The sequence below is a fragment of the Hibiscus syriacus genome, unplaced genomic scaffold (genome assembly GCF_006381635.1).
Source record: "Hibiscus syriacus cultivar Baekdansim isolate YM2019G1 unplaced genomic scaffold, ASM638163v2 tig00111582_pilon, whole genome shotgun sequence".
In the NCBI taxonomy this organism is placed as follows: domain Eukaryota; kingdom Viridiplantae; phylum Streptophyta; class Magnoliopsida; order Malvales; family Malvaceae; genus Hibiscus; species Hibiscus syriacus.
The window spans coordinates 12,363,488-12,424,794 of record NW_024063126.1 but is presented as its reverse complement, the minus strand read 5'-3'; the positions used below and the strand labels follow the sequence as shown (position 1 = coordinate 12,424,794).

At 33.3% G+C, this 61,307-nt stretch overlaps 2 protein-coding genes, 1 long non-coding RNA gene and 2 pseudogenes across 4 annotated transcripts; 3 read left to right on the top strand and 2 right to left on the bottom strand.

Moving 5' to 3' along the window:
* Positions 1-8,458: 8,458 nt before the first annotated feature.
* On the top strand, positions 8,459-15,090 carry LOC120165257 (annotated as a pseudogene).
* Positions 15,091-20,587: 5,497 nt separating this feature from the next.
* LOC120165464 lies at positions 20,588-24,154 on the top strand (annotated as a pseudogene).
* Positions 24,155-25,736: 1,582 nt separating this feature from the next.
* On the bottom strand, positions 25,737-27,592 carry LOC120165303. 2 transcript variants are annotated; one of them, XR_005519800.1, is made up of 5 exons: positions 27,503-27,592; positions 27,257-27,367; positions 27,141-27,166; positions 26,109-27,030; positions 25,737-25,981 (listed from the first exon to the last, which is right to left on the bottom strand). It is a non-coding gene; the product is annotated as an uncharacterized LOC120165303 (long non-coding RNA). The 2 variants fall into 2 exon arrangements; XR_005519799.1 differs by lacking the exon at positions 27,503-27,592 and having other exon boundaries at positions 27,257-27,404.
* An 85-nt stretch (positions 27,593-27,677) lies between these two features.
* LOC120165463 lies at positions 27,678-30,641 on the bottom strand. The gene is made up of 8 exons (XM_039174975.1): positions 30,479-30,641; positions 29,523-29,629; positions 29,356-29,402; positions 28,993-29,029; positions 28,917-28,962; positions 28,610-28,705; positions 28,114-28,168; positions 27,678-27,762 (listed from the first exon to the last, which is right to left on the bottom strand). The coding sequence occupies exons 1-8, from the start codon at positions 30,639-30,641 to the stop codon at positions 27,678-27,680; spliced, it is 636 nt and encodes a 211-aa protein (XP_039030906.1).
* Positions 30,642-54,405: 23,764 nt separating this feature from the next.
* Positions 54,406-55,967, top strand: LOC120165336 (fasciclin-like arabinogalactan protein 7). The gene is made up of 2 exons (XM_039174882.1): positions 54,406-54,453; positions 55,034-55,967. Exon 2 carries the CDS (start codon positions 55,054-55,056, stop codon positions 55,843-55,845), a length of 792 nt encoding a protein of 263 aa, XP_039030813.1. The 5' UTR covers positions 54,406-54,453; positions 55,034-55,053; the 3' UTR covers positions 55,846-55,967.
* Positions 55,968-61,307: the final 5,340 nt, after the last annotated feature.

The following is a 61,307-nucleotide window of genomic DNA, read 5'->3' as shown; positions in this document are numbered from 1 at the left end:
TTTCCCGGCAGCATAACTTAAGTCGATAAAAGCTATCTGTCAAAGAGGACTTTAAGTCTGATTTCGTTCAACTCAAGGGATTATCACCATATGGTGAAGTCAAATAACTATTTTCCAGTCGAATTTCCAACTAAGGAAGAAGACCGAGGTTGACTACAGTTTGGCAACGAGAAGCCATATTCCGGTTTCAAATTCTGAACTATGGCTTCAATACCATGTCATTTCAAGATGGACTCGAATTCGGACGGAGGAGCCATCCGCAACCTAGTTCGATAGGGAGTTATTCTTCAACTCCACCGAACGAAAAATTTGTGTCTTTTTATCTTTGTCCTATTTTTCGTTCCATGAAAAGGAACAAAGAGGGGCAACTGTAGACACCAATTTTCGGACCAATCAAGAGTATATAATATATATATTATATATAATTTTTTATTACGCTAACATTTTTCTTTTTTGTTTACAGGACCAAACCCAAGCCCCAACTTTACACGCGCAACCCGGTTATGGCCTGAAACCCGTGACCCGTCTGGAGCAGACCCAGAATAGTAACCCGAATCAGTTAGGGTTTCCACACTTTGCTTCCAGCCATTTCTCACTCGCCTCCTCAGCACCATAACTCGATCAACCCTCGATCCTCACGTCACACGCAACTAACGCCGATTTCCTCGACCCCACGACGACATGTGAAACCATCACCAGCAAACAATGTATTTCAGTCACATTAGGAGTCAAAAACCCGAATAAATCGGGACTAAAAATAGTCTTTTTAGACTATAAATGAACATGTTATAAGCAAACAGGGAGAGAGGAAATTACACGAAAAAAATAGCGAGGAAAATACACGAGAAATACGAGAGATTATACGAAATACGGAAAAAACGAGGAAACTAAAAAAAAAGAGAGTGAAATCTATTTCGGGTTCTAAAATAAAAAAGATCGAAAGAACCTTACTTGACGGGGGGTAGCTCTCGATTTCCTTCTCCAAAGTCAGCGACCGTACGTCCTCGAAGGTGATGCTCTAAGCCCTTGGTTTTTCTTGATTTTTGCTTTAGTTAAAAGAGAGAACTTGAGAGGGGGAAGAGCGGCAAAAAGAAAGGAAGAGAAGTGATATTAGGTTTTCCCTAAAAACTTATAATGGGGTATTTAAATCTGTTTTAAAATGCTGTGTTTTGGGTTTTTTTAGGTTTCCAAAAATCATTGTCATGAGTTTATTTATGCGAGAAAGCTTGGTCTTTGTGATATTTTTACTTTGGTCTTCACTTATATTTTACTCTATCGGTTTTGAGCCTCTTATTTCTTACTATTTCGTTTAGTCCCTTATGTTTATTATTAGTCATTTTAGTATTTATATATTTTTGACTGGTGGTTTACGTAATATCTAGCTTAAGTCCTGTAGTGTTGCAATGTTGTAATCGGTCATCTAGTTAATTAATTATTTTTTATTTATTTATTTCGGGTTTTGTATATGTTCCATATTTCATTTTAATCATATTTATATTAATGATTTTAATTATTAATTTTGTGCACTATTGCTACTGTTAGAAATGTGATTTTAATCCCTTTAGTCAAAACTTTTACTGTTGAAATAGTTATTGCATTGTTTTGTTGAAATTTAATGAAAAGAATCCAATGGTGCTATTAGTGGTTCCCACCTATATACATTATATTATGTTTCAGCAACAATTATTTTTTCTTTCATTTTAAATTAACATTTTTTATTTCTTTTTATTATTCATTTATTTATTTGTTTATGGTTTTCCTTTAAAATTTAGTTTTTTTAATTTTTTTGTTTCAAATCGTTTCCCCCTCTTTTATCTAGTATTTATTAATTTTTATTTTATTTTATTTTATTTTTTCTTTTGATTTATTTAATATTCGTTTATTATTTCTTATCTAACATTTTGACTTTTTAAGGTAATTTCATTTTATTAAAGGTAAGTAATTCGAATCGGATTTTTTTAAAATTTCAATTTAAATTTTTTAATTTTCGCAATTAAAGATAACCGAAAAATTAATTGGTACCGAAAGGGCGGTTCAAGGGTGCTAATCCTTCCTTGACCATAACCGACTCCCGAATCTGACACATTTCTGGTAAAACGCAGATCATGTAAGATGGTGTCCGATCTACCTAAATATTTTTAAAATGATCGGTGGCGACTCTAACCATATTTTTTAAGTCAAAGCCCAATTCCGGGCCCAACCGAAAGACGGTCTCGACAATATGTATAACACTATTCACACACACATATACATATTCAGATTCAATCCATTTAATTTATACTTTTCATATTGCATTACAAATTATGTAATATATATATTTTGGTACAAAATATCGTATAAAAACATTTAATCAATTAAATAAGATTTAACCAGATCATTTCATATACGAGTAACTTATAATTAATCTTTTCATCTATACACCATTCAGGGTTAAATCAATTTTTACATATAAACTTTACTGTAATACAATAATTAAACTTGTATTGTCTCTTCTTCATATATTGTTTCCTTTTTTCATACTATATCTTTTCTTGTACTATTTTTTTATTGTACTGTATCATTTACTGTACTATATCTTTTACAATATTGTATCTTTTAGTTTCATTTTATATCATATTGTATAATCATGGAAATACTTGATACACAAGTCAAAAAATGAGTGTTCTGTACGGTATGCAGTATAACTGCCAAATCAGTATGGCACATTTAGTGCCATGTATACACCATAGGTGCCATGTATGCAACATAACAATGCCGTAACGATATGACATATTTTATACCCTGTATGCATTATAAACATTGCCTGTAACAAACAACATTTTTAGTGCTAAACAGAAGTATAAAAATTGTAGAACACATAATGCACATATGTGTTTTTGAATGTACATAAACAAATACAAAATCACTCCACCTCATGTACCCATGACTCTTAAGTCTTATACACTGGGTTTTATTTAAATCTTATCTTTTTTTTATATAATAATATTCATCGAAAAATTATCAAATTCATACTATTTCATTCATAATTATATTTAACTAACATAATAAATTCTTATTCATATAAATATATTTACATATCATTAATATTCAATATTGATTTATTTCACCAAATTGATAACAAATTTTAACTTTATTAAATTAACCATCCAAGTCCTCTAAATAGTTAGTTATCACAACAATTTAATTAGCTTTTTCAACATTTCACATTTAGCTACGAATTAACTTTTCTTTAAAATATAACCTAACATTTCAAAAATGTCCAGAATATTCAAATTAAATTCATATCATTCGTCATATTTAATCAATTTCACATTAATTCCAATGTAATACATTAACTTTAAGTAATTACCATTTTACAACAAACTTTTCCAAAACTTACAAATTGAACTTCTAACTTATACAACTTCTTCTATTATTCCAATTTAAATATTTCATCATTTAACTATAAATTTTCATAATAACACACTAACTTTCTAACTTTTGCATAATAATCCTCAATTATCATGAATTGTAAAAGGTTCTTAACACTTTTACCAAATTACAATTTATTCTTCCAAGCATTTTCTAATAATCATCTATTATATACTTATACTTCACATATTATTTTATATACAATTTCATTTTAACCCATAAGTTTCCCCGTACTTACAATTAAATTATTGAATTTATACATATTTTCAATCAATTCTAATTTAATATTTTAACATAAAATAATTGTATTTCATCTCTTCTAGTTTTTTTCTCTCATTGGTAAGTCGTTTATCTCTTTTTCTTTTTGTCTTTGTTGATCGGTGACAACACAAACTTTAATGATGGTTATCGTCCGCCAATATTCTTTATTGTCCTTTTATTTTCTCTTATTTTTTATTTTCAATAAGTCTGCCTATATGACACGTTTATCCCCTTTTGTGATTCGTTTGCCGATGCGATCAAATCTGTTTGTATCCATCTTTGTTCGAGTTTCTTGGTTAGATTTTAATATTTCCTTGTATGATCCTTATGTGATATTAAGTATCTAGCTTTGTTTCAATGATTATAGAAAATTGTCCTAATTATACTCTTAATTTACGATTATAATTGTAAATTTTTATTGTAATTTAGGATATTTCATATTTTGAATGAAATTAGTGATTTTTTAAAAAAAATTATATATTTTAACATAAAAAATCACCATTATATTATTTAAACTTCAAGTGTTTTAATATTCATATTTATTCAGTAACTTTCAAACTCACAATTTATGCAATTTACATTTTGGTTCCTAAACTTTAACAAACTTACAAACTAACCCAAAATCAACATTCTAACATTAAATAATTATTTTAGTACTCAATTCCAATATAGTACTTGAATATTTTAAATAACTACACAATTGTCGGTTATATCCTCAACTTTCTTCCATTTTACAATTTATTCAATATAGTCCTTTTAGCCATTTCATCCCAAATGCAAATATCATAAAACAAATTCGAACAATCCAACAACATGTTCAATTTCTACTCATTAACTTATACCAATTTCTATTTTAAACCATAATTTATACAATTATACAATTTGGTCCCAATCTTAACAATCTTTACAAATTTACTTCAATTCAAGTTTCAATTAGCACAACTAAAAATTCCAGCATTTAATTCAAATATATAACACCTCAATAATGACAATTTTTTTTACTAAAGTCCCCATCTTTTCCATAACTTATGATTTAGTTCCTAAACTTTACCAAATTTCCAAATTAGTCCAATTTCATATTCTAACATCAAAATAGGCATTCTAACTTTTTTGTTCCATCATAGTACATCATATATTAAATAATTGCACTTCAATCCCTAAATAAGCATTCCAACAAGTTTCCAATTTGATCCAAATCATCATCCAAATATCAATTTTAGCGCTCTCACATTTAATTTCAACCTAATACATTAGTTATTAGATTTTTTCACACTAATCTCCATATTTCTCATATTATACAATTAAATTCCTATGCTTTCACAATTTTCCAAATTGGTTCAAATCATAATATAAACATGTAGAATCTCTTATAAAATCTTTCCAAATTTTTTATTTGTCTTTTTACTTTAAGTCAAACCATATCAACAACAATCAATGATTAAAGCATGGAAACAATGAAATATTATCATCAAATGATAGAGAATTTGATATGAACCATTTTTCTATTTCATAACTTAATCCAAAAATCAAATGAAAAAAGTCTAAAATAAAGAAAAAAAGAAATAAAACATATAGACAAATCTCCCAAAAATATCTATGTACACTTGTATGAATTCGGTTAAAAATGAATTTAAAAATCATTTTAGTCCAAAAGTCATTTCTACCTTTAATGAATAAAAATATCTACAATTTTGCCATGATTTCATCATCATACTTACATCATCATATCAATATAAAAACCATTCCCTTGCACTTTTCCAAAATATTAATTTAGTTAATTAAGTTCTACTATTCAACTTTAACATGGAAAATTCACTTAATTCTACTATTCCATGTTGAGTTCTAATGATTAAAAATATAAATATAATATTTCTAACCCCAGACTATCATCCTTCAAATTTTTGTAAATTTTTGATTCGATCCGATTATCCAAATACTTTACTAAACTTTATCGCTTAATAGCTCTTTGCACCAATTTTGAATCAAAATTTGAATTCCATAAAGAATTTATTCTTAAATATGGACTATTTATTTTATAATAGAATTTCTTTTTGGGAAATCACCTCTTTGGTCCATGAACTTTTCTAAATTCCTACTTTGACCACTAAACTTTTCCAAATTTATATTTTAGTCACTAATCAAACTTTTGGGGTATTACAATATAAATCTAATTTGTAATAATAAATAAAATTATAATGAATAATAAATAATATTTATACAATGAATAATAATAATATTAAGCTATATGTAACGTAAATAATATAATATAAATAAAATAAAATTGACAAGAAAAAGGTGAAATCAAACCAAAATTTAAGCATAAAATAGCTATTAAAATTGCATCTAAATTTCAAAGAAATCCACCCCCAAGAAAAAGCTGGAATCGGGGTTTTTTTCAAATGATTTCCCATAGCAAGATATACGTTTTCAAACAATTAAAATAAAAAGGAAAAATATTTTAAAAAGAAAAAGCTAAACCAATAAAATTAAAAACACCTCAAGAGAAGAAAGTTTTTTTAAAAAAAAAGACTTAAAGACACCGATCGACGGCGATGTAGACAGTGCAACCGATAGTGAAGGTCAGTAAAATCTGAGGAAGGAATGACGTGAAAGAAACAAGAGAAAAAATTAGGGATTAGGGATTTTATAGGTTTTCCTAATAGGTCAATTTTAAAATTTTAAAATATAATTAACATATTTTTAATTTTAAAATCAATCTCATAACTCAAAAATTTGATTTTTATATTTTATACTCGTAACTTTTTATAGTGTTGTTGATGGTATGTGAGATCAACAAGTAAATAGCTTGGGGTGCATGGGATTATGGTGATCAATATTTCGTCGTACGTTGTGCAATTCTCATTTGTAATATTTTAATTAAATACTTAATATTCTTTTAATAGAATTTTAATTCATACAATTTAATATGTTGTTATTATTACTTACATATTTTTATTGTAAACTAAATTTATGTGTTGAGTAAAACAATAATATAAAGGAATTCTTATACATTAAGAATTTAAAAAATAAATTGAATCGAATTGGGTGACTAAATGTATAAAACTTAAGCTTAGTGATGATTTGAAGAAAAATAGTTGGGTAAGTCAAACAGAATCACATAAATAGTTAAGTGACTAAATATGTAATTTACCCATGTATTTTTTAATGAAGTTAATGATTTGGGATAAATGAAGTAACGATTTAAACTTTAGTGGGAAAAACGTCCTAAAAATACTTTAAGGGGAAACTCGGTAATAATTTAGGAGTAAAAAGTGCATTTAAACCTTTTTTTATATAATATTTACATCTAAAAGTTGGGATAGTAATGTGACACAACCTAATAATTTAAGGTTAAAAAGGATGAAAATGGATGCGATAAAAATATTTAAAATATAATATTTTAGGTTAAATAATATAAATTTTATCTTATTCATAATATTTTCGATTAAACTTAAAATATTACATTATTCATAATATTTTCGGTTGACAACAACAAAAATTAAAATTTTCATAACATTTTTTATTGGTAACAAAAATTATTACATCTTTGTAATATTTTAAGTTCAACTTAAAATTATTTTATTCTTAATATTTTAGGTTGTCCAACAAAATGTTATACTTTTCGATAATATTTTATGTTATACAACAATCTGTTAATCTAAAGAGTTAAAACTTTATCTTTTAACAAAATCATAGATTCAAATCTAATGTTTATAAATCAAACAAATTAGATAGGAAGTATTGTTCTCTACCTCTAAATCGCATAATTCAGATAATTATACTCATTTTCTCTGGTTTTTAACCTTAAATTACATTTTTTTTAGACTTTCGCCTAAACGCTTTATGGAAAATATAAATAAAAGGAAAAGAAAATTGGGATACAGCTTGAGCATTCAATTTAAAAGAAAAAAAGTTATAAATAAAAATTCCTAAGTTTCTCGAACAACGCTTGGACTTTGATCAATCTCTCATTCAATCCTCCAGTCTTCATCGATCTGATTTTCCGACCCCATCGTAAGGTATAACCCATTTTTTTTCTTTCCCTTTTGAGTTATACTCTATAGATTTTAGGTTTTCTTATTTAATTTCACTTTGAGCTTTCGGCGTTGTCCGATTAGCGAAATGTGCTGGTTTCTTGTTTTTTTTCTCGATTAGCTAAGCACTCCGTAGTTCGTCAACTTCCGGTTTGGATTCTTTCTTGGGCTTGACTCAGATTAGGGTTTTGACTAATCTAAATCATGGTTGACTGTGTACGAGATCAGACTAGTTTTTGCTCTAAAGGAGCGAATTTAGGGTTGTTTTGAAGCATTGATTTCTTAGATGTTGATCTGAATTTGGATTAAATTTTTTGGTCAATTGAGTTGGGGTCACCATTCATGAAGTAAATATGGATTAAAACTTTCCCAAAACTGTTTTTGGTCAAATAAGTTATATCATATCTATAATACGAACTGTTTTAAATTTCTTTAGTGTTGATATGTATGATTTTTGTTTTATATGGAACAATTTTATTGGAATAGTATTACACTATTACTTGTTATTTTGTTATCAGGTCTTTATTTTCAATGATTATGTTTTTTTTAAATAAAAAAAAGAGAACTGTTTTCTTTCTCTTTAGAAACAACTTTTGAAGAAGTAAAAAACAAATTAAAAAAAAATCAAGCATCAATTAACTAGGAAACTTAGTAATAAAGAAGCTTATATTTAGATTACTGTATATTCCAAGTTGTGCTTGGTGATAGTTCAAAGGATTCCCTTATTTGCAGATTAATCAAGATTTTCATTTATGGGAACATCATCTGGTTCTAATATTAACCACCAGAATTCATCCAGATGTTGCCCCCACATCAACAACCACGGTCAGAGAGCTTACATACTTCATTGTCCTTAGTCTCCTCAGATCCTCGCTTGACACCTGATGCCCATGAACGCAGATCAAACAGATAATGTTCTCGAGTCTCTAATGAGAGTGCTAACTCACGAGAAACTTGGCCTACTGCTGATGCTGTTGCACCAAAGGAGATAGAAAATGTGAAAATTGAAAATGATTGCCTTGAGCAGTCTGTTATTCGTCGTGTTTCTAGTGCTGATAAGATAACTCTTCGAGACATTGCAAGAGAAAGAGTTGATGTTATATCGGAAAAGATGCAACACCTACCTGATGAGTATATAGATGAGTTAAAGAATCAACTCAAGGCTATCCTAGAAGGCAATGGTGGTTCACAGAACAGGGAAGAATTTTTGATTCTTCAGAAGTATGTTCAAAGTAGATCTGATTTAACAGCAAAGACATTGATTAAAGCACACCGGTCACAGCTTGAGATCCTTGTTGCAATAAATATGGGAATTCAGGCATTCTTGCATCCAAACGTTAGTCTATCCCAAACTTCTCTCATTGAGGTATTTGTGTACAAGAGATGCAGAATATAGCATGCCAAAACCAGCTACCTGCAGATGACTGCACCTGTGAAATATGTGCCAATAGGATTTGCAATCTTTGTATGTGTGTTATTTGCAACAAGTTTGATTTGAAGTAATACCTGCCGCTGGATTGGCTGTGATTTGTGCCCCATTGGACTCATACTGATTGTGCTATTCGTGATGGGCAAATTTGTATGGGTCCTTCAGTTAAACGTGCAGCAGGTCCTACTGAAATGCTCTTCAGGTGTCGTGCTTGCAATCGACCATCTGAGCTGTTAGGTTGGGTTAAAGATGTCTTCCAGCATTGTGCTCCAGCCTGGGTTAAGGAGGCTCTTATGAGAACTTGATTTTGTTAGCAGGATATTTCGTGGAAAGTGATGATACTAGAGGGAAGAAACTCTTTTGGAAGTGCGAGGATCTTTAGAAAAGATGAGGGGTGGACTTGCAGAGTCTGCAGCTTGCAGATCGATATTAGTATTTTTCCAAGGTACAATATGTGCTAGTTATCTAAACATCTTGCAAAATATCACGTGATTTTTTTTCTTGTTATCTGGTAAAAAGTGCTGGTGAATGAAAAATACCCCTCATTATGAAGAAGAAAAAGAAGAGAAAGATTGTGAGTTCAATCGAAGATTCCTATTTTAGGTTTATTTTAGGACCAAGGCTTCAGCACCTACAATTGCTTCACACTTTCATAAGAGCAAGAAAATTCTTGTAAATATTCTCTCTTATGTAAAGAAGTAACAAGTCTTATTACATAGGCTTGAAGTATTAGTTGAAGGCTTGAAGCAATTAGACTCCAAATCTGAAAGTACAAAAAGCAAATCCAGGGGCTATATAAAAAAACTATGATGTCTGCAATTTTCAGTAAATCTAGAAGTTACCCCGGTCTAACTCCTAAATTGGTACAATAGTAAAGAAAGTTCTCATAAAAGAAACTTTTTGATAAGATTTGAAGGCCTCATTAAAAATCTCCTTCTTGATTAATGGAGCTCGTAGAGCTCCTTAATCGACGGAAGGAGGAAAAGAGTGCCTTAAGATTTCATTAAACATAAGAAAGTTACAAAAGAAATACACACACACCAATACACCCTTACAAGGACTAGAAAACCATAAGACAACCGTAAACAACAAGACAGAAGTCAGCCTATTGCAGCCTTAGCTAAGGCATCAACCTCTAAGTTTGTTGTCCTAACAACCCATCTAACAACACCCACAAAAACTCTAAGCCTATCAACTATGTCTTTAACAATAAAAGCATACACATCTAGACATAAATCAACATTCTTAATCCAGTCCACTACCACCCTGCTATCACTCTCATAATCAACCGATCCTTAACAATGAGCAATTTGAAATGATAACCATCAAATTAGACCATTGTTCGAGCTCCAATCATTTAAATTCCTTCTCACTGAACATCCCAAATCCAGCCCGTAGATCGATATTCACTACTCACATAATTTGCCAATCTTGTTTGATAAAATAGAAAACAATCTAGGAAAAATAACCAGGAACGAATATCCAAAGCCCAACTATCTTGCCAGAACCGAATGAACTTTCCATCAACTGAAAACTACACAAACTTCGAAACTTAGAGTCGAAAAGGTCATCTTTGAAATGGTTATCACCATGATCTCCAATCCAAGAAGCTTGAGGTGGAACATTTATGTCAAACAATAATAAGGATGATCAATATTGTATTTGTTGCACATAAATTTCCACCAAACAAAGTTTCTTTCATTAGCAAACCTCCAAGACCATTTTCCTAATAGCGCTCTGTTCATGCTGTTTAGATTCAGAACACCCAGACCTCCCTCATTCTTTGATTTACGAATTGAGGGTTGTGTAGAACGAGGCTGGAATATTAAACATCGACATAAAATAAGTAGGAAGCGAGCATAGGACCGACTTAACCAATGTCAATCTCCCTGCCAATGAAAGAGTAGAAGCCTTCAAACCAGCTAGTTTCTTGTGGGAATTTTGAACCATCGGATCCCAAAGAGCTGATGAATTCCTATTAGCACCAAGGGGAAGTCCTAGATATTTTGAAGGAAAGCACCCAACTGAATAGCCAATGATCTGTCCAATCCTGAACATCCTCTTGAGTTAAGTTAATTCCAAACAATTTGCTTTTCTTTAGATTTAGCTGAAGACCAGACATAACTTCAAACACTCTAAGAACCCCTTCACATTCAGAAATTTGCATCTTCGAAGCTCCACAAAAGATGATAAGATCATCAACAACTGCAAATGTGATAAATTAAAAGACCCGTCCCTACCTAAACCATTCCAGAAAATAACCCTCAGAAACTGCCTTAGAAGTAATAAATTAAGCAGTTCCCCTACTAAATTAAACAACAATGGAGACAGGGAACAACCCTGTCGAAGACCCTTTGCCATTGAGAATTCCTCAGAGGGAACTCCATTGACTAATACTGAAACAAAGTTGTAGTAACACATCTCCTTATCCAACCAATCCATCTGGATCCAAAGCCCATCTTCTCCATTACCTTGAACAAAATAGGCCAATCAACTATATCTAAGCCTCTTGAAATCAACCTTGAAACGCAGCCCTTGAGTCCTTTTTCCTCCAAAAATGAATTCCCTCATTAGCAATGAGAGAACAATCCAATATTTGACGACCAGGGATGAAAGCAAATTGTGTCAGGCTGATGATGTCTCTGATGCAATTTCTTAACCTCCTGGAAAACACTTAGATAAGATCTTATACCCCTCCTACTAAGCTTATAGGTCTAAAGGCATCTAAACCACCAATGTTGGAGCCCTTGGGACTAAGGGTAATGAAAGTATGGTTGATACCATGTTCCCAATCTTTCCCCAAGTAGAAGTTTGGAAAAATTTCTGAATGTCTTCCTTAAGGACATGCCAGAACCTTTGAAAAACCCCAAATTTAATCCATCTAGCCCTGGAGCTTTGTTACTATCACATGACTTTAATGTCTCCAATTCTTCCCCGGAAAAATTCCTTTTCTAAAAGTAGACTTTGCTTCAAAGAATTCTAGAAAAAGTTAACCTTATATCATCTACTTCCAAGGTGGACCGAACATTAAATATTTTAAAAAAGTGATCCCTAACAGTGGCCTTGATAACAGTCAGGTCTTGGATAATATTTCTCTCGACTTTAGAGCATTCATAGCATTTATCTTTCTTCTAACTGAAGCACAAGTATGAAAAAGTCTAGTGTTACGATCCCATCATATACCCACTTCATTCTGGAATTCTGATGCCAATCTCCTCTCTATCCTGAAGTCTCCATAATTCTGATCAACAGACATTCAACTCTGCTGCTATCCCATTATCGCTTACATCTTGCAACTGTTGGACCTCCTCCTCTAACTTGTGAATCTTCTTTCTAATTCTGTAATTGAAGCTCCTAGAAACTAATTTCTCTTCCTAGCCCACCTTTGATGGCTAACTTCAAGCTCTTCAGAATGCTCAAAATTCTAGCTTTCCTCTGATTATTCTTGCAATCTGATATTGTAAGACTGACCACTTTCTCAAAACATCTCCTCCATCAAATAATTAAATAGTCTAAAAGGTTTTTGACCCCAATTAACTCCTCTATTCTCAAGCATTATAGCATTATGATCTGACACAGACCTGGGGAAGTAATGATTGAACAATATCAGGAAAAGCAGCCATGAATTGGCCATCCACCAAAAACCTATCTAGTCTTACAAATGTGGGAATATCTTGGTTATTACACCAAGTGAACCTACCCCATTCAAAGGTAGATCAATTATCTTGATTGTTGAATAACTGACTGAAAATCCCCATTGAATTTCTGTTATGAGCTCTACCAACCTTCTCATCCTCACACAAGTAAACATTGAAATCCCCTCCCACACAAACAGGAAGACTGTCCAGAAATGAACAAGCTTAACTCTTAAAAAAAGCTTGCTTTCTCATCCTCCACTGAAGGACCATAAACATTAATGAATCCACATCTAAATTGATTAGAACGAAATTTTCCTGAAACAACAATAAATTTTCTGTTAATACATTGATTTTCCAGCTCAAACACATTATCATCCCAGCAGCACAATAACCCCTTGAGATCCAACTGCTGGAGATTCAATAAAACCTTGAAGAATATTCAACCCACTTATTCTTAAGAAAGATCTCTGTATCTTCTCAGATTAAGTTTCTTGCAACCAAAGAAAAAGATATCTTAGAAACTAATCTCTGAACAACCCTTTGTTTCTCTTTTTTTCCCAAACCCCTGACATTCCATGAAATTATGAATAATTTTTCCTTCATCATTAATTATTCAACAAACTGAATGCCCTCATAAAACTCCTTAATTGGCCATAGGGGTGTAAACGAGCCGAGTCGAGCTCGAGTATTGCTGAGCTCGACTCGACTCGAAACTCTGAAATGGAGCTCGACTCGACTCGAAAACTCGCGAGCTTAAAATTTTCAAGCTCGACTCGAACTCGAAATCCTGAACTGAAGCTCGTGAGCAGCTCGAAAAGGCTCGAAATGAAAAAAAAAATCTTAAACTTAACTCGATTAAAGCCTCAAACTCGAAAATGAACCTTAAATACATAAAATCTTATTGTATTTTAAAAAAAATCAATACATAAATATTAATATTATTATTAATTTATTTTTTAAAATAAAATCTTAATATATATTTTCGAGCTGCTCACGATATTTTCGAGTCGAATATCGAGTAGCTCGTTTCAGCTCGTTAAGAACTCGAGTCGAGCTCGAGCTCGAGTCGAGTCCATTCGATCCGAGTATTTATCGAGCCTTGATTGAGTCGATCTCGAATAGCTCGCGATCAGTCTCGTCTCATTTACAGCCCTAATTGGCCATATTCAAGTCTTTCTCCAAATTAATGATTTTTTTCCAGAAAGGTTGCCTTCTCTTGCTTAAAAGAAACCCATTAGCTTACTTATTGCCAAGTAGCTAAAGCTTCCTCCAAAAGATCTGAAAAAACTGAAGAGGAAGCTGTTGAAATACTGACTTGTTCTATGGCTTCCCTTGACAGAAATCTTTTTGCTCTTCTGTTCAAAAATCCAGATTTGAAATTAGAACTATCTCCTTCTGAAAACCATCCATCAAACTCCCTATCCAAGCTTCTAACAGCTGATTTTCTATCTGTGGTAGGTTCCACACTGCCTTGACTTAGATGTCTGCAAGTTTCAGATATTCATGACATTCATTCTCGAGTCTTAACAATTGTGTTCTCTAAATGAAGAACATTTTGTTGCATAAAAGTTCTATTTTTCTGTTAAATCATTGTACTCTATGTAGAATTGGCTTGGATTCTCCAACGAGCTTGGAATATGTGGAAGGTGGACGGTTGATAGCACCACAAGATGCTTGTAATCGAATTGCAGATGTAGTGCAAGAGGCCATAAGGAAGATGGAATGGTGGCTGATGAAAAGATGCTACTGTTCAAGAAAGCTCGGTTGTCTCTTGATGCTTGCGAGCGGGAGCTTGAGGACAAGGCCAAGGAAGCAGCAGAACTAAAGCTGGAGAGACAGAAAAAGAAGCTGCAGATAGAAGAGCTGGAGAAGATTGTAAGGCTTAAACAGGCAGAGGCTGATATGTTCCAGCTTAAGGCCAATGAGGCAAAACGAGAGGCTGAGGGGCTTCAAAGAATTGCTTTTGCGAAGGCGGATAAATCAGAGGAAGACTATGCTAGCAGTTACCTGAAACAACGCTTGAGTGAGGCGGAGGCTGAAAAGCAGTATTGTTTGAAAAGATAAAGCTGCAGGAGAGTTCACGTGTGCTGCAGAGCAATAATGGAGGCGATCCTTCAAAGGCATTGATGTATTCCAAAATCCATGATCTGCTTCATGGATACAATAGCCCTTCTAAAACCGAGTCCCGGCCAAACGAGCGCCACGGTTTTAGAACAAATCCCTAAGGAAGTCTGATGCGACTTCGAATATGTTGATTGTGGTAAACTAGACTGAAAGATTCGGTGCTTTAATTTATCTATAAACCTTGAATATTCAATCTTTGTATGATAATTGTTGTCGTGTAGAACAAATAGGTGTGGTAAATGTGGTTTCTTCTTATTATTGGCATTTCAAATGGTTCAGGGTTAGTATCATAAACTATTGTCCTAATGGATAAGCCTACTTTTCTCTTCTGTGGCTTTAAATGTAATGAAGATGTTCTGTGGCTTTAATGTAATGAAGATATGGTTTCTATATCTTCAATTTCGAACTTAACTGGTTTGCATACAGCTAATGCAATTGACCCTAAATTAAATGAAAGTAGGATGTTAAACATGAATGAATTCAAGAGAGAAGAGGGTGATATTAGCCCTTCTATTCTATTCTTACTCTGCTCCTCTCAGATTTGGAACTTGGGTTGCTTTATTGGTGGGTTTCCCCCTGGATGAATCTGGATTGGGTTTTCGATATTTAGCTCAAGTTTTCTGATGTCATCGATCCGGGTATTTTTTTCTTATTATTTTGCCTTTTATTTTCTGAATTCCAGATGAAGTTAAATTCTGGTTGGCCAGTTGATTGTTCGTGGAAGGAGCTGTTTCTTTCTGAATTTCGAATCAGAGGGGGGGGGGGGGAATCATCGGATTACTGTTTTGTTGTTAACATAAGAAGGTATGCCTTGCCTTGTTGTGGTTGACTAATATAATCAATAAAAGAAACAATTTTGATGTTAACTGAGAAGCAAAACTTTGGTATGGTTTTTTGACTGGGATATTGTTGTTTGATTTGTGCTGATGGAACTAGTTTTTTCTGCAATGTACATAAAGAGTCTGAGAATAAAAAGTTAAAAAAAAAAACTAGAGTCAGTGAGAGAGAGAGAAATAAAGTTTTATAATGTTTTTATATTTATTATTTCTGATTTAATTTAATAATTATGTAAACTTTTATTATTTAAAAATAATGTGTCATACTTTGATGAGTTATTATCTTTCTCAAACAATGTTACAATTTGAAAAATATTTTAAATTTAAGTTATTAAAGGTTTTCTAAAAAAAAGTTAGAAAATATAAATAAAAAAGATAGAAGGATAACTTTTGTCCATAGTAGACTTAATTTATCATTTTTGTCCCTATCGTATTTTCATATCAATTTAACCCTTGAAGTTGATCAATTGCATCATTATATACTCTATCCCTCAATTAAAACCCTAAATTGAGGGTTTTAGGTTAGAGAATAAGGTTTAAAGGTTATGATTTAGGGTTGTCAATTTAGGATTTTAAGTTAAGGATAAGGTATAGAATGATGCAATTAAACAATTTAAAGGACTAAATTGATACGAAATATGATAGGAGCGAAAATGATAAATTGAGTCTACTACAGAGGCAAAGGTGAGCCTTAAGCTAATAAAAAATATAGTCTAAGAATTCATTAAGACTAGTAGTTATATATATTTTTTAAAACTGTTTAGGTTGATTAAAGTAGTATATGTCATAACCTTTTTAATCTATTGACATATTACATATTGTAAACGCAGCTACTTGAACTCGAGACTTCTAAAGAGAATAATATCTTTTACCACTTAGATCTTTTGATGAATTAATAGTTACAATATTTGAATAGAAACAATAGAAGAGATAGTGTTTTAGTGATCATATGCTTTCTCTAACATTCATACCCAAAATTATATTGTCAAAATGGCCGAGTTGTTTTAAGGCGCTAGTTTCAGGTACTGGTCCGAAAGGGCTGGGTTCGAATCCATTCTTGACAAGTTAAAATAAATTTTCAGTTTTGCTAGCTGAGTTGGGCCTCTTATACCACATCAGATGACACGTGATCAACCTCAGGGTAAAATACAGATTTAGTACCTAAACTATTACTTTTGTTTCGTTTTAGTACCTAATTTCAAAACTACACCTAACATTTACTTTTTTATTTATTTTTTATTTCTCACCGTTAAAACTTAATCAAATGTTGTACATGATACTTTTATGAGTAAACTACATCATTCATCATTAAACTATCTTCTCACTCCTATTTTGGTCATTAAAGTTTAAAATTTTCAATTTAACTACTCAACGTTCAAATTGCTCCTGTTTTAATTACTCTAATTATTTTATAATTTTGTGACATAAATTTTTTATTATTGTTTTATTAATTTATAATTAAAATAAAAAAAATTAAATTTGAAAGTAGGATAAATTAGGAGTAATTTAAAAGTTAAGTAATTAAATAAAAAATAGACTTCAGTGATCAAAATAGTAGTGAGAAGATAGTTGAGTAAAGAATGATATAATTACCTATAAAAAAAGTGCCACATACAACAGGTTCTTTAAGTTTTTAACGACGAGGTACCAAAACAAAACAAAAAGTAAACGTTTTATCAACTATATGTTATTTTAATGAGATGAAATTTAATTTTTCTTTAAATAAAATTAGATGTTCAAATCTTATTTTTTTCATCTAATTATTTTCTCAACATTGTTATTCAATTTGACCTACATTGCACTTGTTGTCAGGGACGGAGCTAAGATTGTATTATGAGGGGGGCAAATTGCTTAAATTAAAAATAAATAAGATCCTAAAAAAAATTAAAACATAAAAATAAGAGATGAATGGTTTAATTTCACTAAATTTAAAATTTAAAGGTATTAAAAAGTAATTAAACCATAAATTTGGGTTAAAGGCTTAATTCCATTAATTTTAAAAGTTATACTGTCTCAAAAACAATTATACCAAAAAATTTTGGGAGAGGCCGCAGGAGCTTAATAATAATGGTCTTATAACTATCAGTGACTTAAAATGCAATTAAACCATTAAAATTGCCTCTCCCACCTATACCGTACATTATTCCCTGGTTATTTTGTCCAATAAAGTCAAATTAATATATAATCAATAAATTAGTCAAAATAATGTATACATTTAAAAAACCAAAATTGTTATATATTGGATCACATCATTATTTCAATTAATATTTAATGATTAATTATTTATTTGTAATAATATTTAACCGGGTCATATGTTTGTGATTCTAATTTAAAAAGTATTCTATTTATTATCAAGCATATATTGAATGATTAAAATATTTTACCCTTAGAAAAAATGAAAGCTCAAGCATGATAGTTATTAGATTATAGGCTGTTATACTCATTTATTGATTGTTGAATTTGGTTTGCTAGGGTACACAAGGGGGACAAATTGGAATAACCCTTGTTGCACATCAATTGATAAATAGGAACAAAGAGTCTATAGATTTTGAGTTGTTAGTAAACATGTTTAGTTTTTTTTTCCGATTAGCTAGGGTGAAAACAAAGTAATATCTGTTCAAAGTCTCTCAACTATTTGATATTAAACGTATATACCATTGCATACGTGGTATTCGAATATGAGACCTCAAAGAATAACAATAATTCATTAATCATTGAGGTCGTTTGGTTCATACAAACATGTGTAATTTTTGAGTAATTAGCAAACATGTTTAATTATAGGTTAACAAATATATTTATTTAATGTTGGTGAATATATTTACTTACTACTAATGAATATTTTATATCTGTGAACATTAATCCATATTTTCATTAGAAAATATATAAATATAATTTAAACTTTTAATGAATAAAGAAAATAAAGTACGAACAACTTAAAATAAACAAATGGATATACACGTATATCCATTCAAAATCAAGTCATTTACAACTCTATATATGTAAATACACGTTAATACACATATTATAGTGATAGGATCCTGTTACATAATATAAAACTCTTTTAGTTTTACACATATTTAGAACTATTAGATGAGTGAAATAGATGGATGAGATTAACAGTAGGAAATGACAAGATATTCACTGGAAAAAAAAGAGTCAATCTCAACCATTTATTTTCACTCATCCAACTGCCCTAAATTTGTGTAAAACTAAAGAATTTTATGTTGTGTAAGTGAATCCTAACCCATATACATTATTTCAACATCAAACCATGTTATCAAATTTTAGGATTCATAAATAAAGGGTTAATTATCCCCAAACTATAACCTTCATTTTACATTAGTCCTTAACTTTTGAATATTCTAATTCAATCCCTAAATTATAAGTCTTATTCTAAATTAGTCCTTAAACTTATGAACATTCTAATTTCATCATGAAACTATGACCCGCTTTCTAAATTGGTCCCCAAACTTTTGAATCTTCCAATTTCATCCCCAAATACATCAAAATATGTAATTAGTTTCAACCATATTTGAACCTAAATTTTATTTTTTTTTCAAACATATAATAATATAACTTGGCCTAATGATTTTATTAACATGTGATTATTAGTATATACATATAGTTTGGGATAAAATTGGAATGTTTCAAAAGTTTGGAGACTAATTTGGAATGAAGGTCTTAGTTTGGGGATGAAATTGAAATGCTCAAAATTTTAAGGACTAATTTAGAATGATAGTGATAGTTTAGGGATGAAATTGAAACATTTTAAAGTTTAGGGACCAACTAATTTAATGGTGATCATACTTGAGGACATGTGGTGCAATTAACTCTAAAATAAATATAATTAGTTATATCGTATTATTTATCAAGATTATCTGTATCGTATAATCATATTAGGCATAATGTCAAAATTAGCCCCCAACATTTATCAAAATGATCATTTTGTCCCATTTTCTAATTTTTGGAGCATTTTGGCTCCCAATGTTTCATTTTAGGCAAAAATGTCCCTACCATTTGACATAATAATCATTGTCCCTTATTCTTTTTCTTCTAAAACATTTTAATTCTCAACGTTTCATTTTAGGTTAAAAAATGCTTCTATTTTGGAGCGTTAATCGTGTGTCATCTAATATTTTCATCTATAGAGGGCTTTTTGCCCCAAAGTGAAACGTTGAGGGCCAAAATACTAAAAAAAGTGTCAAAATGACTATTTTAATAAAGGTTGGGAGGCTATTTTTGGCATTATGCCATCATATTACTATAATTTAAACCATCTGTTGCTACTCAAGCTCCTCCTCCACGGCTATCCTATCAACCGAAACTCTCCATTAGTGGCATTGAACAACACTTATTTCGGATCACCAAATGACCATTTCTTACAATTCCATGTTTCACAAACCAAGACCAAAACAACCTCAAAAACTCCCCTCCTATGCTCCTCTTTTAGCCTTTGCCTTCTGAGATTTCCAACAAAACCAACCACACCATCAAAACAAAGTGGTCGACCAATGGGTTGCAGGCAGACATGTCTTTGCATGTCCTTTGGTTTAACGATTCTTTTCCTCTCATTTTTTTCTTTTAGAAGACGACAGACATTCATAACAACTTTTCGGTAACTGCACTTTTGCCTGTTGTTCTTCTGTTGATGATCGGTTGATGTCTTTGGCCGTTGGAGCTGGTCCGAGTTCCAGTAATATGGATAACGATAAGGGCGCTGAGAAAGAGTCATGAGGGTGATGAGGATGATGATATGATCAGGACGAGAGCAGTTTGCATTTGGGTCCACAGTATTCTCTCAGGGAACAGCTTGAGAAAGATAAGGTTTTTCATTTTTTTGGGTGTTTTTGGACCATGTATGTATGCGTTTGTGTTTCTATTACATGCATGCATGCAATGTTTTACTGTAATTGTTCTATGTTGGTGATGGTTGCTTGAGTGTAGATGATGAGAGCTTGAGAAATGGAAAGAACAGCTTCTTAGTGGTGTGGATATTAACAACATTGGAGGTATGTATGCATGTATGATTGCTATAAGCATACATAATCTTTGTTTTTCCTTGTAATATTCGGATTCAATGGTGTGTTTTAGACATAGGAATGTTCATGGGTTGGGTCAGGTCAGCGATTTGGCCTACCCAAATTTAACCTAACTCGAATTTAGAGAAATTTCATCGACTTAAACGTGATATGATTTTTGGAGTAAAAACTCACATCTTACCATACATAAATATATATAAATCTCATTTTTATTAGGAGGAATAGAGACGTAACTGAAAGAAAAAAAAATATAGAAAGAGATATTATAATATTTTTTTTCAAATATATAAAGTTAATTATATTAGGTCGAGTCAAATATTTTTCATTATAAACTTAAACCTGATTTGACTCATCTTTCAAAAACAAAATCCCAACTCGAGTCAAACTTAAATTTTCAACGACAAAGAAATTTAACTCTATAAAATTTGATTGGGTCAAAACCCATGAGATTCCTGTCATATATCCATTCTTTATGTAACCTACACTAATAAACTTGATTTTTTCATAAATGTGGAGGATCATTTTCCAAGTATATACAGCATGTATGGTATATGTATAAATGTTCAAAATAAGGGTCCTGACATTTTAGGGTTACTCACAAGGTTCAACCTTTAAAACAGTCAAATAATGACATAATATTCTCAAATATGTTCAAATAGGGCCTAATCTTTTAAAAATCAAATAAAGATCTAACTTTTCACGTCTATTCAAATAAGGATCTCGAGTAGTTCAAGATTTATCTCGTCTCATTTACAACCCTAGACATAATATTCTCAATATTTTCAAATAGGGCCTAATCTTTTAAAAAGTCAAATAAAGATCCAACTTCTTCAAGTCTCCAAATAAGGATGTAAGATTTTTGTTTGATTGCAGAAACACTTGAACCAGAAGTGAAGTTCCTTAGTGTGGCAATCGTGCTCCTGATAGGGAAGACATAGTTCTTGCAATCCCCGTTGATGGAAAGCCTCATGGCTTATGGTTTACACTGAAAGAAGCTAGCCATTATCGCCTCAAATTCACTTTCCAATTAGCAACAACATCGTATCTGGTCTCAGGTACACCAACACTGTCTGGAAAACTGGTGTCAAAGGTAAAATTTACTTACCCCCTTCCTACTATCTAATTCCATCATAAATCGTCCGAACACCACTTGAAGAATTTGAACTTTTTCGGTTTCAGTTTACAGCACGAAAGAGATGATCGGAACTTTTAGTCCTCAGTTGGAGCCTTACACGCATGAAATGCCTGAAGAGACTGCCCCTTCTGGCTTCTTGGCTAGAGGATCTTACACTGCTAATCAAAGGTTAACTTTTTTTCCTACAAATAGTGTTATTTAGGGAGTGATTTGACAGTTTACCATTCTACTACCTCATAAAGGGATAATTTCTCTTTCCAGTTAAAACTATAATTGAGGCTTAATCCCATTCTTCTTCGAAAACTTCATGTGAAGATCAGATCAGATCAATATAAGGGCCTCATTTTGGGTATAAAGTTTGAAAGGCTGGATTAATCTTAGGAGGCAACGTCGTGATTACAACTATTTAAATGAAATTATTTTTAATGCAATGGTTTTCGTCTCATCCTTCTTGGAAAACTTCTTGTGAAGTGATCAACATAAGTAGGCCTCATTTCGGACTACGAGTTTAGAAGGTTGTATTAATTTTGGGAGACAACGTCTATTACAGTGATTACAATAATCCGACGAAATTATTTCTAATACAATGACTTTTACAATGACACTAAAATTGTGTAGTTTCTTTATTTTAATTATTATTATTTGCGATAGTCATGATTTGCAGCAGTATACTTTACTAACAATATTCATATCTGACATCAACTATCTCTGAATTCGAGTAACATAAGTTTTTACATAAGTTTTTTTCCCCGTATTCTTTTATTTTCAGTTCCTTGTGATGATAACAAGTGCTACTTGGAGATCAACTACACATTTGCCATCAGAAAAGATTGGGGGTTCTGATGAATAGATCAGAACAACATCTGATAATGAAATGCCAAGCACACTTCATTGCATGTTCTTATTATGCCTATTTTTCCTTCAAGCAGCTTAGTTTTGTTCCCCCACAATAAACCAAGTGATGAGATGAGAAAGGTTTCACTTGGCAAGTTTAGGTTTTATTATGATTATGAGCAAATTGGGTTTAATTAGCATGTTTTTTTGTTAGGGACATTCTTTTCATAATTATGAGCAAATTGGGTTTCACTTGGCAAGTTCAAGGTTTTTATTGATTATGATGTTTTCTTTCTCGTTTTTATAATTAATTATTCTTGTATGTAGTGATGATTCTAATAATTTAAATTACGATATTAAAGTTTATAATATCTAAATATATTTTAAAATGATCTTAGATTTTTTAAAATATTTTTTTATAAAATAAAAAAAAATGACATCGTACATCGACGACGATAAACTTCAAATGACTAGGTAAAAAAAACGATTTTATGTGTGAAGTTTAAAATGACATACGATGACGAGAAGTGCTCTACCGGTGAGAGTCCAACAGATAAGGGGTGATAGGTGATGTTTAATTCGACGGTGACATACGAGATTTAAGAATTTGAGTAATTTTAAGTTTTTTATTTTTATAGAAAAGTAATGATTGATTTATTTAAAAATAAAATTAAAAGAAATAAAAAAAAACATGTTATATGTCTTGATAATAGATGTTTATGGTAACTTTGAATTGATAAAAAAAATCTTCATGCACATAAAGTTATCAATTTAAAATTTCGAATTATTCGAATTGTATTTTATAACTAGATTTAAATTTGATTTTTTTTCGACTCAAGTCGAGTTTATGAAATTACAACTCAAAGTCAATTCAAGTTGATTTTTTGAGTTGAGTCGAGTTGAAAAAATCGATTTTTCGCGTCGAGATGATTTTTTCTCACCCCTACCCTCATGACATTTGTTTTCTGATTGGTTTGTCGGTAGCAACATATAGTCAATCCTCTATTTGGAAAAATGTTATTTACCGATATAATCAGAATTTTGTAGCGAAACAATTTGCCAAATAGTTAGTTCACTCACCACTCTTTTATCACTTCGTAAAACATCTCGTTCAACAGATATAGTGAGTTTTTTTACAAAGATCGTTGGATTTTTTTATGTTGGTCATTATATCAATGGAATGTTTCGTTTTCCTTTGTATCATTGAGTTAATATTTTTTTTTCGCATAAGTTTTTAGTGACTATTGTCCCTATTTTTTTCTCTATGCTTGGGTGTATTGTAATTCTGATTCCTTCCATTATTTTATAATAAAATCCAGTTTTCATGGGGCTGTTGGGATGGAGGAGAGTCGACGGAAACTTTCGAGCACGTACGCTGGGTCCCAATCCTTCTCGTTGGTATCCATCGTCTGAACATTGGATTAAGCTTAATACCGATGGCGCTCAACGTGATTCGAATGGTTACGCTTCCTGTGGTGGCGTAGCTCAAGATAGTTCGGACTCTTGGCGGTTTGGTTTTATAAGTTCATCGATATTTGTTCGGTCCTTAATAGGGATGGCAACTCAACCCGAATTCGACGGGTTCCGACCCGACCCGACCCGATCGGGTCGGATTTTTTTAAAAAATTTCGGGTTCGGGTCGGGTCGGGTCGGGTTTTTTTAAATGTACTGTTCAGGTCGGGTCGGGTTAGGGTGAAAAAAATCCGACCCGACCCGAAAAATATATATAATTTTATCCTATATATTTAGGGATAATTACAATAATGTCCCTCCATATATAATTTTTTTCAATTAAGTCACTGTTTTCATTGAATAAATTTTTTTTATTATTTTCGGGTCGGGTCGGTCGGGTCGGGTTTCTAAGTCATATATTCGGGTCGGATCGGATCGGGTGAAACCTTAATTTCGTCGGGTCGGGTCACGGGTGAAAAACCATTTCTTCTCGGGTCGGGTCGGTGGCCCAAAAACCCGACCTGACCCGACCCATTGCCATCCCTAGTCCTTAATGTGGGATTCAAATACATTGTCTCGAGCTTGATAGTCTTGAAGCTCTTCAGATGCTTCAGAATGATTACCATGGCCATCATCCTTTGATTAAGCATCTTGCCGATCTTTGTCATCGCCATGGATCGTTGAGATTAAGCATGTGTGCCGTGAAGATAATAAAATGGCTGATGCTCTTGCAAAGTACGCAAATCCTAATTCTTTTGATCCTATATTGTTCCATACTGTGCCAGCCTTGGTGGAACCTCATACAGTTGACAACTTATGCGTGTAGGACCTGGATGTAGAGTGGTTTTGTTTTGCCTTCCCCTATGTTGGGTTTTGATGGTTAATGGATGTTTATTGTTTGTTGTAATTGGTATTTATCACATGTACTCTTTTCCTCCGACTAGGATTACGAGTGTTTTAATGAGGCATGTGATAATACTTTCCTATGTGTTTTCATCTATGAATTCATACCTTTTTACCAAAATAATAATTATTATTAATGACCACACAATTCTTATTCCTTACAATCAACTAGGACGATGCTTTACTGGCAAATTAAGATGATTTTTCTGAATCATTACTCAAAATTTCCCAACAAGTCATCCAAATACTACTCAGATGAATAGAATCTAACATTGCCTGTTAAAGTAAGCGATTCTACAGCCCAAGGCAGAGAAATATATGCAAATGAGCTTCCCTCCAATGCAAGCACAAAAGTTCCCCAATGCCAACTATAAAGTATTGTAACCAGATGATGATTGGATAACAAAACAAAACTATGCAACCGGTGGATCAAAGCTGCAATTACTATACCAAGAAACATACGGCGAAAAGGTTGGATCGGGTTTAGTCAGGGGAACCACCCTTCCATAGGATCAGGCCATCAAGAGCAGTGAAATAAAAAGTAAACACATTGATGGGTGGATGTAGCAGCTGCTGGGATTAGCAAATGGCAATAGAGTTTAGTTAAATTCTAGACAGTTAAAGGAAGTGTCACCTTTTAACCGTTTTCTGCTACTGGTTGTGTACCGATTACAGAGAATCAGAAAACAAAGCAATCCCTATTGCACATTCTCCGAGTCGAGGCATAATCAAATGTTTTCTTTCCTTTCCCCTCCTTTGCAACTTTCTCTAGCAAAACAAATTGAACTACATAGCTAGCTTTCCAGGTGCTTAGATTAATCCCCACCTTATTCTCTCCTCTATTTGTGCTTTTCCCTCTTCAACCTTGGCCCTTAGTTTCTGTTCCTGCAAGTTCTGATTCGAACATTATACAAGAACACAGAACATCAAGCAAACATCTAATGGCAGCAAATGGGAGTCAAAGATTTAGTGTGTGTGTGTGGGTGTGTGTGTGTGCTTAATGAAGATATACCTTCTGTTCAGTCCCGCTTAATAGACGGGGTAGGTAGGAAAATGATGGCAATTTGAGAAGATGAGTTTAGAGAATGTCATAATAGCCCTTTTGCTTCCTAGCATTCTTCCTTCTTGTCATTGGGATTTAGACCATCTATTGTTATATGCTCCTTTGAAAACAATAAATCATTTCCAAGGGAATTTTCCATTTCAAATTCGGACTGTTTCCAGTTGTCTGGTGAGAACTTTGGTTTTCTTTTATCATCTCCATTGATTCTTCCTTGTACTGATAAACCAGGAAATCCAGTCTCTCTATGCTGACAAGCATTGGACAAATCCAGAAAAAACATTGTCTTCTTGAATCTGGAGATAAGACACGCTTGGTTGACCCAGGCCCAACATTGAGAATATCGGAGAATCATCAACATTCGTATGATTAAATGGTTGGCAAAAAGCAAACTTCTCAGAGGTGAAAGAGTCGAAAGGTGAACAGTGGATGGCTTCACTGCTTAGGTCTATCAAAGCAAGATTTGTCATCAAGATTGAATTCAGGAACATGAAATGCACCAATAGGATCTTCAGCCCACAGCTGGGATCCTAGAGACGGAATGTTTGCCTCTGGGGTGCAACCGGAATAGCTGAAACCCAAATCTATATCAACTGAATTGCATCCTTCCTTGAGAAACCATGTCTGAGATGGTCCTATTTCCCCTTGGAGACAACAGCTTGCAGGCTTGCTGAATTTTGACTTGGCAAGAACTGGTGTCCTCATATATTTCCAGATGATTTCCAAAGATTATCCCCGTCTTGGTAATGTGTTTCCTCGGCAAAAATATTGTCCAAATCATATTTCATTCTGGTCCTACCAAATGTACTGCTTATTCTTCTGCTCTGCTTCATCCTGGTCCTACCAAATGTACTGTTTATTGTTTCACCCTTCTCTGCAATTAAATATTTTAAATGATTGCTTTAGGTTCAAAAGATGAGCTTTTCATTAAAGAATATAAAATGACAATAAATTGCCAAAGAAATTTATGAAATCAAGCTTAACCTGCAGTAGAAGAGCATGATTCTTCACTGCCAAAGTTTGAGAGAGAAAAAAGGAAAGATGTAAGTTGTAGTAAGGCCATCAAACCAACCTTGAAAAAAAAAGTTCCTATAATTTACCTCAGCAAGCTCAAACTATCCGTTGCATCTTCAGTCTCAAAAAGAGGCCAATCTGGTTGGGCTGGCAAATCTCTAATATCATAATTCCTTTTAAATGGGTTATACCTCCCACTGTATGAAAGCAACTTTACTATTTAGAAAATTACTATATATATATATATATATATTTGGGTGGGAAAAAACCCAACAGCAACAACAAATTAAAAGCCAAGTTTCCCATGTACCTTTGGAGGGAACATTTCATACCTTACCCCAACTGAAGTGAAATCATGACCAACTTGTGGTGACAAACACTTTGTAGAAGGATCTGATCATGGAAAAAGAGAAAGCATTAGAGGTGATAGCAAAGAATTAGTTGCAATGTGTAAAATGAACAATAAGAATCATGAATCATGGAAAAGAAAACTAACGGCAATTAAAACTAAGATTTACCATCCCATATATCTTCCCTTATGTTGTAGGAAATGTCAGTGTCACCAAAAGAACACTTACTGTTTCTGGAAAGGCTGTCAAATTACATGTTGTCAGCAAAACTGGAGAGGTTTGGCTTCTAATTTCTATGCGAATCAATTATATCCATTGAGAATCACGAAGGATTGCCACCAGTTAAATAGTGCACTTTGGAGTGTGATCAGATTTATCCATCAACAAGAATTTCAAGTTGGCAACAAAAAAATATTTTCTTCGGAGAAATCTCATATTCCCTTCTTTTACGATATAGGTAAACCACAGATTTTAATTTCGAGAATCAATTAATTGTTGCTTGTAAATAGAAATACCATTTTAAATAAAAAATAAATCTATGAAGTATGTAATTCATAGAAAGTATATGAGAAATCTTACAAAATATTCATTACCTGCCCTTTTTCTTTGGGGAGTGCAATGGAGTCTCTGTTCTGATTTTACCTAAACCTGATAAACCAAAAGAATTTTGAGTGATACCATGTTATTAGGATGTTGAAAATCAAAATATGCATCAGTATATTGATAACCTACAGGAAATAAAGTAATTAATTGAAGTTGAGATAAAATCTTCAACGATGCGCTAACTAACCAGTAGAGACTAAATGGGTAAGGATAACTGTATTAGAAGTATGCTCTATTTTAGACACTAGTCACTTTCTTTGCTACTATTTTATTCAGAATATCCACTCATCTTCCGAAATTTTCTAGAGTATTCAACTTTTAACTTAATACGATTCTTTTATTAATATTTACAGGCAATTGTAAAGTTAACTCTTTATTTCAAACAGTGATAAATACAAAATAAAAAGAGGAAATGTGATGAAAATCCACTTCTGCATGACCAACTGCCTTAATCCTTCCCTTAACAGTTATTGTGTAAGATCATACCTTCAACTGAAAATGCAACATGAGCTTCATGAACCAGCCTTCTCTCTGAACTCACTTCTGATTCATCACTAATAAGCATGTCGAAAACAGATAGTTCTGGAAAAGTAAACAATGGAAGAAAAGTTTGATGAGAACAATATATTCAGTATAAAACATTAAGAAAAAAAATCCATACTAGTATCAGTTACAAATTGCAATAAAAAGTAATATACTTTTCAGCTAGCAACAATCCCGACAGGACATGGAAATTGTAAACAAAACTAGTTGAGATCTTTTATATTAACAATAGCCCAACATTACAACTTACGGTTCTCAGTGGCTGCATTCTTCAGATCCAGACTATTATTGGCAACATTCTTCAGATCCAGACTATTATTGGCAACATTTAAATCATAATTGTCATGATCCCCAAAAGAAACCCTGTGCAACAAAACAAGCATTAGCTTTTGCAATAGCGCTCTTGATGATTTGAGAGTAGTCTTTGTTTTAGTCAATGTATAGTTATTATTTCAAAATATTATTGTTTAAGCATTTTTTTTGGTAAAAGCAGACACAATAGTATTTAAAAATTTACATGAAATTGTTAATATAAATAATAGTAGCTATGCTTAATTTTTTGGGGGTGTCTCTGCCAAGAACTATCTAAATAAAAAATGAGATGTTTGATTTTATGTAGTAGAGGATATTTTTAGTTACAAAAATGAGAAATCTGAGCACTAGCAAGGTGACATAAAGTAATGACCTACTTTGGGTATTGTAACTCCCCTTGGTAGCTTGATGGTGGAGCACATGTACCTGCACCTGCACCTGCACCTGCACCAACAAACGACATTTTGCACCGAACACCATGAATCCCGAAGAAGTAACACCTTAGTTCACAAAGTTATGCACAACGATATTAATGGATACCTTTTTCCTTGATTTTAACAGAATAAGGGGGGACTAAACTTGAAATGATTATTGCTGGATCCTTTGGCATTTGATACTTCAAAGTCGAAGCACCAAACTTACCATGACTCCCTACTTGATTGCAAACATAAAATACAAAAGGGGAAAAATCAAGGTTGGTCAAAATATGAGCAGCAGCATAAAATGCATTGCATCATCAATGTATAAAAAAGTACTGATCTCTAGTGAGGCAATTCCTATGACTAGCACATAGTATCCCTTATATAAGCGTGCCTATAAATATTGAGTTAGATACAGTTCCCTTGGTAAATAGATATTGCCATATCTTTCAAATTTACACATGATGCAATTACCAGACAAACACACATATCAATTAAGTCACTGAAAATCATGGATTTAAATTGTGTTTGTGGTTGTACTTCCAGCCGCATTGTGTTTATCCTACCTTGGTCAATGTGGCATCGTGGTCGTGAATTGTTTTCTAGTTCTCATAACTCATTGTAAAACATAACAATTATAATTATAAAAACCATTTTAATAATTTTTACATAAAAAAATCGATGATAACAGAGAATAGTTGTGCGCTTTTGCCACTATTTAATTATAGCACTTTTTGTGGCCAGTATTGGTGCGAGATTTGTTCAGCACTGCCATTTGATGGTTTAGCAGTCGCGACATTGCTATCGGACCGCTATTTCAAGATAATATATCCCTGCAGTGAATGAAAATATACCCTTGACAAATGAAAGGGTGACGAGGACAGGAAAATATGATCGAAGATAATTTCAAGAGAAAATTTTTTTTGTTACATTTCTGTTGTAGAAGAGCAAAGTATGGAGGTCACAGATGCAGACCAGTATCAATTATCATCTAGACATTTCAAGTGGTCTCATTTGTGTTGCATAAATCAGTTGGCCAGAAAAAGAAATTTAAGAAACTTACTGCTGGGGTAACCCTTACCTTCAGCAGAAACAGTTGAAAGGTCTAGCAAGTTAAGGATATCCAGAGATTGACATTCCTTTTGATGTCGTCCAGCTATGGTAGTTTCAACAATATGACCCTCAGCAACTGCTCCCTTTTCTTTTTGTTTCCTTTGTTCAAAGTATTGTTTTTGCCTTGACATTAACAAGAAGAACAAAAAGAAAGCATCAATTAGAAAATAATTTCCACAAAAGTAAGACGCAGTTTATTGGATTTCATGGTGCAGTTAGAAAATAATTTCCACAAAAGTAAGACGCAGTTTATTGGATTTCAGGTGCAGTGCTTGACAGGGCAGGTAATGATGATAACAAATAAAAGAAAAAAATAAACAAGTTGTGTACCTGTCAGTGTAGATCTCTCTTGACTGAAGTTGTGGAGAAACAGGACAGCATGCACAAAATGTTAAGTGAGAACAGATATTGTTTATGATTTGGGGATACCAATTACCAAAATGTGAAAATACAATGTGTGGCATATATAATATATATATATAATATATATTGAGAAGCAGACAGTAGTAGTGAAATGTTGTGGAGAGTTGAGTGAGTAGTAGAAATTAACTAGTAAAAGATGTTCAGCAAAAAGCACCAAGTAAAAACATCTGACCGAGTGCGTGAGTCAATCAAAAGTGAAATTCAGATTATGTAAGGCTTACAACTGTGACTTCCGTCTTGATCCCCCCATCCATTGCAACATTGTTTGCGACCTCTCAACAAATACTTGAAAATCTTGAATAGAATGCAACAGAATAGTTGAAAAAGCAGATTCAGAGAGCAAATAAGCCTATAATTCAAATTAAGCGCTGAAAAACTAAAGAGTTTCAATCAAATTAATGAAGAATCGAAACATTGAGACCTGAGATGAAACATGAACTAATAATCTAGAAAGAGCAGGAGACAAAATCCGTTTTCAGTATGGAGACAAAAAAGAAAATGAGTGAATTTTGATTTTCTATAAATCAATCATTCAATCCGTTCCATTCATTCAGTCTTAAAAACCAAGGATTTATCTTCTTACCTGATACGATAGAGATGAAAGAGAAATGGTGAAAGCTCCCGCTGCCCAGCCCTCCGTTAGCTTCAAAACTTGGCAACTCCGTGTGGCGTAACAGAGTTGCAAACTGTAGGGATTTGAATTATCTTTCGAACTATATATAGATTGGAGTTCTATTGAGTGTTTGGCTTTAGAATGCTATTGGAGTACACCCCACAAATATCAACTTTTAGTTAACGACAACATGATGATAGTAGTTTAAGAGTGTATGTTCTTTGGAAAGACCTCGGATAAAGTGAAGAGAAAATTGTCTCAGACAAAAATGCCTTTATAATATACGATTTTAACTAATTTTTTCCGGATTTGCCAAAATGACCAACAAATCGTAATGCGATCGCTAATTCGCAACGCGTCTCCATTATCGCAAATTCGCGTTGCATTTCGCGTTGCGATAGTTGAAATCGCGTGCGATGGTCTACAGTGTCGATTTTTCCCAATTCGCAATGCGAATAATAAATCGCAACGCGAATTGGAAAAATCGCAATGCGATACTGACTATCGCAATGCGATACTATCGCAATGCGATAATACAAAATCGCAACGATATACTGACTTTCGCAACGCGATTCTAACTTTCGCAACGCGATTTACATAGCGCCATTCGATTAACGCGTTTTTTTTTTTTTCAAATTCCAAACACGAATTTTTTTCTTAATAAATCGGAAACTGAACCGCCACAGTAATCGCAACTCATAACCTCAAACCCAAACACAACACTCATCCCATCTCCATCTCTCACATCTCTACGGTGAAATCCGTCCCCATCTTCGAAGATTTCCGTCCCCATCGCCGGCGAAATCCCTCACAACCATTCACAGTCAAAAATCCCTCACAATCATTCAGAAATGGGAAAATCAACCTCCGAGGGTTAGTTTTTTTAATTTATTTTGAAATTTTTACATATTTTAGGTTTTCATATTGGATTGATGATAAGTTTACTGGTAATTTCAATAATAGATTAACCATTTCACTTAGATTTCTTATTAAATTCATTCGATTGCTGCAATACTGCTAAACTGTTTAGCCTGTGAAGTTATATTGTCTTTGTTTTGTCTTTTGGTTGAAGTAACAGAAGAAGAATAGTTTCGAGAATGAAAAATCGCAATGCGGAAATAACTATCGCAACGAAATAAAACGCAACGCGAACCAAAATCGCATTGCGATTTTCACGCGCTTCGTTGCATTTTCATTTCGCGTTGCGATTATCTCGTTGCGATAGTCATTCGCGTTGCGATTCTCATTATCTCGTTGCGATTTTCATTTCAACCAAAAGACAAAACAGTGTTGCAAATTTTAGTTTCAAGAATAAACTACTATTTATGTTTATTGTTTTTGGTATATCTTGACAGTGTAGTTTTTGGTATATCTAACTTGGTATGTTTTGTTGTTTTGTAGAAATTTTTTTCGGCTTCATTGACATTAAGGAATAAAGTTAGCCTAGCCACTACAATTGCTTCGAAGCTTTCACCTGCACAAAGAAAATTGTTTGAGGAAACCTGCTTCGGGCCAGGCTGAGAGTACAGCATCCGGTGGAGATGCTAATTTGACCTATTTGTGGCTTCAGACCATGACTAGATCTACCCGATATACAACGTGGTGAGGAAGAGATTGGTTTCATTTTCCACCGGCGTATACTTGTTTTGGGCGGAAGGAGTTTTGCTTAATCACTGGTCTACGATTCGGACACGATGATGTAGGCCGATACACTCGTCATATCACCCGTCCATCATGGTTATCCAGGGTTTTTCCTGATGAGTCAATAGAGAAGCCGAACTTACACGTCGACGACATGAAGAATTGTTTAATAAGAAAGATGGTTTTACTCGGATGAATGACGTCGATGTTGTCCGAGTATGCCTTCTACTACTTTTGTATGCCGGCTTTTTAGGCAGAGAGGCCAGACAACCTATTCCTCAGGAGCTAATATATTGGTAGAGGACCTAAATGCATGGAATCTGTTTCCGTGGGGTTCGTATATATGGAAAGCTACCTGGACTAAGTTGTCGTCTGCCTTTGATGACCGCAAAAGTTTACGGGGCGATGGGTCGAAATACACTTTGTCAGGCTTTGTTTGGGCCTTTAAGGTAAGAATTTCTATATAATGTTTTCAAAATTATAATTAATTATTTAACAATTACTAATGTTTGTTATTATATTGTTTGTAGATTTGGATATTCGAGGCCTTTCCCGCCATGAAGACATATGCAATAAAAACTTCAAATGATATTCCCAGGGCTATTTCCTGGAAGAAGAAACGTCTGTTGAATTGGGAAGACTTAATACCATATGCGACAATAAATAATGTAAGTTAACACAAATACTATCATATATAACAAGTTATTAATAGTAGAAACTTTGTTTGAGTTTTTATATTTTTAGGAGGCCAACATTCCATTATGAGACTGACACCCCGGAGGCTGAGCTTGCCACTGATTGGTGGCAAGCTAGTCAGCGTTTTCTTGATGGCACGAATGATGAGCAACCCCTTCCTCCACTTCGAGAGCCATCACCTCACCCAGAGCCATCACCTGATCGACCCGACTATACACCTCTACAACGAGAGCCATCACCTATCCCTCACATCATCGAGCCTCTTCTCCACCATCACCTCATGATAGGCGACCGGCAAAGATGCCACGACTTCTATCTCCCTGTTCCCACCTCCACGGGATGAGTCAAGGGAGTTACGTGATGAGGTCAATGCCTTGCGTGAGGAGATCGGTACTCTACGCGATAACGATGGTGCATGGCGTGTGGAGGTCAGCCTTGCGTGAGGAGATCAGTACTCTACGCGATAACGATGGTGCATGGCGTGTGGAGGTGTCTACTTTACGTGGTGAGGTTACCGCTCTAAGTGAGATGGTAGTATCGTTGTAGAATGAGGTTCATACTCTACGCAACGAGGTAAGTTTAAGATTTTCCATATTTAACTTGATGATAAATTTACTCGTAATTTCACTTAAATTAACCATTTCACTTAGATTGCTTAGTAAATTTATTGGTTGCTTCCAATACTGCTAAACTGTTTATTAACACTGTGAAGTTAGTATTTGTCTTTTTGTTTTGTCTTTTGGTTGAAGTAAATTTATTCGGTTGCTGCCAATTCTAAACTGTGTATTCTTTAACACTGTGAAGTTAGTATTGTCTTTGTTTTGTCTTTTGGTTGAAGTTTTGAAATATATTTGTCTTTGTTTTCACTGTTTAAATATCATGTCCGTTTATTTACTGATATTTATTTAATTATTTAGCGGACCATAAGGTGGATGCTTTACATCGGGTTTTTCTTGCACGACAGAGTTCACGCATCAGACGGCGTGCACGTGCTATTAAGTCTCCGTATACCCCAATAGTGCGAAGACACCGCAAGAAGCCCGACTCGCCTGTCATCCCTCAAAGTCCACTCCTATCGTTGAGAGGCCCCTATCATTCCTCGAGAGTCCCCTCCCACCGTTCAAGAGGCCACTGTCATCGTTGAAGAGGTCCCTCCCACCATTCAAGAGCCCGATTCATATGGCGTCATATGTAGGATTCTTGAGAAACCCTCTGACGTGCCGGACATGATGGATTCAAGTTGGCTCTCGTATGAGTTACCGGCCAGTACCATACCGGTATCTGAAGAGAGAGGAAACAACACCGGACACAATTCTGGATAACACCCTTTGGGCTAAGACCGCAGTTGATTTTTATCTACATGAGCGAAGCCAGGGGTGTTTCACTGACATATGCAAGCTCAATGATGATATCTATTTGTTGCTTGATCGGTCTTGGTGGGGCGTATTATTAGGAGTCGAAGACAATGGCTATTTCGATGGAGGGGTAAGTCTTATATTTTTCTTATATTTTAATTTGATTATTTTTTTGTAAATTTATGTAAGTTACTAATATATTCTTTTTTTTTGTAAAACAGCATATCGATGCGTGGGTGTCACGTCTTCTAATAATTAGGAAACTTAAGGAAAATAAAAGAAATACACGATATACAATTATGCCGACGTCTTTTAACGCCGTTCACTTGAAGAATCAACGAGATGAATCATTTGCGTTGGGCAATGGACAAGCTAAACTTTATCCTGCATGGTGGGTCGATAAGGTTGTGTTTATTTTAGATTGAGTTTAAAGGTATTCATAAATAAGTGCGCAAATGAATGAATTATTACTTATGATTGCAGGTGTTTATCCCTGTTTTGAACGTAACCATTGGCTTCTCGTCGAGCTTCAGATCCCATCCCTTAAGGCAATAGTATATGACAGCATGATAAATTACATATCATTGGCTGATTTAAGAGATTTATTAAGGGATGGAGCTCTTATTTGGCTAAATTCTTGGATGCGATAAATTATTGGACTCGTTCTGGAAACAAGAAGCCAAAGAAGCTCAATATTACAGTTAGCAGAGAGACCGCACCACAACAAACGAAAGGACCCAGAGGGAATCGATATATACGAGACGTTGCCTACCTGCATCCCGTTATAAAAATGTCCATAAACAATTGGTATGTTTTAGGCTTGTGGTTTGAAAATGTTTGGTTAAGTACCTAGAATTCAATAATTTGTTGTTTGTAGGTTTTAGATGTGTAGAAAGTGTTGTTTGAGCAAATGTTTGGTTTGCAGGTTAATCTCAGAAGTGAGCTGCGTGAAAATGATGTATGGCTGCAAAAGTTGATTCAATAGTAGATGTGTTATTTTCTCTAATAATTATTACTTATTTTGATTGTTTAATTGATTTGTAAAAGGTGATTTGTAAAAGTTGATTTGTTTAATTGATGTTAACATAATTCTTATTTGTGCTTGTTTAATTGATTGAAATATAATGGTTGTTTTGTTGATTTCAATCTGCATTATGTTGAAGGCAAAAAGTACTATCGCAATGCGAAATGAAAATCGCAACGAGAGAATCGCAACGAGAGAATCGCAACGCGAAATGAAAATCGCAACGAGAGAATCGCAACGCGAAATTAAATTCGCGTTGCGATTTTCATTTCGCATTGTGATTCCCTCGTTACGATTTTCATTTCGCATTGCGAAATTAGCGTTGCGATTTTCATTTCGCATTGCGATTCTCTCGTTGCGATTTTCATTTCGCATTGCGATAGTAATTTCCGCGTTGCGATAGACATTAAGATGATTGCCTATTAAGTGATAACAACTGAACAGATCATAGCAATTTTCAAACTCAAGTTACTAATACATGCCTAACTGAAATGTTAAAAGTTCACACATAAAATCTACATAATACAACGTTTGCATTTAAAAATCACCTAAGTTAACAGTCCCAAAAGGTGAAGCCAGTTGTGATTGGGATTTTAAAGATGATTGCGATTTTGATTGCCTTTTTCTTGACACCATATGAGCTTTGGATTTTGATGATGATCCATATTTTGGTAGAGGAAAAGATGATTGTGATGGCACGGTGATCCACATGTCAACCTCGTATGACCACTTTCCTTGCACCGATACATGTCGATCTCTTCTTCTCTTCACCTTAGATGGTATACGATCGTGACTTTTGGTCGGCCAGGTAGCCTTCTGTCCATGGCTGGTGGCAAAACTGTTTGTAAGTCATCTGGTATGTCCCACTCAGAAGGATGTGAAATAGGGTAGACAATCTCGGCATAAGTCTGTCGATATACTTCTGTAGTGTAGCAATCCATAGCGTATGTGCTTGAATCATCTTGGTTTAGATGAAGAGCAACTTTTATAACATGGCCACACGGATAACCAGATGTTTGCCATTTCATACAATACACGTCCTTGTATTTAGATCGACAAGCCCATTTAAGTTATTATCCAGTACTTCAAACAAAGTGTTTGAACATGGTTCAACTCTCCATGACGTTGACTTCACAACACGTTTCGTTATCTTTTTTTCAGTCTGGTGTAACACGATGTTCCAATGTTCTTGTAAATTTAAATAAATAATACTTAGTAAATATATGATAAGTTACGAATTCAAAGAAATAATACTTGCATGGTTTCTTTTCTTGTAGTACCACTGTTGAATAGAGGCTCGAAAAAACTCCATTAACATAGTAATGGTAATTTCCGGGAATGACGACTTAGAGCGTTAATTGATTCTGCACTATTAGACGTCATGAAACCATATCTTGCTCCAAGTTGATGTACTCTTGACCTCTTTCAAACCCGACATCTTCTAGTTTTGAGCACTGAGGCAAAACACGTCTTAAACAGTTTATATGCTTATTGAAATCCACTTCCCGATAAGCCTTTACAGCCTTCCAGTATGTCCATTTGTGCTTTTTTACCAGCAGACCTTGATTTTAGATTTCTATACAAATGAACACCACAAAGTCCATGAAAAGCATCTGGGAAACACCTTCTAACAGCATTGTCAATTGAGTTTACCCTATCGGATATGATTGTCAGATTGCTAATAGGACCTATGCAATCCCTAAGATGCCCATAAACCATGTCCATGAATCAGAGGTTTCAGATTTGCCAACCCCGTAGCTATTGGCAATATCCCATTGTTAGCATCCATGGCTACTGCTAATAAGTTTACTCCAAGGATCGACCTTTCAAATGTGCTCCGTCAACTATAATAACTGGGCGCATGCAAGTAATAACGAACGAATCTACAAAATAATATACACAAGAAATATAATCATTTAAATGTGAAATGCATGTAACTAACAGAAATGAGTCAACAGAATTATATTGATTTACTAACCGCAGCACCAATGGCGATAAACAGCAACTCAAAGCGTCCATCTCTATCTATTTTGATATGAGTTACCGACCCATTTTTCAGCTTTAAATTGTGACAATAAGCCGGCAGGCGCATGCAAGTAATAACGAACGAATCTACAAAATAATATACAAGAAATATAATCTTTAAATGTGAAATGCATGTAACTAACAGAAATGAGTCACAGAATTATATTGATTTACTAACCGCAGCACCAATGGCGATAAACAGCAACTCAAAGCGTCCATCTCTATTTTGATATGAGTTACCGACCCAGGATTTTTCAGCTTTAAATTGTGACAATAAGCCGGCAGTTGGGCAAACGTGCTTCTGGCGACCCCCTCAACAATTCCAAGGCATAACATTTGGCTCTCCAAGCTTGAGAATATGATATACTAATCTTGAACCGAGCATTCATGTCAGTCATAATTTCATGTCCCCGATATACCCTGCCATTCAAAAACATTAACTCAGCCAGAAAACCACCAACCTTTTGTTTGCCTGTCTATGGTGAGGAAAAACTTGGGTTCTTGAACACGTATGTTTATCATAAAAGTCCTAACTTGAAACATTGCGCAATCTTTTATCCTCTTTGCAATCATATGCCACGTACATTTTGTCAATCGTACACCTTGTTTCGAACGATCTTTGCTTGATTTGTTAACTTTTAGTTGATAGCCATCTTCCACATTTCGTATACAAAGCTATCTTCAAGTCCTTTGTATCAAAACAATCATATTTCTTGATACGAATAACTTTTGTGTAACAATCAACTGCTTTCTTTGCCAACTCTTCTTCCGGTAGCTGAAGTAATTCTGGCATATTCCAGTTATACTCCCGTGGCATTTTCTTTCTTCGGGGACTTTTCTTCTTCTTTTCTTCTTCAGGATATATGAATTACAGAATGGATGTTCACATGTTCATTCACATTCGTAACTTCTCCTCATTATCATCAACAACATCTTCCTCGGCAACGGGTGTTTCATCATCAAAATTCGGGTATTGACCAATATCAAAATCATTACACGCAGGGTCTGTTTCTTCTTCTGAAATATCATCAAATCCTGTATTGACCAATATCAAAGTCCGGGTATTGACCAGATCAAATTTCGAATACTGACTAGTACTCCAATTTTTTCTCTTGGCTCATCATCGTCTAATTGGTCAATACGAAAACCGAATTTGGTGCTGAAGTTGATTTGGATTTGGATTAGAGAAAGGCTGTGGGTTTTGAGACCCACTTAGTTGATTACTACCCGCTACTGACCCAACAATACTACTTCTAGGTTCAACAACATACAATGTAACATCATCACTTGAAACATTAATGTAAGTAATGAATCGTTAAACATCTTCATTGTCGGTTAACAAATAAACTTTACCATTTCTCTGATAAGATAGCCTAAATCCACTTAGGGGCTCTAAATTCAATTTCTTTGAAACACGTAACATTAGGGTTTCATAAGTTAACTTCTTTAATGACAGTTTTAGTTGAAGATTCATGGGTAAAGACATATATTGTAAAACACCATGAACATTCTCCCATAACCCTCCAAAACACAAATCTATCCAAACATGATCAACATTAGATGATTTCATGGTTGTAACTAAACAAACAAGATGCGAAACTAAGACATGTTGCCGGATGGGGAAGGATGTCGTTGGATATAGGAACGGATGTCGTCGGAGAGAGTGATAGATGGAGATGGAATGAGTTGCGATTTAGGGATTTAGGTTATGAGTTGTTGCTGCGTATATATATACCAAAAAAATTTGGCTTGCGAAACTAAAACCTGTTGCGAACTTTGAAACTCGCATTGCGATTCTGTATTATCTCGTTGCGAAAGCCAGAATCGCGTTGCAAAAGGCAATCATTTGACCATCGCAATGCGAAATGCAAATCGCAACGATAGAATCGCAATGCGAAATGAAAAAGGCAACGAGGATTAACATGCATAAACTTTAACAATTATTGAATTCTAGGTACTTAACCAAACATTTTCAAACCAAAATGAGTATATATGTTAACAAAACTTGCATTATGTGTATTTTATGTGTGCACTTTTAACATTTTCAGTTAGGCATGTATTAGTAACTTGAGTTTGAACATTGCTATGATGTTCAGTTGTTATCACTTATTAGACATTCATTTGACTATCGCAACGCGAAAATGGCTATCGCAACGCGAAAATGGCTATCGCAACGAGAAAATCGCAATGCGAAATGAAAATCGCATTGCGATTTTCTCGTTGCGATTTTCATTTCGCATTGCGATTTCTCGTTGCGATAGCCATTTCGCGTTGCGATAGTTGTTTTGCCTTCAACATAAAGCAGATTGAAAATCAACAAATCAACTATTACATTTCAACACAAATTATGTACACATCAATTAAACAAATCAACATTTACAAATCATCTTTTACAAATCAATTAAACAATCAAAAAATAATAATTCTTATTTCTTCATCAATTATTGAATCAATGAATCAACAACTTTGTGACCCCGTACATCCATTTCACGCAGCTCACTTAAGGATTAACCTGCAGAAACCAAACATTTACTCAAACAAGACTTCCTACACATCTAAAACCTACAAACAAATTATTGAATTCTAGGTATTAACCAAACATTTTCAAACCAAAAGGAGTATATATGTTAACAAAACTTGCATTTGACTTACCAATTAACAATGGACACTTTCATAACGCGGATGCAGGTAGCAGCGTCTCGAATATATTGCTCTAGCCATATAATGCCGAAACCACAAGCCTACTGCAGCTCTATCTCTATCGGATGGGAGGTAAAAACTCTGTGCTTCCCATCGTCAAACGTGCCAAGCAAAGGCATATGAGAGGACCAATATCCCCTCTGGCTCCCGGTGATTGCTGTGGCGCGGTCTCGTCTCTGACAACTGTGACATTGAACTTCTTTGGCTTCTTGTGTCCAGAATGACTCCAATACTTAATCCATCCAAGAATTTAGCCAAATGAGAGCTCCATCCCTTGAAAATATCTCTCAAATCAACAGTGATATGTAATTGATCATGCTGTCATACACTATTATCTTCAGGGATGGGAGCTGAAGTTGGACGAGAAGCCAGTGACGACGTTCCAAAACAGGGATAAACACCTGCGATCATAAGTAATATTATTTGCGCACTTATTTATGAACACCTTTAAAAAAATTTAAAAAATAAACACTAACCTTATCGACCTCCACCATGCAGGATAAAGTTTAGCTTGTCCATTGCCCAACAAAAATGATTCATCTCGTTGATTCTTCAAGTGAACTGCGTGAAAAGCCGTCGGCATTATTGTATATAGCGAATTTTTTTTATTTTTCCTAAGCTTCCTTATTATTAGTAGACGTGACACCCACGCATCGATATGTGTTTTACAAAAAATACATATATTAGTGAATTACATTAATTTTTAAACAAATTAATCAAAATCATATATAAGACAAATATAAGACTTACCTCCCCATCCAAATAGCCACTGTCTTCAACCCCTAATAGCACATCCCACCAAGACCGATCAAGCAACAAAAACATTTCATTGTTGAGTTTGCTGATGTCAGTGTAACACCCTTGGCTCCGCTCATGTAGATAAAAATCAACTGCGGTCTTAGCCCAAAGGGTATTATCCACAATTGTTTCCGGTAGTTGTCTCCTCTCCACTTCAGATACCGGAAGGGTACTAGCCGGTAACTCATACGAGAGCCAACTCTCATCCATCATGTCCGGAACCGGTGGGGGTTCTCATACTTCGATATATTACCCATGTGAATCGGGCTCTAGAATGGTGGAAGGGACCTCTTCAACGATGAAAGTGGCCTTTTGAACGGGGGGGGAATCTTGAGGGAGAATAGGGGCCTCTGAATGATTGGAGGGGACTCTTGAGGGATGACCGGTGAGTCGGGCTTCTTCTTGCGGAGTCTTCGCACCATTGGGGTGAACGGAGACGTAATAGCACGTCCACGCCGTCTGATGCTGAACTCCGTCGTGCAAGGAAAACCCGACGTAAAGCATCCACCTTATCGGGCCGCTAAAAAAATTAATACATAAATCAGTAAATAAACAGACATGATATTAAACAAAGACAAATATGTTTCAAACTAGCATTGTATTCACCCAAGTCATTATTCTATCATAGTTCACAAAATGTCAGATAACATTCCAGAAGTAAGCACTATATAAACATTTAAAAGGACAACATATATAAACATTCCAGAAAAAGAATAGTTTACTTTCGCAACACGAAACTTAAAATCGTAGCGCGAAATGACTATCGCAATGCAAAAATGGCTATCGCAACGCGAAAATGGATATCGCAATGCGAAATGAAAATCGCAACGACAAAATCGTAACGCGAAATGAAATCGCAACGACAAAATCGCAACGCGAAACACAAATCGCATTGCGATTTCATTTCGCGTTGCGATTTGTCGTTGCGATTTCATTTCGCATTGCGATTTTGTCGTTGCGATTTTCATTTTGCATTACGATAGCCATTTCCGCGTTGCGATAGTCATTTTCGTGTTGCGAAAGTAACTATTCTTCTTCTGCAAATTGAAACTTGAATGGATTGCATTACTTCAACCAAAAGACAAAAACAAAACCAAAAACAAATACTAACAAAAACAGTTTAGCAGTATTGGCAGCAACCGAATGAATTACGAGTATGAAAAATCTTAAACTTACCTCGTTGCGTAGAGTATGAACCTCATTCTGCAATGATGCTACCATCTCACGTAGAGCGGCTACCTCACCGCGTAATGTAGACACCTCAACACGCCATGCACCATCGTCTTTGCGTAAAGTACCGACCTCCTCACGCAAGGCATTGACCTCATCACGTAACTCCCCTAATCATCCCGTTGAGGTGGAGGTGGAGAACAGGGAGATAAACGTCGTGGCATCTTTCGGTCGCCTATCTTGCGGTGATGGTGGAGAAGAGGCTCGATGATGTGACAGAATATGTGAGGCTGTCGTTGTGGAGGTATAGCCGGGTCGATCAGATGATGGCTCTGGGTGAGGTGATAGCTCTGGGCGAGGTGATGGCTCCGAAGTGGAGGCTGCTCATCAACCGTTCCATCAAAAAAACGCTTACTAGCTTGCCACCAATCAGTGGCAAGCTCAGCTTCCGTGGGTGTCAGCCTCTGTAGAGGAGTGTTGGCCTCCTAACAATATAAAAGCTCAAACAAAGTTAAACGTGTACTAGTAATAACTTGTTTATAAACATATGGTAGTATTTATGTTAACTTACATTATTTATTGTCGTATACCGAGTAAATCTTCCCATTGCAAGGTCCGTTTCCTCTTCCAGGAAATAGCCCTGGGAATATCATTTGAAGTTTTTATTGCATATGTCTTCATGGCGGGAAAGGCCTCAAATATCCAAATCTACAAAAATATAATAACAAACATTAGTAATTGTTAAATAATTACTTATAATTTGGAAACATCATATAAAAATTCTTACCTTAAAGGCCCAAATAAAGCCTATCAAAGTGTATTTGGAACCATCGCCATGCAAACTTTTCGATCATCCAAGCAGACGATAACTTATTCCATGTAGCTTTCCATAAATACGAGCCCCACGGAAACAGGTTCCACGCATTTAGGTCTTCTACCAATTTGATTAGATCATTTGGAATAGGTTGTCTGGCCTCTCTGCCTAAAAAGCTGGCATGCAAAGAATTAGAAGGCATACTCGGACAACGTCGACGTCATCCATCCGAGTAAAACTGTCTTTATTATTCAACAATCTTGTCAGGTCTTCTACGTGTAGACTCGGCCTCTCCAGCTCAGGAAAAACCCGGGATAGCCATGATGGGCGGGTAATGTGTCTAGTGTACCGACCTACATCATCGTGTCCGAAGCGTAGACCGGTGGAAAATCAAACCATATCTCTTCATCACGACGTTGTATAGTCTCTGGTAGATCGCTAGTCATGGTTTGAAGAAACAGGTGTGTCAACATCGTATCTCCACCGGGATGTTGTACTTTCAGCCATGGCCCGAAGCATGTATCCTCAAACATTTTTCTTTGTGCAGGTGAAAGCTTCGACGCAATTGTTTTGGCCAGGCTGACTTTATTTCTCAAGGTCAATTGAGCCGAATAAAAGTTCTACAAAAACAATAAACATACTAAATTATATACAAAAACTACACTGTGAAGATATACCAAAAACAATAATAAACATAAAGAGTAGTAGTTTATTCTTCAAACTTAAATTTGCAACACTGTGAATTTCGTATTGTCTTTGTTTTTTGGTTGAAGTAATGCAATTCATTCAGTTTCAATTTGCAGAAGAAGAATAGTTTCTGAAAATGAAAATCAACACGAAAATGACTATCGCAACGCGAATTTGACTATCGCAACGAGAGAATCGCAACGCGAAACTAAAATCGCGTTGCGATTTGCATTTCGCGTTGCGATTCTCGGTTGATTTAATAAGCAATCTAAGTGAAATGGTTAATCTATTATTGAAATTACCAGTAAACTTATCATCAATTTCAATATGAAAAACCTAATAATAATGCAAAAATTTCAAAAAGTAAATAATTAAAAAAACTAACCCTCGTTGGTTGATTTGGTTGATTTTCCATTTCTGATTGTGAGGGTGGCTCTGAGAGATGGAGATAGACGGATTTCGCCGGAGATGGAGACAGATTTCGTCGGAGATGGGTGAGAGAATGAGAGATGGAGATGGGACTGAGTTGTGATTTTAGGTTTTAGGTTATGAGTTGCGATTACGGGATATACTGTGGACGGTTCAGTGTTCCAATATATTAATATTCGTGTTTGGAATTTAAAAATAAAATACTTGGCCAGGATACTAATGGCGCTTTGAAAATCGCATTACGATTATGTATTATCGCGTTGCGAAAGTCAGAATCGCGTTGCGAAAGTTAGTATCGCGTTGCGAAAGTAAGTATCTCGTTGCGATTTTGTATTATCGCATTGCGATAGTCAGTATCGCATTGCGATTTTCCCAATTCGCGTTGCGATTTACTTATTCGCATTGCGAATTGGGAAAATCGCAACGACACTGTAGACCATCGCAACGCGATTTTCAACTATCGCATTGCGAAAATGCAACGCGAATTTGCGATAATGGAGATCGCGTTCCGAATTAGCGATCGCATTGCGATTTTGTTGGTCATTTTGGCAAATCCGGAAAAAGTTAGTTAAAATCGTATATTATATGGGATTTTTGGTCACTGGAGTTATTTTCTCTAAAGTTAATCATGTTGTCAATGATTAAAAAAATTATTAATATATATTATATTATAATCACATGTGTGTTAAAAAAACTTTTAACTATTCAAACATCTAATTTTGATTTAATTTCTTTATTTTGTAAGTCAAAACTCAAAATAACATTCCAATGCCTTTTGATAAGCTTAGTAGTTTGATAAAAAAAGATATATTTTTAAATTACTTCATCAATTTATGTAAAAAATTTATGATTCGAAAAAAATTCAAAATTAGTTCTTTAAAATATATATTTAAATTTCAATTTTTTAATAAAACTATATTAGTTTCTAGTTTTTATATAAATATAGAAATTTAAGATTAATAAAATAGATTAAACAAACTTAATTTATAATTATATATATGTAATTATAAAAACTAAGAAAAGATATTAAACTTAATTTTAAAATATAAAAATATTTTTTTCAACAATTACTATGTAGGGTAGGAGAAAAATAATTTTATTCTTAATAGATATCGAACGTACGACCTAATAGATAGATGAAGTGCCAATGCTAGGGATTGTTGACTAAAATATAAAAATCTTACCACAAACATAGTTTAACCTAAAATATAAAAGCTTAATTCAGAGTTTAAGTATTATTCTAAGTCTTAGTTCCGAGCTTCGATCTTATTCAAATTAATTTATATTTTCTTAGAAAATCTTACATCAACCATAATTCAACCTCAATATAATTTTTATTAACTATAAAAAATATTTAACTTGATCCAACGGTTAAATATTTGTATCTACACCACTAATGTCTTAGGTTCAAATTCTCTAATTCTATTCTTATTTTTCTTAATTTTTACAATAAGAAGATACACATGGAGGATTAAATTTATTGATTTTTTAAATTAAAATGATCAAATGGTTTACATTAATAGAATAATAATATTATTATTATTATTATTATTGAAAAGAAATTGGTCATTTTTGTTCAAATGAAGGAACAGGGGTAATTGTTTCATTAAAAAAACATCCCTAAATCTGTTTGGAAGGGGAAAAAAATACAATGTACCGATGCTTTAACACAAGAAAACAACAGTCATAACATCACACGTTTATAGCTCTCGACTACAGCTGAAATCTTCTGAAAATTATTCTTTATTATCTTAATATAAAAAAGCTTAAATTATGCCTCCTTTTCTATTTAAGTGTTTAAAGTTCCTTTTAATTAATGTAGGTGTCTAACATTTTTTATGTTATCATTTTAAGTGTTGGATCTGTGACTGTCATTACAAATATCCTAAAGTTATCTAAAGTACTTTAATTTTCTTCAATTATTTAAAAAAAATAAATTAATAAATAAATAAATAAAACAAGAATTTCTTCTTCTTCTTCTTTTTTTTTTAAAAATATTATCCAAAGTATCTCTAAAATCCTTACTCCCAAAATTAATTTCGTCATCTATCATCATCTCTACCGTCAATCACCCACTTATTTGTCGATCGTTCGTCAACCATCATGCAATTCGATTGGGATTTGAGGATTTAGGTCTTAAGATTTAAGGATTTAGGGTTTGAATTTAAGAATTTGAGTTTAGGGATTGACACTATAAGGGAATGATTGTCCAACGACGTGTGGGTAGGTAGCCACGTGTCATATTTTGAGTGGTTGACAAATTTTTAAATGGACGTGACGAACCAGATACTTAAAATGACAATGTCAAAAACGTTAGACACATATATTAACAAAAAAGAAAAAACGTTAGACACCTAAATAAAAAAAATATAATTTGGAATATTCTCATATTAGGCCTTCTTTATTTGATACATATTCGCCATGAGATTATTGAATAAAGTATCATTTTCGGAATTCGATCGGGTATACCTAATTCATTTTTTATAACTATTCATATTAAATAAAGAAATTGAGTAACAAAAATGTAAACCTTACCTTATATTAAATAAATAAAGAGTTTGAGTGCATTGTGGTTCAAATGAACCACAATTGTAGAAGCAGGGCCTTGGGAGTTTGGGCTGTCTTTAGTTGTTTCTTAGGAAAACAGAAACACAAGTGTGAGAGCATTTTTTTTCTTATATATATAATTATCGATATTTAATTTATCAAGTTTATCGATAATGAATTGGATATTTTTTAAAATAAAATTTATATTTATATTTATATTAAAAAATTTGTTTTTAATTCAAGTGTCCAATTTGGTTTAACTTTATAATTTCGGATATAATCTTATAGTTTCGTAATTAATCGATTCAAAAATCAGGATTTTTATCGACAAAGGTTTACTTCGTATGGATCGAATCTTCGGATTAGATAAACCATGGGTGTTAATTAAGCTATTATCCGAAGGTTCATGTGCAAATATTGAGACAACAAAGTTTGATAGGACCATTGCACCTAATTTCTTATTTCATTTTCTTATTTTCCACTCCAAAATCATAAAAAATATTATTGTTTTTTAAATTTCAAAAATTCTAAAAGTAATCTCAAAATCCATTAATTTATTTTTTAAAGTTATTAATAGATTTAATTATTTTTTAAATAAAATTCATTGAATCGTAAAAAGAAAGAACCATAAAAATCCCTAACTCTGATAAATATATTTAATTCAATCTCCACTCCACAAGCACAAATTAAATTTTATTCAACTATATAACTTTTAACGCAATTTTTTAATTAAAAAGGTGCATTAATTGCGATTTATGTAATATGCAAAAAAGAAAAGAATGAGTTACTTTTTTAGGGTAAAGTACAAAAATGGTCCCCCGACTATAGGATACTACTTTATTGAGTCATTCGATTATTAAAAGTTACAAAATGGTCGTTCGACTATAGGGAGTTGCTTTGTTGAGTCCCTCAACTATTAAAAGTTACAAAATAGTCACTCGACTATTTATTATGTTCCAAACTTATCCATTTCTATTAAAAAATTAACGATTATATAAGCTAGACGTTAACCTACTGACTGAGATACGATAGTTGTTTGAGATTATGAGATTAGATTTTATCATATCTGAGTCAGCATGTTAACGTTCAGCTCAGTCTGTAACCCCCTTAGACCGATGCGGGTAACTCGATCCGATTTGGAGTGTCACATTAGGGTTACTGGAGCGACCCACTGTAAAAATAGCGAAAAATTTAAAACTTTTAATAAAACATGTACTAATAAAATGATTTATCAGTATACAGAACTAAAACAAAATTTCAGAATCGTATATAAAACAAAATACAATTATATGCCCCTAATCACCTGTACCATACTCTGCAAACAACGCCGGAATAACTCCCTTACTGAAGTCGATAGTTGCACTGGTACAATTCTTTTAACCTGAAATGTTGAGTAATAGAATGAGCTTTGGAAAGCTCAGTAATACATAACTATCAGATTATGCTGAAGATCGTGCAGATACAAATCACATTATATTTCCTTATTGGTTCCGAACATCTACAGATTTTATGCTAAGCGGAGATCCTACTGATGTTTCAGGGGTAACGAACAATGAGCTTTCAGTTCAGATAAGTATTTCGAAAGACTAAGTTCAGAAGATTAGAATAGGTTATCTAGTATGTTCCCATAAAACCAGTGAAGAGATACAAATCTTTTCTTTTTAAACAATAGTAGTTTAAAAACATATTTTTATTCAAAAACCATATTAATCCCTCCAACCAAACGCTCCATAATGTGTAGGTTCCCCAGAACCATACACCTACCTACACACCAAGTAAGGACTTACCCTGAGCACAAAGCAGAGGAGCCTGCAGTAACGGTAACTTCCTCCAATAACACCCTCCCATAAAACGTTTATCAAAAATCATATTATTCCCTCCAACCAACACTCCATAATGTGTAGGTTCCACAGAACCTTACACCCACCTGCACTCCTATTAAATTCCATGATTCCATAAATCAGGAACAATTCATATTTTCCAGTGAAAATATGAAACCAGATAACACAGTTCAGGTAACCATAATTCATAAACCAATAAATTCCATTATTTCATAAATCATGTACAATTCATACTTTTCGATGAAAACCGTAATTGGAGATCACATACCATGTTGCCATGATTCATAAACCAGTAAATCAATACTTTCGTTAAAACTCATTTGAAACATATAAAACTGTCATGTAGTACATGTGGAACACACTAGAGGATCAAAATATTTATCAGATATTCTTCAGAGATATTGGGTAATCTTATTGGGTAGAGAAACAAAGATCTTCAGTTTATCGATAGAATGTCAGAATTTAGAATCACTATAGGAATAGTTCAATAACTAACGGAATCATTAGTTATTCAGAATATAACTTGAGCTGATAAGGAATAAATGAAGATTCAGGACATTTACAGTCGGCGTCGATTTATCGGATTATTGAGATAACTCAAGTTTAACAACTCCCAAAACTAATGCATGTTGACCGGTCCATTCGTTGTCCTACAAGGTATTCACTCTTTAATACCAACAATTATTGTCCATAAATCAACTTTTGAGTCATCACTAAACATATCTTAAGGAGACGAACAAATATTCTAATGTTCTTTATTTTATTTTCAAGCTTCCACGATACCATGAAATCTGACGTACTTGATTTGTGGTTCATAATCCATAGGGATGATACATCATGTAAGTTCATCCGAGGCTTATCCTAATCACTTACTTAATCCACAATCATTGAGGTTACTTAGTTCATTTAACATTCAAGTCCATTCCAGTTACTTTAGGATTTTCCAGAGTAATTCAAATATTCCTGAATTTCAGATACGTATTGTACTTCCGTTCCATTCAATTTGGTCTTCGTGGTTGATTTGTCGAACAAACGTCCAATTCTTAGTACTGAATGCGATCTTGAGTTGAGCTGAATACTTCCAAAATTATCATCAAGCCACACTTGAGAAGACGAACAAACATTCAAGTAATATCTATGTCGTACAGGTACTGACATATCATTACGATTGATCAACTCACTTAAGCTGTGTTCCATAACTTTTAAAGGTAATCCAACATTTATGCTTATTTTGATTCCTTAATTAATCCAAGACATTTACTTAGTATAGGCCATAAGGGTATTTTGGTCATGTTGGTGTTTATTTTTATTCCATTCATTTCAGAGCTCGAGGATATCCACTCATTCCTGAGCTTGGTGATATTCTTGGTCATTTCTATACCATGGGTATTTTGGTCATTTCACAGATCCATTGTATTACAATTATTTCCTTCAATCCGATCTTATTATTAAATTCAAACTTATCATTTACTTCAGTCCTTTCAAACAATTATGACAAAAAAGCACCATTGATAAATCATTCTTCAGGTATTTACTTATAACTAAGATATTTCGGGTCAAGTGCCTTCTCAGATTTTACAAACGGAATATCAGGAATTTTCCTGCACTAAGTCAGGATCTTAACAATCAAATCCGTACTTAATCGAGTTAAGTACGAATTCTCAAAGTATTTTCTCATTCAAGGTCAACTCAGACTATTTTACCTCTCAAAGGCATTTTTTTTGTAATTTCTTAACTAGATAATTTCGGTATTAGCTCTTAACGAAAATAATTATAATTTAAAGATCATATAGTCAATTGCTTTCCCGAACATTCTCTGATCTTGAAATTATTCCTTATCAAACTTCTAGCAACTTGCGCAAACCCTTTTTGGCGTTAAAAACCAGTTATCCAAATTTTCTAAACAAAACCATTATTTCTTATGCACATCTGTAATTATATCGGATCAATATGTCTTTTCAGAGTTATTAACCAACTTCCAGAGACAATTCTTGTCATCCTACAACATAACGGTACTTTCGTAATTTTACCCTACCGGAGTATTCTCATAATTTCCCATCCAAGTGCCTTTAACATTTAACCTTTGTTGATATAAAATATAAGTTACAAATCCAGGGTTGATTTCTTTATCACTAATCACAAACTTGTAATTTAATTCTAACAATTCCTCAATATCTTATATTAGTCATTCGATCCGTATTCAGTTACAAAATTTCTACTACATTCATATCGAGTGTATAAATTTTTCAACTCCACAAAAGTGACAAACATTATCTTATTCATGCATTTACCAATATCAACATGTTCCATAAAGCATAAAGAGGTAGTAAAGTATTACCTCGATTCCCGTGCCATACTGATCGACCATATAAATTTCATTCGAACACCTTTTATCTTTAATTCAACTTCCAATATTTCCTCAGATTCATATCAACATAAATTACATAAAAACGGAGCTTAATTTCGAAAAACGTATCGAATCGGATGATAAATCAGTGAAAAACAGCTTATCGGGTTCGAATTTGGCGAAATGGACTTTGGATTCAAGACGTCGAAAACACAAAATATGACTTTTCAAAAATTTGGAATTTTCAGTCAAAGTCAACGGGTTTGATTGGCAATTTTGAGGCCTTCGGGTCCGAATTTCGAAAAACGGACTGCGAAATCAGACTTGGAATGTTGAAAATTGTCAGGATAGGTATACTCGGTCAAAGTCAAAGGTCGTTTAATGCCCGGTCAACACTGGTCAAAGTTTTGGTCAACTGTGATCAATGCCAGTCGACTGTTTTACACAAATACCACCCTAACAGAAATTAATTACAAAATTAGCCACATTCTGCAAATATTTACGAAACTAACACCCGAAATTTAGACAAATAGCACCCAAACAGAAATTAATTACAACCAGACGATGCCTACTCTCGGGGGGTGGCGCGTGAACACTGCTACGGTGTCGGAAAATTCCCTGAAAAATTCCTAAAAATTATTTTAAGGCATTTTAAGACACTTACCGAGCTCAGTTCAAAATTTTGAACGGCGGAGAGCTCGATTCCGAAACGTCAGAAACTTTGACCGCTTCACCTCCTCACGCGCCGCCGTCGACAGAGACAAGGAGAACATCGGCAGACTCGGAATGGCACAAGGAACACGATGGTGCGGGAGATGTTGAAAACGGATGGTCGGATCGTCGTGAATCAAAGAAAAACCAACGAAAATCAAGTTAAAACAATGATACTTCCGACTGAAATTAACAACGAACGACGATGATTCACGACGAAAGGCTTGAGGGTTTTTGTTCATCGATCGACAACGAACACGATGGTGGTTTCAGTTCGTCGATCGGAGGTCGGACGACGAGTAGATCGGAGTTGGAAGTGGGTTGACCGGGATAAGAATTATGAGCTTTTTTTCTGTATAATACACGGGAAATGGGTGTTATAATTCATCCCAAAAGAAAAATCGTCAAATCATGAGTTTAGTCACTAAATTTCTTGCACTTTATAAAATGGTCTGTCAACTTTGAAAATTTTCAATTTAATCCTCAATTTCTTCACCAAAATACCAATTAAATCCATTACTTTATAATTTCTAAAATTTAGCCTCTAAATTGGGGTGTTACACAGTCTGCAGTCAATTTCTTAACTAAAAATGACGATTTTGGAACATAATTAATAGTCAAATGACCATTTTGTAACTTCTAATAGTATATGCACTCAACAAAGTAACTCCCTATAGTTGGGGAACCATTTTGTAACTTCTAATAGTTGAATGACTCAATAAAATAATATCTTATAGTCGAGGGACCATTTGTGTACTTTACCTTTTTTTTAATAAAAGTAAATGATGATGCTTAGAAACTCTAGCTTGATAAATGTGAAAATTATTGTAAATGAATTTGGACTTTGTAAAATTGATCAGAAATGTCCATTAAGGGGGATTTTAGAGTTGTACAAGTCTTGGGATCAATCCCAAATCCATCCAATAATTAAATGTTATTCTAAAAATGGGTGAAGTCTCTTCTCAACTCTTTCTATGATTTAGGGTTAAAGTTTTAAACCATAATAATGAGATTAAAAATGAAGTTTTTTGGGTCCCCCCATAATATTCATGATTGATGTGCATTTATGTAAGTTTATGAATATATAAAATTTATACAATTCATCAAGTGAAATAAGTGATAAAAAGGGTATATTATTTTCTTTAAAGATTTTAGATTCGAGTAACTGTGTTTATAAAATTAAGATATGTGTACGTTGTCAATAACTAAAAAAGATTTTGAACATATATTACATTATAATTACGTCAGATCATTAAAAAAAAGAGCCTTATGTATTATAATAATGTTTTCTATTAATTCAGTTGAATTCATAATTTTAATTTTTTTTGTAATAATAACGGTATCAATTTAAACATTGAAGAGTTAAAAATGTCAAAAATCTTTATCTTTTTACAAAAAAATAATTAAACTTTTACTTTTTATATTCAATTAAATTATTATAGAGTGAAATTTCATTCATTCTTACTAGAAGTTGACCATTAAATTTAATAAATTTATACATCGATTGGTGTCACATGTCACGTAAAAGTGTTGTCACATGATACTTTTAAAAATTTATTAGTTTTAAAATAATTTTTACACTTTCTAGAATTCTTTCGAATTTAAAAAAAATCAAATTTCACGTCATAAAATTACATTGTGTTATGTGGTAGTAATATTAAAAAAAATCATCAAAATGGCATAAAGAATTTAATTGATTTAAGTTCTAAACCTAAGAATTTAATTATATATATATATATAAAAGTTTAATTGATCAAAGACACCTTTAAGCCAATATTGAAAACTATGGGGAGAAGAAGTAGAAGACTGAATAAGAAATCCCACCATACATTGTTCTCTTTCTTTAAAAGAAATCTAAATAAGAAATATTTTTTTTTATTATTTGTAAAACAAGTATCATCTCCATCTCATTCAATCCATATAAAAGAAAACAACAATATACCATGAGTAATCCAAATTTGTTTTTCATTTTAAAAAAATATAATTATTAGTATTTCTTTTTTAATTTCTTGCACCTACTTTTTATTTCTTTTTTAATAATCCAATATATATATATATATATATATATGCTACACTGGTGTCCACAGCTGCTAATTTTTCTCTCTGAATTCCTTCTAATCAGGTTGGTGTCTTTCACTTGCATTTTTGTATTAAGATTTTTTTTAGAGTTCAAATGACCCATTATCTTTCAAGTTAATATGAATGTCCGAAACCTGTTGAGTCGTTTCGGTGGTAAAATGAAACGTTTTTTTCTTTAATGCATCTAGATTTGAACAGCTATGTCTATAGATGTGTGTACGTTGTCAATAAACTAAGAAAATACGAATGTCTGTATTAAATCTGGATCCTTGTTTGCTTTCTGTTGATGTAAAGCCAAGGTGCTATGGAAAGTGAAAATCAGATTTTTTTTTAATCTGGGTTTTTGGTCTAGGTGATTTTGTATGTTTGTACCCTGTCTAAATAAGTGATTTAAATTGCAGTTGTGATCATGTTTTAGGTTGTGTTAGGTTTATCTCATTGCAGACATAATAAATATTACTGTGGTCATTGCTATTCCACTATCTAACCACTATTTAAATCCCGGGTCGGAATGAACACAAGAACAATAAATGATAGTCTATGTTTCTTGTCCCCCACATTTGGATATTGCTTTTTTGTCCTTGATTATCTGCAATGTTATTCCCCAGATTTTCTTCTTGTAGGTGTTTGAAGCAAAGCCTGAATGGAGTTTTCCGGGATTTTTATGATTAGCTGTTCTGTAATGCTTCTGTGCTCCCCATTGGCATATGGTCAAGTTTCAAGTCGACCAGCTGCAATGACACCGACTCCGACACCAGCACCGGCACCCGGACCGGCATACGTAAACTTGGCTTACTTACTCTCTGTGGCCGGTCCGTATCGAACTTTCCTTAACTACCTCGAATCGACTAAACTCATTGACACATTCCAAAACCAAGCCAACAACAGCGATCTAGGAATTACGATTTTTGCACCGAAAGATGACGCTTTCAAGGCTCTTAAGAAGCCCTCATTGTCCGATCTAAGTGATGATCAGCTTAAATCAGTGATCCTTTTCCATGCCTTGCCTAAATACTATGCCCTTGCAGACTTCAATGACCTAAGTTCAAAGGGCCCTGTTAGTACACTTGCTGGAGGCCAATACACTCTGGATTTCACCGATGATTCCGGCACCGTCCGCCTAGATTCGGGATGGAGCAAAACAAAAGTTACAAGTGCCGTACACTCGACCGATCCAGTCGCAATCTATCAAGTCAATAAGGTCCTTCTTCCGGAGGCCATTTTCGGCACCAACATACCGCCGACTCCTGCTCCTGCACCGGCTATTGACATTAGTCCAGCTGCAGACACTCCATCGGCAGCAAAATCCAAAGAAAATAGTTCGTCATCGAAGTCCGATTCTTCGAGTTCGTCGGCTTGTAGGATCATGAACTCGGACATTTGGACTCAGATGGTTTCGGCAGTCGTAGGTGGCTGGATGGTTATGTTTTTATGAGATACTACGTTAAACCAAGGTTTAAATATGTTAATTTAATTTTTCTATTTTAAAAATATATTTTTAAATATAAGTGTTAAGGAGGAGGGTCCAGGGTTTTGTATCCTCAGTATTTAGCAAAATGCTAATGCGGATATTTGAAAATGCTCAATTTGAGCCAATAAAATGCTTTCAATATTGAAAATAATAATAATATACAATTTATTATTATTTTTTAAAAAATATTTTTTAAAAAATAAAAAATATTATTAAATAGGAATTAACATGAGTTAGATAAAGTAAGAATTTTAAATCGATCTAAATGTGATCCAAACTTAACCTAAATTTTTAGGTTAAAATCTGTTCGACCCAACCTAAATTAAATAAAAAAATTTCCTCCATTTTCTTAAAGAATAAAGGGATAATAAAAAAATACAAAGAGGGATATTTATAGTAATTGTTTTTGTTTTTATTTATTATTTGATAAAATTAGAGAATTAATTGGAAAAAATAAAGAAAGGTAGTCTAATAGTTATGTTTAAATATACATATAATAATTATATTATTATCCTATATAAGATTAGATTAAATACTTTTTTATAAATCTAAGTTAAACTTAAATTATTGAGTTAATTGTATCACATATCCTTCGATTATGACTCTCATTCTAAATTGGTTCCTAAAATTTTAACATTCTAATTTCATCCCTAAACTATAATTATCATTCTATATTAGTCCTCAAACTTTTGAACATATCAATTTCATCCCAAATTATATATATATACTAATCACATCCATTGTTAATAAAATTGTTAGGGCAAGTTATATTATTTTATGTTTGATAAAAAATAAAATTTAGGTTAAACTATGGTTGAAACTAATTACTTATTTGAATGAAATTAGAAGATTAAAAAGTTTGGGGGACCAATTTAAAATGAGAATTATAGTTTAAGGATGAAGTTGGAATATTTAATAGCTTAAAAATATTTTGAAACGAAGATCATAATTTGAGGAATAATTAACTCTAAATTATTTTATAAAAAATTTGATTATATTCAAAACTCGTCGAATAATATTTTATTCATCTTATTATTGAGATACAATCATAGAAATGAGAATTGAAGAATGAAAGTCAACAAATTAAGGCGTTCCATTCCTAGGGCGCAATGCATGCCCTCCGACACGCTTTACCGAAACAAATGCTGCCTCGATTTTCCAAAAATATTCTTCCTCTTAATTTTCTACCTTATATTATTGTTTTGCATTGGTTTAAATGTATCATTCGCCCCTAAACTATATCATTTTTATCGAGTTGCCCCTTAAAATATTTTCGAGATGTTTTACACCCTTAACTTTAAATTGTTATCCCATTTGACCTAAAATGTTAATTCTGTTAAAAAAAATCTCACTGAACAATCAGAACACTCCACTTCACTATTTATTTTTAATGAGAAATAAAAAATCTGAAGAAAAAATGATAACGTGGCATGTTTTGATTGGTCCACAATTTTTTCAATGGAGTTAACGAAATGTGACAAATGGGTTAACGATTTAAAGTTAAGGGGCAAAATATCTTAAAAAATATTTTAGGAGGTAACTTGATAAAAATTGTTTAGTTTAGGGGCAATGGTGCATTTAAGCATTTAATACATGTGTAATTGTTGCTAACAATTAAAAAAAACTGTTCAATTTGATTTTAAATAATTAATCGATTCTTAAATTTATTTGGTTTTCGAATTTGATTGATAATCAGTTGGTATCTGAACTTAAATAAAAATTATATATATTAATTTAAAAAACCCAATAGATATCACGTGTATTTACAAATAGATACATAATTTGATTTTTTTTTTTGAAGTGAATTTGATTTTTAATACTTACATGATCCTTTGTCTTTTATGATATAGTACATAAATGGTATAAAATAGTCACTTGATTATTCATTATGTTCTAAACTCATCATTTTCTGTTAAAAAATTAACAACAGTTTGAGTTGAACGCTAACATGCTGACTAAGATATGATAAAATTTGATCTCATAGTCTTAAATGACAATCATATCTCAGTCAACATGTTAACGTTCAGCTCAGATGACTGTTAATTTTTTAACAGAAAAAGAACGATTTTTAAATATAATGAATAGTAGGTGACCATTTTGTAATTTTTAATAGTTAATTGACTCAAAAAAATAACTCCCTATAATCGGGGGACTATTTTACAACTCCTAATAGTCGAAGGATTCAACAATCCTATAGTCGGGAAACTATGTATGTACTTTACCCTATCTTTTATTAGACCTATTTGATATTTGAATTTATTAAGCACTCTAACTTAGAAATCATCACGTATATTAATCTGAAAACATAAAAATCTATTGATGTGTTCGTCTCAGACCAATTAATAATGTTACACGTCTTTAAAATGGACCTCTATGATGATATAATATGTCTCGTTCATGTTCTAACAAAATTACAAACTTAATTATATTAAATATAATAGGACTTTGTAATACTTGATCTGGATAAGCAAATCAATAATTTGAAAACCAATGTTTATACCCAAAAATTTTCTATTGGATTATGTTAGACTGCAAATAAAAATTTATCTATTATGTGCTCACCTCAGATGATTTTTTATTATAATTAATTAGTAATATATATATATATATATATATTAACTTTTAAATTTTTTTTGGATCTGTGACTGATGATAGCGGTAAGTAGTTTACCCTTTCTAATTTGAACAAAAAATCGCAATCGATGGTTAGACGATAATTGATCGGTGTTTAGTGGTTGAGTTGCATACAGTCCTCATCGTTTGATTTTCCTCGAGTACAAGAGGAGGAGGAAGATGAAGAGGCTCTCTTTCACTTGCATAACCTGGATGTTTATATATTGATTTTATTTACGTGCTTGTCTTAGGCATGGGATCATAATTGTTATTCGTAGATCGACAACCATTCAATACAACACCATTACCAAAATTGGAACTTCCTCTCACGTTTTTCCTCATCAAGCCTTTGTCCATATTTTTCTTCTCTGTTTCAGAATGTATATTGTCTCGTATTTCCAGTATAAAGCATACCTCCATATGACTTATCTTTCTACAATTTTGACTTGAACAAGATTTGAAAGTGGTGCCCCAAACACTCTGTCCTCCCAAGAATTAAAAAAGATAAAGGACTGTGAATGAGTTGAGTTCGAGTATTATTGAGTTTGATTTGACTCGAAAAGTTTAAAATTGTGTTCGACTTGACTAAAAAAATCGCAGGCTTAATATTGTCAAGTTCGACTCAAACTCGAAATTAAAAATTGAAGCTCGACTAACCTGAAACTCATGAGCTTAAAATTTTCAAGTTCAACTCGAAATAAAAAATTGAAGTTGGACTCGAGCTCAAAACATCCTTAGGTGGTGTTTGGTTCGCTATAATGTTTCTGAGGGAATTGGAATCTGTCAGGAATTGGAATCCAATTCCATATTCTGTTTGGTTGGCAGGAAATTGAATTGGAATCCAATTCCATGTTCTGTTTGGTTCGCAGACATGTCAGATGAATTTGATTTCAATAATGTAAAATGACATGATTGTCCTTCTTGTTTTTTTTTTTGCTTAATTTTAGTTTGTTTTATAAATTACATGTAGCAATATATTAAAAAAATTTAAAAAATATTAAATTTTAATTTTATTGATTGTTTATTCATTTCAATAAATTATAAAAATCATGCTAATAAACATCACAAGTTAAAATCATCCCAATTAGGGATGGCCATGGGTCGGGTTGGGTCGGGTCAGGTTTTTGGTACACCCGACCTGACCCGAGAACAAGAGAACCTCCATCTGAGACCCGACTAAAATAAAGTTTCACCCAACCCTACCCGAATATATGAATTAGAAACCCGACCTGACCCGAAATAATAAAAAAAATATTTTTATTCAATAAAAATAGTGACTTAATTGAAAAAAATTATATATAGAGGGGGTATTATTGTAATTATTACTAAATATATAAGGTAAAATTATATATTTTTTCAGGTCGGGTTAAGTATTTTTCACCCTAAACCCGAACCCGACCCGACTCAAATATCACACTTAAAAAAACTGACCCGACCCGAATATATGAATTAGAAACCCGACCCGACCCGAAATAATAATAAAAAATCATTCAATAAAAACAGTGACTTAATTGAAAAAAAAAATTATATATAGAGGGGTACTATTATAATTATTCCTAAATATATAAGGTAAAATTATATTTTTTTTGGGTCGGGTCGGGTATTTTTCACCTTAAACCCGAACCCGACTCGACCCAACTATCACACTTAAAAAAACCCGACCCGACCCTAATTTTGTTTTAAAAAAATCTGACCTGATTGGGTCGGGTCGGAACCCGTCGAGTCTGAGTTGAGTGGTCATCCCTAATCCCAATCAAAATATGTTAATAAGTTACCAAAAGATTGATGAGGGTAGTATGATCAAATTTCACATTCCCTCCAACAAGGGAATTGAATTCCATCAGAGAATGGATGAAATTCACTTTACCTCATTTAATAGAAAGTTGAAGTAATGAGGGATTATAATTCCCTTTGAAAACTTGAACCAAACATGGGAAAGTGGTGGAATTGGATTCCAATTCCCTCTAATTTCAAGGGATTCATGCGAACCAAACGCCACCTTAGACTTAGCTCGATCGAAGCTCAAACTTGAGCTCGGTTCAAGCTCGAACTCAAGTTCAAACCTGAATTTTAAGTATATGAAATCCTTAAATTGTATTTTAAAAATAACATATAAATATTAATATTATTAATAATTTAATTAAAAATTTAAAAAATTATATATATATATATATTGAGTTGCTCATGAGCTTTTCGAATCAGATTTCAAATAGTTTGTTTCGACTTATTAAAAACTCGAGTTAAGTTCATTCAATTCGAATGTTAACCGAGCTTTAATTGAATCAGATTTAAGGGACTAAAAAATATGTTTCATCTCATTTACAATCGTAAAAAAAATTAACTTACCTATTAGCTCTTCTTATCGGAGTTGGAAGCTGCCCACGAACAACTCTTTACTCATGTCGCCATTGATGCTTTTTATATATATATATATATATTATGTTTTAAAAAAGAATAATATTTTTTTTATATTTTTATTAATAATTTATTTTTATATCTTAAAATTTTATAAATTTATTCTTAAAACATAAATTATTGTATCGTCTTGTACCCCCATTATCCCATGTTTCATTCATTTCTTTAGCAGGTTCGTCAACGTTCCATAATGATATACACCAAGCAACGACAACAGATCTCTTCAGAATATCGACTTTTTCTGTGCGGACCATAGTATTAAATTGTGGTATTATAATCATGGATGTTGCGAATGTTACTACGTGATTTATTTTAAAATTATGTTTTATGTTACGGATATGATTTGTGATGTCACGGTAACTTTGAAAAATGTTATGTTACGACCGTTACATTGCATTG

What these genes read in the sequence shown, in the direction of transcription:
- LOC120165336 (XM_039174882.1), top strand. Translation starts at nt 55,054, where the DNA reads ATGGAGTTTTCCGGGATTTTTATGATTAGCTGTTCTGTAATGCTTCTG.
- LOC120165463 (XM_039174975.1), bottom strand. Translation starts at nt 30,641, where the DNA reads ATGTCAAGGCAAAAACAATACTTTGAACAAAGGAAACAAAAAGAAAAG. An exon ending in TTCAACTGTTTCTGCTGAAG is followed by an intron (nt 29,630 to 30,478) that starts GTAAGGGTTACC and finishes GCAATCAAGTAG; the next exon opens with GGAGTCATGGTAAGTTTGGT. An exon ending in ATGACAATTATGATTTAAAT is followed by an intron (nt 28,963 to 28,992) that starts GTTGCCAATAAT and finishes GATCTGAAGAAT; the next exon opens with GTTGCCAATAATAGTCTGGA.